Below are 72,089 nucleotides of genomic sequence, written 5' to 3' on the forward strand. Positions count from 1 at the left end.
TTATGCATGCGGTAGCAGTGAGATAGCAACGAAAACTGAAACAGAGTTAGGGCAACCTAGTATACATGTAAACGACAACGAGTGTTCAAAGAAATCAAGCAAACAACACTCACACAAGCGAATACACAAAAAGCGATAGAAATGCTGAAAAAGACAAGTTGAAGTCACTTACCTGTGAATAGCTGAGCCGAATGTGTCGAAGAGCCCTGGATGTGTTGTGGGATGTTAGAGCTTCAAAATCGATGTGAAAGAATGAGATCTGATGCATCAAATAAATAAGTTTGGGCTCATGACGTGCATGCCACAAATCTAGGAAAAAACAACACTTGGAGGGAAACTTCTAAAACAACTTTGCATGTAACCCCCGGCTGCTAAAAATAGCTCTCTGAATCATGGGATGCCTTTTTCATGTTGCCCTTTGTTATTCCAAGAAGAACCAGTCGTGCATGCATGCAAGTCAAGTTTCCTTGGTCCCAGGTGGAACAGGTCAACCAAACTGCCCATGCGTGGTAGCTGCTCACTGCTTGAGAAAAATGCGCATTTTTGGGTGGGAGCTGGGTTGAATGCCCAGAAGGTTTGCACAATTTCTGGGCTGAGTAGCTAACTGCTGCCCAGATTTGCACAAATTCTAGTCTGAGCAGCGGGCTGGGGAAATTTGTGGAAATCCTATTGGGAGTGTTCACTGGCAAGATTGCACAATCTTGGAGCCCAACAAGCTGCCAGAGAGGATTGCGCAATTTCTGGAGGGAAGGTTGGTTGCCCTCCAGAAATGTGCAATTTTCTAGGGGAAGCTTCTCAGCTTGCAGCTGGACCAAGTCCAGGTGAATAGCATGTGAGGGGAATGGATCAAACTGTGCTCAACACGCTGCGTTTGTACATGAAAAACACTGAAGCTTGTGTACTTGACGAAGCAAGACAAAGTGTTGCATAAGGTTGGTAGGGAGGCTCCAAAACGGGCTAAGGAAAAATTTTGGAGGGTGGTTGTAGCCTCTACAATAGGACAATGCATACTATTGTGTTGTGGAAATTGTTAGCTAACAATCTTATGTTTATGTTGATGGTTTGTTAATCTTATGTGAAGATGTCATTTTCATTGTATGAACCCCTGATTTCTATTGCTATTTGTTGATTCCCTAAGTAGAATTGAAACCCTAGGACACAAGATTGAAAAATTGCCCTAGTATGGTATTTGATTTCTAATAACAAAGAAGGAGAACAAAGTCTGCGACAACAAAACTTGTCATTGCTTGAGAACAAGCAATGTCATGAAAGGGGGAATGTAATGTCCCTAAGAGATTAATTTTCCGAGAGACAAAGTAGCTTATTGATCCTCATATGGTATAGTACTTTATAAAGGGGAAAACCCCAAAATACCCAATGTTTGGGCAGTAGAGGGCAAATCTTGAGGCAACTATGGAAAAAAGGCCCAACATTGGGGTTTGGTGTGAACCTCACTCAATTAATTAAAGAGAAAAATCCTCTAAAAGAAATCTATAAATAAAAGAGGGTTAGATTCATTTGGGACATCATTGGATTGGATCATTTATCTTTGTTTTTCTTTGATCCTGAGGCTCTAAGTGTTTTAAGACTCATTTTTCCTTACTAATTTCGGTGTTGAAAGATTCTACTCTAATTAGTAAATTTATCTATGTTTATTTTCTATTTGTTCTAGCAAGCAGGAATTGTCTATTTGAAGAATAGTGGAGTTATTGTAAAAATATGAGGTAAATACGTTGCAAATTTGCCAAACAGATCAAGACAAGTCTAGAGTGAGAACAACAAGATTGTTTTGGATTGTGCATACTTGTCCGACAGTAGTGGATCTCATCCAACAAGGTCGAGACTCTTCGAAAAAAGATAGTTGAATCTTATTCTGAGGTGACACAAGCTTGTTTGAGGCATAAAGTAACCATTTGTTGAAGCATATCGTAACCTCTGAGGTAGCCATTGGGTGTTTCCTGGACAATATCTCTAAAATTGCTTGACTATTCTCTGTAGAAGCATTGAACAATCCCTTGAAGTAGTTCGAAGTAATTCTAGGCTTGCATCGAGTGATATCTAAAATTGTCTGTCCCTCCCTTGAAACATTTATGAAGTAGATTTAATCATGTATTGAATTTGATGAGGGGTATTATCTAATTGAAGGAATGAATTCTATGGAGGGAAAAATCTAAGAAAAAGGCATGGTTGAAGTTGTTTGAGCTAGCAAGTCGGAGTCTACAGCATCAAAATTCAGCTAACATAGATAACCCGAGCTCTTTGTGGCAGATTAACAAGTTTTTGAGATAGTCTGGGTCTCCTGTAGTTAGTGGAACGAAGTTTAAGGCACCAAAGTTTACCTAAGGCAAGTAATCTGAATCTTTTGAGCAAGGTGAGATCCCTTGTGACATTCTAAGCAGATCAAAGCATCTTTTGGGGATAAACGACTCCCTTTGATACCCATGTGGTAAATACGAAGTGTTTCTGATGCTATTTCTATAAATTTGAAGTTTTGAAGGGAAATTTGACTCCTGTAATAGAGCATAGAAGCTGCCTGAGGGAATGTGAAGTTTGAAGATTGCACTGGTTCTGAAATTTGTTGAGAAGGTCTAGGTACACTGAAGCTGGCAGTTGGGAAATTTCTAAAGATAATATGGAGAAAGAAAATGAGTGCGGACCTAAGGCAATTTAGGAATTTGTCCATATAGAACTCACATAGGGTGCCCCCAAGAGTGCCCCCAAGAAACCCTAGGGTTTTCCATATAGAACTCACATAGGGTGCAAAACCCTAGAACATTACATATATATTGTCTCAAAGTTTTCTTGTTAGCATTTTTTTAGGGTGAATTGTATTACCTTTGGAAATTGAAATTTACATGGTGAGATGTAGACATTTAGGCCAGTCTCTCACTAGGGAGACTTGACCATATCCAAAAATACACTCCCCTTGAAGAGGAGAGGGATAATTCAGTTCTGACATAACCAAAATTAAACTAACACTGATCAAATGGCCTAAGTGGCCTTGTACATACTCATATATAAACAAAAACAAAAAGTGCATAACTAATCAGATATCACATCTAAGTCGAAGGATCTGAATCTAATAATGCAACTTGGATGGGCGCTTTTGGGTCCTCTGAAGTACCTCCCACTGCTCGAGGAATGTTGAGGTGTTGTTCAATAATCCTCTCCATTGTCTAATCTAGATCCCTCAAGTGCCTATGTAGGTGTTTAAGAGAGTGCAAGATGTTGAGAAATCGAGGGTAGAGAGTTAGAGTATTTATTAACTTGATTTATCTTTAATCCTTGACATTTTCTTGTGATTTATATTAGGACATTTTCATCATTTTTTAGTTTTGTTCATCATCAAGACAAATGCCAATAGGAAGATCACAATGCAAACACAAGAACGCTAGATGTAGGCTACTAGCCAGGGACAAAACCTCTCCTAAAAAGGAAAACCCACAAAAATATCTTCTTAAAGAAATCAATTCAATGAAGACTTCCAAGACCTTGACCCAAGACCAAACCTTCCAAGAGACGAGCTAGCCAAACCCCAAACAATATCTTTGTAAAATTTGGACCGAGGAAACCCTAGGTTCTCTAGCAAACTTGCACATGTGGGTAGGTAGAGACAGAAATTCACTTCCTTTGCTTCCTTGTTGGCTTCCTCAAAATTTCACTCTAATTCGTTGAATCAGATTCACTTCTTCGCTAGGGTCAAAAGTAATTTATTGGATGTGCGTGTCTTCAAATGACATCGAGCTTTTCTTTTATATGCATCATGTGGGGAAAATTAGGCCTCTCTAGGCCAACTTGAGAAAGGTTGGATGACTCATCTCTTGGAGGCTTCTAGACTTGACATAATATAATAATAATTTTTCTTTCTTAATACATGAACCCTCCAAGGGCTAGTACATCATGTTCGACCTTTCACCAAGACCCTTAAAGCACTCAATGGGTGCTTTGACCTAGGACAAAATAACTATGGGCAAGAAACCCATTTCACAATAAATAATCTTCTTTTACAAATATGTTTTTTTTTCTTTTTCTTTTTGACAAATACATCAATTACATCAAGTCATGAAATGTACAATTATGAAGACCGACACTAGTTACATTTCACACTCCCTCTTAACAATGGGAGGTATTCATAATTGACCATAGGTACAAGGACACTACTTTCATCGAATTATTCTCATAAGAAGAGTCAAATTGGTAAGCCATGTTAAGCATTAACATTATGATCAATATACAACCAACATTGTCAACATAGCATGACATTGACTAAAAAGCTCTATCTCTCAATAGATCAGAGCACAATGTTGGGATGCTTTACATGGGACACCACACTACCTCTCAAGGCACATACCCCATCCAAATGTTCACAAGGTATGTCCTTCTAGGACTATTCTTATCTTGGATTTCCAATCCTCAAAGAATATCGGTCCTCTTCGACCACTCTTGTCCTGGATACCCTATCAAATCTTCAAAGAGTGTTGGTCACCAGACTACTTCCTATCTTGGATTCCAAATCCTCAAGGAGTATTTGTCTCAAATGCTTACCCAATCTTTTGGAAGCCATTCTCTCCTCAAGGCCTTCACTAAGATTTATTGTTGTTAGTCCTAGTCTAGTCCATGGCACATGAAGCAGAGAACCATATTTGTCACTCTCTCTCAACTAGGGAGAAGTGTCCATCATCAACTACTATGATAGTAGCTCTCAGGGCTCTATTGTCATCATCACACATGCGAGCTTACTTTGAACATCTCAAAGCCCTCTATATATATCATCATCATCAAGATAGGGTCCACCATCACTTTACACATCATTAGTTGCATCTGTTGCATCTTCACGCACCAATTATCATAGAGCTCAAACATGGCTCCCTTTGAATATCAAGAAAGTGATCTATTAGAACATGATCATCGAGCCATCTGCAACTTGCTATCACATAGGTTGTTGCAATGTACATAAGCTCCTTTGGTCAAGTGCCAAGGCAACAACCCAATGGAAGTACATCATGACTACCACACATTCTTCATATAGCAGGATCGTACATAGCCTATCAAAGTATCATGTCATCATCAATATTCTTCATATAGCAGGAGTGTACATAGCCTATCAAAGTATCGTGTCATCATCAATATCATGGTATTCTTTCAATCTTCAACAGAGTCTTCAACGAAACATCAACATATCTAAGCCAGTCATCTAGCCTTCCTCATTTCCAGGATGAGGTCCATCATGATGCCATTGGACCAACAAGCTTTTAAGAAGCCTGCTCCAAAAACATAGAGTAGACAATAACATTGATACCATCATGGTCATTCTTCCCAAGATGAAGAAATCACTCCATGACATCACAAAGGAGGATTCATAAATGATCCTTATTATTGGCTTACAACAAGATCTGTTCTCTCAACTAGCTAACTGCTATATCAGGTTCATGAATCTTTCTGTATGCTGCTACTAAATCTTATCTTCCAGGGATCCACAGTCCCATAATTATACCATGAATCTATCTTTATACATCAGAGTGTCCAAGGTTCCAAGGGTCCTTACAGTTCATGCCTTCCATCATGCTTGCCAAAATAGAGGATCTGTTCATCCTTTCCTTTACTACATGTACTTGCAATATTCATTGACAAGTACACCCAAGCAAAGTATACGATAAAAGCATGATTAAAAGCGTGATGTCAATATGTCAATGTAGGGTTACCATGAGACTTAGACGATGTATTCCTAGGGTTTTCAAGTGCCAACCCTAGACCATGGGACTCTTATACAATTTATCATCCTTATATATTCATATTAGTTATGGGCCCTAGATTTCTCACAAACCCTAAAGACCAAGGGTTAGGGTTTCTATGAGGGAACAAGGTTAGGGTTTCTATATGACTAGGGTTTTACCAATATCAACAAATTTATCCAAAAACCCTAGATCCATACACTCAACCTACAATATTTCATGTTGTATCCTTACTAAAATATGTCATGCATACCTTAATGTCACATACCTTTGTCGTAGTGACCTGTTATTCCAGATGCCATGGTTGCTTCATCGTTTTTCTTCAAGGTGTGCATCAACTCAATATATTATTCATTGTATCTATCTGCTTACCTATTTTTTCTTATTGTTCTCCTCCTTGCTCAATAGTGATGCACAAATCTAGGGAACTGCTTGCAACAATATTTCAAGAACTACTTGAAGTTTCCAAGATGTGGACATTGACTATTAACAAAACTTATCTTGTTGTCAGCTATTGATGTAATGATAACCCTTTGATATTTAAAGAAGCGCTGACAACAAACAAAACCTTCCTTGGGTTTCTATCTCTTCAAAATTAATAAACCTTTGCTTCTCTGCTTGCAACTTTGTTATGCACAGGTCCCACAAAGCTCACTGCTACGAGTGCAACAATAGTTCTTATACCTAAGAGTTTTCTTCAGAATGTTGACTTGTAATGACTGTCAACAATCCCAAAACTATTTTTGTATTGTTTCATCGTCACAATGATGTGACCTTACCACTACCTGTATCCTATCTTCTTCTCAATGTGATTACATACCTTAATGTTACATACCTTTGTCGTAGTGACCTGTTATTCTGAATGCCATGGTCGCTTCATCGTTTTTCTTCAAGGTGTGCATCAACTCAATATATTCTTCATTGTATTAATTTGCTTACCTCTTATTTCTTATTGTTCTCCTCCTTGCGCATTAGTGATGCACAGATCTAGGGAATTGTCTGCAACGATATTTCAAGAACTTCTTGAAGTTTCCAAGATGTGGACATTGACTATCAACAAAACTTATCTTGTTGTCAGCGACTGATATAATGATAACCCTTTGATATTTAGAGAATGTCTGACAACAAACAAAACCTTCCATGGATTTCTATCTCTTCAAAATTAATAAACCTTTACTTCTCTGCTTGCAACTTTGTTATGCACAGGTCCCACAAAGCTCACTGCTACGGGTGCAACAATAGTTCTTATACCTAAGAGTTTTCTTCAGAATGTTGACTTATAATGACTGTCAACAATCCCAAAACTATTTTTGTATTGATTCATTGTCACAATGATGTGACCTTACCACTGCCTGTATCATGCCTTCTTCTCAATGTGATTAATTCAAAATGTAGCTTCCTTACTGACGTCTATACCCTAGGATTTTTCAATGTTTCCGTAGGTTGACTCACTGAATGTAGATTAGGCTCATATTGTATATATATATAGCTATGCTTACTATGTTTATTCATGCACATGTTCTCTACACATTTGTGGATCTCATATCACAGGGTCTTGTCCATTATGCTTCTTCACAAGTTAGTGACATTGCACAAGGGATTGTAGCTTAGTAATAGGCCTAATGTGCCTTAAATTGCTTCAATTGGGATGCATAAAGTTAAAATGCAAGTATTGGCCCCTCTTTCTTGGTGACCGAGGCTCAAATTGTGTCCTTTTGGAGTGTGTCTATGCCCAGAACAAGAGGAGATGTAGGCTCCTTTCCACGACTGAAATTACCTTTTCTAGTCCACACTTGCTCAGAATTTCGATGAAGAGTAGCTCAGACTTCATGCACAGGTATAGAGAGGATTTCAGTGCTCAGAATGTAGCTTGCATTTTGCACAAATATGGATCTCGTTTCTCAATGAGACTCAGAACTTCGGCACCTATATGATTTCAGATCTCCTAGGACTGACCTTGAAACACGAAATTGACTATCCACAAGTATGCTCAGAATCTTGATAGCTTGATCTTTACATATGTTTGAACCACAACAATTATGCTCAGATTGACCCTTCAACAGAGCCAACAATACTCTCATTTGTGTTTGGACTTGGATCTCTTTATGCACAGGTGTAGACTTAGAATTTCAATTCTTTTGGAGACTGACCTTCACAGGCTACCAATGTGACACTTATGTATAAAACAATGCCATAGAATTTTGGACCATATACAGAAGATTCGTCTCCTTTCTAGGGTTATTGTGGATGACAATAGATGGGCCTTTGATGCCTTGAAAACTTAGAACAATTCTTCAATGAAACTTCTAAATAAATTGTTGATCTATATACATACCTGGTATAGGAGTTGCTCAAAAAAATTCAGTTTAGTAAACCTTGAGAGACCTCTTTTGACCTTCGCTCCTCCATCAAAATATGTGGCCTTCCTTGGGCTACTAGACTAGCTTCTCGGTCCCTCCAAATGCAAGATGTTGTACCCTTGCTCTGCTAAAGTAGGTATGCAACCTAGTTACAAAAATTAGGGCTAGTGATGGTGCCAAAATCTTCGATCTTCTTGTCAATGGATGCGGCTTAGAGAAGGCTATTGTATTAGCCTTTAGGTCTCCTTGAATAGGGTTGAAATGTCCTCAAAGTACTCTCGCTAGCCTTATAATGCCTGCGACCTTACCTCTGCAAATAGGGCTAGTAATTATGCCCAAAACTTTGATCTATTTACCTCCACAAATTTGGTCTAGGACATTCACTCTCCTTGAGGTGAAATGATGCCAAAACGATCTTCTTCCCTGCCCTTTATTCAAAGCCCTAGGTATGATACCATGTTGAGAAATCTAGGGTAAAGAGTTGAGTATTTATTAACTTGATTTCTATTTAATCCTTCACATTTTCTTGTGATTTATATTAGGACATTTTCATCATATTTTATGTTCATCATCAAGACAAATGCCAATAAGAATATCACAATGCAAACACAAGAACACCAGATGTACGCTGCTAGAAAGGGCCAAAACCTCTCGTAGAGAGGAAAACCCACAAAAATATCTTCTTATAGAATCAATTCAATGAAGACTTCCAAGACCTTGACCCAAGACCAAACCTTCCAAGAGATGAGTCAACCAAACCCTAAACAATATCTCTGCAAATTGTGGACCGTGGAAACCCTAAGTTCTCCAACAAACTTTCATGTGTGGGTAGACAAAGACAAAAGTTTGCTTGCTTTACTTCCTCATTGGCTTCCTCAAAATTTCGCTCCTCTAATTCGTTGAATCAGACCTTCACTCCTTCCCTAGGATCAAAAGTAACTCATTGGATGTATGTGTCTTCAAATAAGAGCGAGCTTTTCTTTTATAGGCATCATGTGGGGTGAATCAGGCTTCTATAGGCCGACTTGGGAAAGGTTGGCCAACTCATCTCTTGGAGGCTTCTAGACTTGACATAATACAATAATAATTTTAGTACATCATGCCTTTGACTCTTTGACCTTTTACCAAAACCCCTAGAGCACTAAATGGGTGTTTTGACCTAGGACAAAATAACTATGGGCAAGAAACCCATTTCACAATAAATAATCTTCTTTTACAAATAATTTTCTTTTCTTTATTTTTGACAAATACATCAATGAAATCAAGCCGTGACATGTACAATTATGAACACTAACATTAGTTACATTTCAACACAGGATATCCACGTGGTTCTCATGCTGGTCCAAGATAGTCCATCCCAGTAAAAACTTCATCTGCCAATAAGGATCCACAATATGCATATATTGGTTTAAACATCAACTTGTGTGCCTTGTATTCGAGATCCAACCTTCGTGTCCAAAAGAGTAATCCCATGAGAGGATGTTCCCCCCTCAGATTAGGTGACCTCCTCCTTAACATTGCCTAGTGTAAGCTCTCGGTATTGTGAGGCAAATTCTTCTAGCCTATGGTACATGCTAGTGTAACCTATATGGACTCACTCTTGGTAGTAAGAAGCCCCTCATTTAACGCGAGCCCATATGCACAACATGGAGAATAGACCCACTTGAAGAAAGAATTTAAAAGGTGACCAAGCCAGACCTGGGTTACTAGAGGAGCAAGGGTGGTACCTTGAGAAACCACTGCTTAGAAGAGACCCTAAAGAACCTTGGGATAACCAAAAACGACTTTGGGGTTACAAGAAATCCAAGAGATGGAAAAGAAACGAAAGAAACCTTTGACCACAAATTCCCCACCTAGCACAAGCCAACAACTTTGCCAATAAACCACCAAGATAACAATCGTCTCAAAAATGGAGGGTCAACATATATGAAAGGAAACAATACCACATGAAGGGGGACTAAGGCAGGTGCGCACAGCTTGGAGATAAATGAAGGCAAAGGACTGAAGTCACTAGAAGAGTGAAAAGGAAAGTCACACCAAGAATAACATGGAGAAGAGCACATAAAAGGAAAAAGAAGTGACTGCCAACTTTTCACAGACACCACATTGTTCACCCTAGAGAGATTCCAAAATGATTGTGTTGTCACTATGACGACCACCCTCCAAATTTTTAGCCTAAGTCAATTTTGGCGCCTACATGAACCGTCGTTTCAAACCCCCTAGCGTCGTCGTGTTGTTGGATTTGTTATTTGTGTATTTTCCCCTAGTGTCGCATCCTCTTAAGTCAATGTTTCCTATGTGTCATCAACTAACACTTAGAGGTGCTTAGGTTATTTAGTCTATGGTTAGGTGAGCTCATGACTTGTTTTGACTTAGAAACTAGCCTTTACGCCATGCACACACACTCAAAAATCACACAAAATCATAACAAACAAACAAAAGAAAGAAAAACACTTTTTAAGGCAAAAACACACTTCAAGTTGGTGAAGACATGCACTTGAGTTGAGCGCACTCCTTTAGGCTGAAGGAGTGCGCCCTCTTTGAGTGCACTACTTCATGTTGAGCAAGTGCACCCTACTTGAGCTCACTCCTTCAAGCTGAAGACATGCGCCCTTTGTGGTTGCATGCATGTGCCTTTTGTTGCATGTGGGCACACTCCTAGAAAATAGGAGCCCACTTAACTTCCCTTAACTAATCCTTTCACTTGTCGATAAGTGGCGATCATGCATGAAACAATTTTTCATGTAAACTCTTTTAAATTAACCTATTTAATCATTCATTTGCATAATCATTCTCATCTAGGTTGGGCGCACAACTATGGATCAAGAAACTCTTCATCAACCTGCATTACAAGTAAGTTTTGCATGTTGAGCCTATTCATTGCTTTTTATGATCTCATTGTCGATCTTACTTTTATTGTTGGCGGATTTTTTTTCTTTGTTATAAGTTGTCTAATTTATTTATTGGCATTTTTGTTCAATCTTGATTATGTGTGTTAACTTGTTGTCGCATGCAAAGACTCTGCACATTCCTCAACCTTTCATGTTCTACCATGATTGCAACTGGGTCCATATAAGCTTGTAGATCCTTCTTTTCATTTCTACCATGAAATATTGTTGTTAGACTTTTTATTGAGACATACTCAGGCATAGCATACTTCTGAAACCTCATGCCTGGTTAGCCTTGAAAATTTCGCCCAGAATGACCAAGTTTCTCTCTTGAGCGCACTCCTTTATCACAAATAATTTTGCCCTCCCTTGAGTGCATGAGCGCACCATGAAGACTCAAATGATTTTCCTTCGTCCCTTTGGCATGCGCTAGTGCGCCCTCTTTCCTTTTAAGCGCATGAGCGCACCCTGAAGCACTGAAGGATTGAAGACATGTTCCTTCATCCCTTCAAAGTTTGCCAATGCACCCTCTCTGTCTCCTTGAGCGCATTGTGAAGGCCTGAAGGCCCGAAAACTCACCCGTTCGATCCTTCAGAGTGCGTCAGTGCGCCCTTAATGGTTTTCTTCACTTGCTTGAACACACTGTAAAGCCTAAGTAAGCCTTGACCTTCCTTCGTGCTTTGAAAGTGCGGCCTCATAGTTTGCATGCCTATTTTCTTATCCATGCAAGTGATTTTGTGTTGTCGTTGATAGATTTTCATGATCAGTTACATCTAATGACTCTGTGTACATTATTTATGAGGTATTGCTGCATAGTTAGGTTGCATTAAGCTAGTCTTGTCATTATGAGTGCGCTTCCACAAACAGGGGTTTGAGCTACAAGTATTGTCTCCCTTTCATCATCTATTAGAGCCATTCCTCCCCATAAAGTGGCCTCCAAAGAAGTCTTAGAAGCAATCATTCAGGACCTTGTTGATGTTACCAAGCCAACCATTCCCATTTATGCAGACACACAATGTTTCATTGATAAGTCTACTAAGGACATAGGGAGCGGTATATACAACACATTCATGCAGAAAAGTTTTGTTGAGAACTTGGAAGACTTTGAAGCATACATCAACATTAAGAAGTCCAGGATGCACAGGATCACATGCAGATTCTCGGTCATCTCCCGAACAAAAGTAATTGAGTGGATCATTACACATATGGATGACTCTCATCTTGTGCTTCACAATGAGAGTGGCGATTAGCTCTCCATTTTATCATCGATAAGACATGCAAACATGCTAGAATATGCTTAGGTCCATGGAATATGAAAATGATGACTTTTACATTATATGGGCCAACCTCGACATGAGTGAAATTATCAAATCATGGTGTCGAGAGCCTGCTAAGTTTCGCCATCGCCCATCCACAGTCTATCTGACTAAGATCCTCAGAGATGTATATCAATATCTGATATCCATGTGTTGTCGGTTGCATGGGCGCAAGAACACTGAGGTGTTTGAGGAAAACTAGATATATATGCTCAATATGGTGGTAACCCGTGGAAGAGTCTTCAATTGGGAAAATATATTGTCATTTGAGTTGCAGTGTCATGTGGGCAGGAAAAAGCATCTTTAAGGGCAAACCAAGACCCAAAATTCTATATGTCTACATTTCCTTTAGATGGAATTTGTGCACAGTGTGTGTTCCCAGGAATGTACTGGAATATGACCCTTGAGAACAGTTTCCCAGTTTACTTTCATTGCATATTATTATCAGAATCAAGCTTCAGAGGTGCATATTACAGATTGTCCAATCACTTATTTGCAGTTATCTTTCATATGATATTTGAGATCGATCCTCCTTGCATGATTGATCACGTGAAGGAGTCTCTATGGGATATTGAGGATTGGTTTGCAGCGCTTGAGGGAACATACATCAAATCTTTTTGTTTTCATATATCCCCTCATCTCATGTCGGGATATGTGACCACTAAGGTGGTCATGCTGGAAGCAACATATCAGTTGTTTAAGGGATTGTCAAGAGTTCTTCAGAGGAGGAAGAAAGCCCTTTGGCCCACCTTCCCATTAAGGATCAAATTATATGAGTCGAAGAGCCACAAGGCGACCGTAGCAGAAATACAAGAGTTGGATCGCTTGCACTTTACCACTAAAGACTTTCATGGATATGATCCTAGGAGAGTGTGCAGGCAGCCTTATGAAAGGATCCGTTACAGTATGAGGTGTTCATCGATGTCCAAAATAGAAGATGAACAAGTGAAGAACTGATATAATGTAGTTTGAAAGACACATGGAACAGTGGAGTCCAGTTCACCATAAGTTCCACCAGCTCAAGTTATGTAGGTCCAAGAGGAAGAACATAAAACCCCTCAAGCAAGGAAAGTAGCTCCTAAGAAGAGGATCAAATATGATTCGACAAGTGAGAGCAATAGGAAGTGGAAAGTTGATCCTCTGAACATAGGAGTTATTCAAGCATAATAGGAGATGAGAGAAGCAGAAGAAGAAGAGGAGAAGAGGTAGTAGGATGAGTTTCTTGAAAAGAAACAAGAAGAAGAAGAGGAGAGGAGAAGGATACTAGAAGAACAACAAATGTACTCCCAGGAGGAAGAAGCAACACAAAGATTGGAAGAAGAACAATTTACTCAAGAGATAGAAGAGGAAGAGTGGTAGAAAGAAGATACCATTTAACCCATGGATAATCGGCCAGGTTTTCCAGAGGAACCTCCTCTCAGAGGTGGTCATTTTCCATTCGGAGAGATGGGGATCACACCTCCACCAGCAAACAAAGTCATGGATGTATGGAGTGTCACATTTGATCAGCTTAAGAAGAATATCGTGTAGCAGAGGCATAGATATTATTCAAAGTATCCTCAGAATTTAATCTCATTTTCTTCTCAAAATCTAGTCTCAATTGCTACAGAGAAGGTGATGACTACCAACACCAGAAGAAATCCTAGGGTAGTCATAGCAAAAAATGTTGCTTTTTCCACAACAACACGGGACAACTCCGAATATCTACTGAGTGAGAATGCTAGATTGAGGAAATAACTTATTGCAGTGAAGAAACATGCAAAACATCTTGCGACAAAGAATCAACGGTTATCATCACAAACTTTCAACACTACAGAATAGTAGTCAGCCATGCAGGAAGAACTAGGGCCAATGGAGGACACCATGGCACACTATATGATGATATGATACTTATACAACAGGTGGTGGCTACTCTTGTTGCCATTCGGAAGAAAGCACATGAAATGGTAAAACTTTTGAAATTAGCAATAAAGTGGTTGACCATCTTGAAGAGTGGGTTTCCAAGTATATAGATGCTTTGCAACATTTGGAAAAGAAAGACATGGTTGTTGTAGAGATAGACAAAATTCAATTGAGACTCCATCAGAACTACATGCGTCTTGGAGAAAAGTCGATTATTACTATTGTTGCCTATAATCGACTACATAATGGTTTCACGTCTGTAACACAAATACATGGGATGCCCGCAATAGGAACACTTGAAGCAATCAAAGGCAGAGAGATCATCTTCCAGGATATCAAGAAATACATTGAGTAGATTGAGCAAGGAAGGCTTGGAGGTCACCAAGGACATTATTCTATAGTATGTCATCACACCAATCAAAGCCCATATGAAACTTTCATGGCTATGGAATAATGTATAGTAAAGCTCCAAGACCATATTGATGGAGGCACTAGAGGTGAAGATGCGGTATGTAGGGGACTTGCCAACGCGGGTCAAATCTATCTCAACGGAGTTCAGAGCATGGCACACATACATTACAAATGAGCTCCATGAGGAAACAAACGATTTATCAATTTGATGAGCATGTGTCCCATTATCAGTTTTGTTTTATATAGCCACCATCTCATATGTAATTTTTCTTATGTAATAAGGTGTTATGTAATGAAGTCCAAGGGACACATGTGGAATGTGAATAGTCACATATGGAATTTAATAAGCCATGAATAGAATATGAATAGTCATAGGAGTTGAGAAGTCATGAGGAAGATGAAAGTTCATTGTTATTTGTTATAAATAGCTCTTGATAACTCGAGGTAAGGGCTTGGATTCTAGGGAACCTTGCTTGGCTTCTTCTGTAGTGCATAGGAGATAGATAATTATTTGGAGAAGCAAGTAGTGGCTTCATGTTCCACTGCTGGATATAGTGTTTCATTTAGGTAACAATGTACTTGGGATCTTTCACTCATAATCAGAAGCTCTATGAGGCGACATTTATTCATACATGTATCATAGATATGGTAGGACTATTCGTGTTATGTTTATGATATATGTTGTTTTAGTTACATACTAAGTTAATGAAATACTTTGTTTCTTAACTATGGTGTCGTTATGCTATCGTGATTGTCGTTTATTATGGGGAATAATATGCAGGTATTCAACAAGTATTTCTCTTCCTTCTCGAGTCCCCCTTTAGGATAATACTACTTCTTTTCTAATGGAAGGCTCGTTTTCCTTTTTACCAGCCATGGCTGTTCCCTTGTGCACCTTACATCGGGTGTCTCACAAAGCCTACATACTTGCTGCCCAAAGAGGTGTTGTGATCTCTTGTGTGTGTGTGTGTAACCATGGCATACCTTTGAAACCTTTCCAACGGTGGTCATATTGTATGCCCGGATGGGACTCCTACACCAAACGATGTGAGGTCTAATTAGGAATTCACATTGGGGAGATTCTTTTACAATGTTGGCGACATCCAACATCGTCAACATTTTTTGCGCTGGAAGGAGGGCTAGATGACAAGTTGGGCCTGTGAAGTCTATTTGAGCCTCTAACCTTTAATGACTTCATCCCAAATCAAATTCCCAAGTGTTTTTTCGAAGCTTTGATCTTTCAATCCCCGTGGACTTTTTACATAAATTGTCACATTTTAAATTCGATGGCAAGGGTACAACAATTGTCCTTGATTACGTAATTGAGTTTGTTCAATTTTTTTTTTCAAGTGTTGTTTATTCTGAGGAAATCCTTGCATAATTGTTTACCCTTACATTGGATGGTTGTGTGAAGCAATGGTGCTATTTTCTACCCATTGCTTCTATTTTATATTTTAACCCGTTGGTTAACGAGATTTGCCGCGTTTTTGACAAATATGAGTATCAATATGTTATTGATGATATTGATCAACTTAGAATGAAATCAAATGAATCTCTTGAACATTTTTCTGATTGTTTCCTTCATCTTTGTTATGAATTTTCCAATGAGGATGTGGACTAGTAGTTCTTGGATGAGAAGTTTCGTTTCTTAGTATGGATGTTAATAAAATATTTTCAATCTGATTCATTATGTCCTCCCTATCAAGAAGAATTTCAACATCTTGAGGAAAGACCGAATATGCCTTTTGTCCCATGTCCCCCTTCTTTTGATGTTTCGTGTTTTCAACTTGAATTGATCACTAAACCAGAATATCAATGTGATGATGAAGAGTTGATTGTTCTTTCACATCTATCCCCTAATGGTGAGTTGTCTGATCTGATCAATCCACCATTTTCGAGTCTTGATATCTCACTAGCCAATCTTTTACCCGTTAATCAAATTGAACCCTTGGACAACCATGACCTTGTTGATTTCCTTTTCTTTGAATTATAATGATTCTTTTGCACAATTTCATCACTGATGTCATCACGTGGGATGCCAACTCTCTCCTGAGGGATGCTCATTTTCTTCATGTAAAATTTTTCAACCCTCAGGGAAGAAAGTTTAATTTGACTATTGAACTTCCACCGCTACATCCCACCTCAATCAAATCTTTAATCTGTATTGCGGAAATATCGAAGGGTCTTAATGAATCTTTCACATCATCCACCAAAGAATCTTACTCGCATGATAGCATGGATTGTGGTCAGCCTGTTAATGTTGCTTATGATGTGGATTTTTACTTAATTGATTTTTCTTGTCAAGGTTTCCCTAAAGGTTGTTTGATGATTCTATTGTAGATTTCCTAGAAGAATCTTATCAATACAGACCTATGTCTTGTGCCCTGTACTTGCATGTGCTTCATCGAGTCTTGTATGGCCACAAGCTTGGTGATTATTGTTGTTGTGGAGTCTTTCATTTGATAGAACAGTTGAGTGTGATACACCGTTGTAACTGCACTTCTTGTTTCCTTGTGTTAGTGCATATGTTTGCATTGTTTATCCTTTTCAATACACTGCACTCTATCTTGGTTTCACACGAACACATCATTGCACCCAAAGGTCGGGAGTAGCTTCTATTGCTGCATTAGAAGTTCCATTTCACACGACCCGACCGTATACTGTTTAGTTTAGGGTAGGATATGTTGCACTTATTTAGATGCACTGCATTCTTATTTTGTGCTTTCAACTTCCCTTTGTTTTTCAGTGTTATTGGTTCTTGAATAAAGTTGGTTTAGAGTTTCAAGATGATGTGGATAAACTTTTGTGTAAGGAAAGTTGTGGTAACACGCAACCCTTGGGTTATATGTTACCTTCTTCTTTGTTCTGGTTTACATCTTTCAAGTCAATTATTTTCCGATTGAAAATAATATCCTTTAGATGGGAAGCTGTACGTGAACAATGATGTTCATATCTGTTTAGGATTCTCATTGATGCACTCGATCCTGTTATGAATAGTGTGTTCTTGCTTATTTATCTGAGTAGAGTAAGATAAGGGGAAAACTTTTAGTGATCAAAGCATCAGAGGTCTAAAACCTACCTTTGAAGGAGAAACCTCTTTTGCTCTCAATTAGTCGAGATCGATGTTGTGAACATCTTGATAACATTATGATTTTATCTCAAAATCATGATTTTTTGGCCTAGCTGATGTTTGCCAATGTTTACCGATATTTTGATGGTATCTTGATTTTTTCGATGTTTTCCAAAATTCCTAATTTTTACGATTTTTTGGTTTTTGGATCCTCGCTGATTTTATTCCGATATCGATGTTCACAACATTGGTCGAGATTCCTCTTCTACCCATTCAAAAATAATAAGTGCCTATGCAAAGTCCTATTGAAAAAGAAGAAAAACAAAGGGTGAAAGAAGAGAAACGTTGCTTGCGCAGAGAGGTAAAGCAAACGACTTCATCGGGGTACTATCTAGGCTTGTTGGCAACGAAGCAACGTTTGTGTTCCTGAAGCGACACGAGGGTATTGTCCAGACCTGGTGGTAGCGGAACAACACCAGAGATGTAAAACTCATACTCCAATTGTTTTAACTCGCCGTACTATATTACCCTTACATAATTATATGACTTGTTTTATGTTGTGTTATGTCAAGTAATAGAATTGCGAAAACTACATATTTAACCAGGTAAGAGTGCAGAGCTAAGGTAACTCACTGATTGAATCAATACTTCATGGATAAATGAGACATTGCACCTAAATGGAACCATTTCAGAGAATTTGGGGTTCTCTCAATACGTTGCCAAGTGTTGTCATTGCGACAATGACCCTCCAAAAAAATTTCCTTAGTCAATTTTGGAGCCTACATGAACCATTGTTTCAAGCCCCCTAGTGTCGTTGTGTTGTTTTATTTGTTATTTGTGTGTTTTATCCTAGTGCCGCATCCTCCTAAATCAATGTTTCCTAGGTGTTGTCACCTAACCCTTAGAAGCTCTTAGGTTATCTAGTCCATCGTTAGGTGATACCATGACCTTTTTTGACTTAAAAATAGCCTTTATGCCATGCACACACTCAAAAAGCACACAAAAGCTTAAAATACAAACAAAAGCAAGAAAAATGCTATTTAAGGCAAAAATGGACTTCAAGTTGGTGAAGACATTCACTTGGGTTTAGCGCACTCCTTCGGGCCGAAGAACTGTGCCCTCCTTGAGCGCACTCCATCATGTTGAGCAAGTGGTCCTACTTGAGTGCACTCCTTCGTGTTGAAGACATGTTCCATACCTGGTTGCATGCATGTGCCTTTTTTTGCATGTGGGCACACTCCTAGAAAATAGGAGCCCACTTAACTTCTCTTAACTGATCCTTTCAGTTGTCGAAAAGTGGCGATCATGCATGAAACAATTTTTCATGTAACCTCTTTTAAATTAACCTAGCTAATAATTTATTTGCATAGTCATTCTCATCTGGGTTGGGTGCACATCTATGGATCGAAAAACTCTTCATCAACTTGTATTACAAGTAAGTTTTGCATGTCGAATATATTCATTGCCTTTCATGATTTCACTATCGATATTGCTTTTCTTGCTGGCGTTTCTTCATTTTTCAGTTTATTTACTGGCGTTTTTGTTCAATCTTGTTTGTGTAAGTGTTAATTTGTTGTCGCATGCAAAGACTCTGCACTTTCCTCAACCTTTCACATTCTACCATGATTGCGACAGGGTCCATATAAGCTTGCAAATCCTTCTTCTTCTCATTTCTACTTTGAAATCTTGTTGTTAGACTTGTTCTTGGTTCATCCTCAGGCAGAGCGCACTTTTGAAACCCCAAACCCGATCATCCTTGAAAATTGTGCCAAGAATGACCAAGTTTCCCTCTTGAGTGCACTCCTTTGTCACGAAGAATTGTTCCCTCCCTTGAGCGCATGAGCGCACCTCGAAGACTCGAATGATTTTCCTTCATCCCTTTGGCATGCACTAGTGCACCCTCCTTTCCTTTGAGTGCATGAGTGCACCTTGAAGGAATGAAGGATTGAAGACATGTTCCTTCATCCCTTTGGAGTGCGCCAGTGCACCCTCTCTGTCTCCTTGAGCACATGAGTGCACTGTGAAGGCCTGAAGGCCCGAAAACTCACCCCTTTGACCCTTCGGAGTGCGCCAATGCATCATTGATGGTTTTTGTCTCTTAGAGCGCATGAGCGCACTGTAAATCCTTGAATAACCCTTGACCTTCCTTCGTGCTTTAAAAGTGCACCCTCCTAGTTTGCATGCCTATTTTCTTGTGCATGCAAGTGATTTTGTATTGTTGATAGATTTTCATGATCAATTACATTTGATGGCTCTTTGTACATGATTTACAAGATATTGCTGCATAGTTAGGTTGCATTAAGCTAATCTTGTCATTATGAGTGTGCTGCCACAAACAGGTGTTCGAGCTACAAGTATTGTCTCCCTTTCATCGTTTGTTGGAGCCATGCCTTCCTGTAAAGTGACCTCCAAAGAAGTCTCAAAAACAAGCATTGAGTAACTTGTTGAAGTTACCAAGCCAAACATTCCCATTTATGTAGACAAACGGTGCTTCATTGATAAGTCTATTGAGGTCACATGGAGCTGCAAATACAACACATTCAAGTAGAAAAGTTTTTTGAGAACTTGGAAGACTTGGAAGCATACATCAACATTAAGGCATCCTGGATGCATGGGATCACATGCAGATTCTTGGTAATCCCCTGTACATAAGTAATTGAGTGGATCAGTACACATATGGATGACTCTCATCTCGTTATTTGCAGTGGCAGTCATGTTGCCACTTATTATGGAGAATACATGCAAACATGCTACAAGATGCTTAGGCCCACGAAATATGCAAATGATGACTTCTACATTAGATGGGCCAACCTCGACACGAGTGACATTATCAAATCATGGTGTCGAGAGCCTGCTAAGTTTTTTCATCGCCCATCCACAATCTATCCAACTAAGATCCTCAGAGATGTATATCAATATCTAATAGCCATGTGTTGTCGGTTGCATGGGCGCAAGAATGTTGAGGTGTTTGAGGAAAACTGGATATATATGCTCAATATGGTGGTAACCCGTGGAAGAGTCTTCAATTGGGTAGATATATTGTCATTTGAGTTGCAGTGTCATGTGGGAAGGAAAATCATCTTTGAGGGCAAACCAGGCCCCAAAATTCTACATGTTTGCATTTCTTTTAGATGGAATTTGTGCAAAGTATGCGTTCCTAGGAATGTACTGGAATTGGACCCCTGAGAACAAGTTCCCAGTTTACTTTCACTGCAGATTGTTATCATAATCAAGCTTTATAGGCACATAGGACAAATTGATCGAGCACTTATTTGCAGTTACCTTTCATATGATATTCGAGATCGATCTTCCTTACATGACTGATCAGGTGAAGGAGTCTCTACAGGATATTGCGGATTGGTTTGCAACGCCTGAGGGAACATACATTAGATGTTTTGTTTGTCAAATATCTCCTCATCTCATGCCGTGATATGTGACCAATAAGGTGGTCATGCAGGAATTATAAAAACAGTTGGATAAGGGATTATCAGGGGTTCTTCACAGGAGGAAGAAAGCCCCTTGGCCCACCTTTCCATTGAGGATCAGATTATATGAGTTGAAAAGCCACAAAGTGACAAAAACATAAGTACAAGAGCTGGATCGCTTTCATTTCACCACTAAATACTTTCATGGATATGATCCCATGAGAGTGTGCAGGCAAAATTGTGAAGGGATTGGTTACAGTACGGGGCATTCATTAATGTCCATAGTAGAAGATGAAAAAGCGAAGAACTGGTGTAATGCAGTTAGAAAGACACATCCAGCAACAGAGACCAGTTCACTCCAAGATCCACTAGCTTAAGATATGTGAGTCGAAGAGGAATAATAGAGAACCCCTCAAGCAAGGAAAGTAGCTCCTAAGAAGAGGATAAAATATGATTCGACAAGCGAGAGCAGCAGAAAGTGGAAAGTTGATCCTCTGAACATAGGAGTTATTCAAGCATAACAAGGGAGGAGAGAAGTAGAAGAAGAAGAGGAGAAGAGGCAACAGGATGAATTTCTTCAAAATAAACGAGAAGAAGAATAGGAGAGGAGAAGGATAGAAGAATAACAACAAAGACGGTCCTAGGAGGAAGACGCAACAAAAAGATTGGAAGAACAATTGACTCAAGAGATAGAAGAGGAAGAAGCTACCATTCAACCCATGGATGATGAGTCAGGTTCTCCAGAGGAACCTCCTCTCATAGGTGGTCATCTTCCATTTGGAGAGATGGGGATCACACCTCCACCGATAGATAGAGTCATGGATGTATGCAGTGTCACATTTGATCAACTTAAGAAGATGACCGTGTTGCAGAGGCATAGATACTTTCCGAAGGATCCTCATAATCCAGTCTCAGTTTCTACAGAGAAGGTGATAATGTCCAACATCAAAAGGAATCCTAAGGAAGTCATGGCAGCGAATCTTGCTTTTGCCACAGCAACAAACTCTGAATATCTACTAAGTGAGAATGCTAGATCGAGGAAAGAACTTGTTGCAGTGAAGCAACAGAGAGAACACATTGCAGGGGAGAATCAATAGTTATCATCAAAGAGCTTCAACATTGCAGAATGATGGTCATCCATTAGGAAGAACTGGGGCCAATGGAGGACACCACGACACAACAATATGATGAGATGATACTTATACAACATGTGGTGGCTCCTCTTGTTGGCATTCAGAAGAAAGCACAGGAAGTGGTAAAACTCCTAAAACTAGTAAACAAAGTGATTGGCCCTTTTTAGGAGTCCAGATGCTCTGCAACATTTGGAAAATAAAGACAGGATTGTCACAAAGATAGACACAGTTTAGTTGAGACTCCACCTTCAAAACTACATGCGTCTTGGAGAATAATTGATTAGTACTATTGCTGCCTATAATCCACTGCATAATGGTTTCTAGTCTCTGACACAGAAACATGGGATGCCTGCAATAGGAACAGTGGAAGCAATCAGACGCAGAGAGATCATCTTCCAGGAGATTAGGCAATACATTGAATAGATCAAGCAAGCAACTGAACAAAAAGGCTTAGAGGTCACCAAGGAAATAATTCTACAATACGCCATCACACTAGTCAAAGCCCATATGAAAATTTCATGGCTATGGAATAATGTACAATCAAGCTCCAAGACCATATTGACGGAGGCACTGGAGGTGAAGATGCAATATGTAGGGGACTTGTCAGTTCAGGTCAAAGGCATCTTGTTAAAATTGGCAACCAGGTTAAAACTTCATGTGGGTCATCTTATTCATGGCTAATAATATTTTTATTAGATTCTTCTCGTCGAGAGGTGTAGGATTGATATAAAGATCATCCAATTCCGATAAGTATTCATGGAGATATGAATTTATTTTGATTATGGAATTATTATCAAGCCGACCTACAACTCATGTAGGCTCAGAAGCCCAACAGTCGCATCTATTCACCCACCAACGTTGTGTATAAATATAAGAGGACTTTTCCTCATTTGGACTCACTCATCTCATCACATCTCTCTCTCTCTACTGCGCAGATATGAGTCTCTTCTCTACTGCGCTGAAATGGGTCTCTCTCTCACACACATGTGAAGCTGAAAGCTGTTGAATTTGAAGCTGCAACTGCAGAAGTAAAGATTGACTTGCGTGGCCTAGAAGATCTCCTCTTTGGAACTGCGTTGTAGGTTCATCTGAACCTCCTTTGAAAGCCGCAACTTTTGGTGGTGGAATGAAGTCAATCCGACGAACGGTTTGCAAGATATCGATTGCCCTAGTTTGAAGTCGGAAACTGCTGAAACTGAAGCTGCAACTGCAGAAGTAAAGATTGAATTGCGTGGCCTAGAAGATCTCCTCTTTGGAACTGCGTTGTAGGTTCATCTGAACCTCCTTTGAAACCCGCAACTTTTGGTGGTGGAATGAAGTCAATCCGATGAACGGTTTGCAAGATATCGACTGCCCTAGTTTGAAGCCGGAAACTGCTGAAACTGAAGCTCCAACTGCAGAAGTAAAGATTGACTTGCGTGGCCTAGAATATCTCCTCATCTGAACTGCGCTGTAGGTTCATCTGAACCTCCTCTGGAAGCTGAAACGTTTGGCGGTGGAATGAAGTCAATCCGACTGTCGGTTTGTGAGATATGGTCTGCCCTAGTTTGATAATGAAGCCGCTAATGCTGATGCTACTGATCTAGGGTTTGCTACTGCTGATACGAATCAGATTTATTGTACTATTTCTCTCTGCTGAATTATTGAAGATAAAATAAGATTTGATCAAAGGGTTTCCTCACACATTGTGGGGTTTGTCCCTGGCTAGCCGCCACATCTTGTGTCTCTTGTCTTGGCTTGTTTTCTGTCGATCGTTTAATGTTCTATCTGCACTTTACTTTATGTACATGTGATTGCTAATCGGTGGAATATAATAAGAAAAAGAAGCAAATTGTTATAAGCATAGAACATACCATAACTTAACATGGTATCAGAGCTGAGGTGAAGACAAAGCCCGAGCAAGAGCAAGATCAATCATTGAAGAGAAGATTGGAAAGGCTATCCTAAAAGAACTATGGGGTCCTCAACACTCTTTCCTGCTGAAGACAAGCTCAGTGAGAAAGCTTACTATCACGGATGGAAGATGTCTATCGATCTAACCCTTGAGAATCAAGGAGTGTTGGATCATGTGAGAGGCAATATTGTTGAGCCTCCATCAAATGCATCCGTTGCTGACTGGAACAAATGAAAAAATGGAGAAGTCAAAACAATAGAAGATCATACGGGACTCTATCGACAAGCACTTGGTGGCCTACATCTCTGAGCTGGACACCTCCAAGGAAATCTACGATAGACTGGTGAGTTTAATTAAAGTTAATGATGCAAATCAAGTTTTGTTTGAATCACCGAGATCAAGAACGATCTCCTATCTATTGGGGAAACTATTACTGACAGAGAAATGGCACTCACAACTCTTGGAGGATTGCCATTTGAATGGTATGTGTTCAGGACTACTCTTTTGAACTATAATGTAATTCCTGGTTTCGAGGAATTAATGGCTAGATGCATTCAAGAAGAAACAAGGGAAGAAGTGCAAGAAATGCCCATGCCTAAAGGTCCTCTTGCTGCCTTTTCTTCTCATGCAAAGAAAAGAAATAATTCCGGGACTAAATCAAAAGGAAAGGCTGGACCTAAGGCTAGAAGAAAATGACGATGTTACATTTGCAATAAAGCAAGTCACTATGTATGAGATCATGAGCATCATGATGAATGAGATCATGGACATAAAGGGCAACATGAGATCATGGACATGGGCAGCATGATGATAATCATGATTAGAGAAGCATGGTACAATATGCAGTGGTGCAACTCGAAATCCCTCTGATGGCAATCAAATGAATGACAAATTCAACAGCAAAGGTAAGAGGAGAGTTGGGAATCAAGGAAGAGGACAAGCATTCAAGAAGGCTAGAAATTCCAAGATGTATTAAATGCACCTGACCTCAAAAAGAACCTAGTGTCCATCTCGGCAATGGAAGACAAAGGCTACAAGGTAACCTTCAGCAATGGCAAGGTATGTATATGGAAAAATAATGTTAAAGATGCCTTTACTCTTGGGTTTAGTGTTGATTCATTATATCAGGTCGATGGAAGTCCGCTAGGTGTCATGTCTTGTGACATAACTATTTAGTTCGAACTTTGGCATCGGAGGTTTGCCCACCTTCATTACAAAGCTCTACCTGATGTAAGATAGATGGTGACAAGGATGCCCGAATTCTGAGTAGAGAAAGAAGGTGTATGTCCAAGATGTGCCGAAGGAAAGCTCAAAAGGGGACCATTCCCCTCAAGCCAAAGTAAGACCTCCGATATATTACAATTGGTTCACTCAGGCATACCTGAGGTTGGCATTAAGAGGGAGACTACTACACCACATACTCCTGAGCAGAATGGTGTGGTGAGAAGGAAGAACCGCACGATGATGGAAGCTGTCCGGGCCATGCTACATGATCAAAGACTTCCGAAGTTTCTATGGGCTGAAACTACAATCATCGTTGTATATGTACAAAATCGATGCCCTCATCAAGCATTGGGTTCCTAAACTCCTGAAGAAATGTTCACCATCGGTCAAAGGGAAGTCGTGATTAGTCATGATGTCACCTTTGACAAAGATATGGCCCTCAGCAAGGTGGAAAATCTGCTGACTTTGAGTAGCTCTCAAGAAGCCGACACCAAGGAACCAAAAGAAAAGGATGATGAATCAATGCCTGATGTAGAAGAACCCATGGATCCGATTGATCCTCATCCACATGAGCCTTCCTCTTCTAGGAAGAGGCCTTCATGGCTTAGGGGGATACTTGATGATGCTAAAGGACATGCTGCACCTTGAGGAACCTTCCATCAAAGTAAGAAACTTAACAGGTATCAGGGATACCTGACCATCATGAGCACGATCATACCAAATGAACCTTCATCATTCTCAGATGTCATCAAGCATTAACTATGGAAGGATGCTATGACCATAGAATATGGGTCTATTATGGAGAATGATGTTTGGGAAGTAGTTCCCAGACCCTGGACAAGACAATTGTTACTTCAAAATGGATTTACAAGATAAAGCATGCAGCAAATGGAAGTATGGAAAAGTATAAGGTTCATTTTGTTGCTTGTGGTTTATCCCAGAAGGGAGGTATAGACTATGATATTTGCACCTGTTGCCAGATATACGACCATCCGCTTGATCATAGCCCTTGTGGCTTCACAAGGATGGAACCTACATCAGATGGATGTCAAGATCACATTCTTACATGGTTCTATCAAAGAAGAGGTCTATGTGGAGCAACCTGAAGGATTTGAGATTTATGATTGAAAAACTCATGTATGCAGGTTGAAGAAGGCTCTCTATGGACTGAAGCAAGCACCCCGAGCATGGTATGAGAGGATCGATAGCTACTTGATGAAGCTGGGATTCACTAGGAGTGAAGTTGATCCTAACCTTTGCTTTAAGGTTGAAGATGACAAGCCTCTCATATCAGTGTTGTACGTGGATGACCTCTTTCTAACAGGTGCAAACCCTCTCATTCACAAATGTAAGAGGGAGATGGCTTTTGAATCTGAAATGAAGGACCAAGGACTTTAAGTATGGCAGAAGCCAAGGGAAATTTTCCTATCTCAAGGAAAATATGTGGTAAAGATATTGGAAAGATTTGGTATGATGGACTGCGAGCCTGTGACTACCTCGAGGATCTTAACTTTTAGAAGTTATATGGTAGCGATGCCGGATCAGACTTGGGAAATGCCTCTGAGTTTCAAAAACTCATTCGCATTGATGTTCTTGGTGAACCTTCGTCCGAACATATGTTTTGCAGTTAGCATTGTGATTTGGTTGAGCCTCACTAGATTGATGCCAAGAATCTTCTGAGATGTCTTCAGGACACAATCTCTCATGGATTAAGATACACTGTCGGAGATGTGAGACTACTTGGATATACTGATGTTGATTGGGCAGGAAGTGTGGTGGACCGTAAGAGTACTTCAGGGTACTGTTTCACCTTGGGATCTGCTTCGATATCCTGGATGAGCAGGAAGCAGAAGTCGGTGGCTTTGAGCACCGCCGAAGCAGGATATATTGTTGCTAGCATAACCTCATGTGAGGCAGTCTGGTTGTGAAAGCTCTTCAGTGAGCTGTTTGGATTTACATTGGATACCACTGTGATTCTCTGTAACAACCAGAGGTGGGATTCGATTATTGAGGAATCCCGTATTCGTCAATTGCTCGAGCAGATAGACATCATCTGGGATATGGTAAGTCGATGAGCAAGGAAGCTCCATCACATTAAGATGATGTACAGGTATATACACCTTGTCAAAGCCCCGAGGAAAGATCTAATCTGTGATTTTCCCAAACGACTTGGAGTCGGCAAGAAACCCTTGTACAAGGGTCCTACATGTTGCATACATTGAGCTCTAGGAGCTCTGAGGGCTTGCGGTTCCTACTGGAGCAACATATGACCACAGGGTGACTCACCCTCCCCTAGTGGTGCACACTGGAACAAGATGATTCGCTCTCTTGTGGGACAAGATGATTCGCTCTCTTGTGGAACAGGATGATTCGCTCTCCTGTGTAGCAGGATGATTAGTTCTCCTATGAGGCCTGGATTGATGTGTTCTCCATGGCAGCCTGGATTGATGTGTTCTCCATGGCAATTGTAACAGGATTGATGTGTTCTCCTGTGAGGCCTGGATTGATGTGTTCTCCATGGAAATTGTAGCAGGATTGATGTGTTCTCCTGTGAGGACAGGATTGATTAGTTCTCCTATCGAGGCATCCTACCCATGCAGTTTGGGACTCATGGGAAGTACCTCTCATCTGATCAATGAGCAGGGAAATGAAGTTAGGGACCATAGTAGTACTGATGGACGCATCGTTGTAACTACCGTACTCCCTACACTAGGATGACCTCCATTGATCTGGGATCAATGATACTAGTCTGGGACTAGTGGTAGGAGTTGTACCATACTATGACGCTGACTTCGGGTCGGTTGAGACTGGTCTGGGACCAGTGGTAGGAGTTGTACCATACTATGACGCTGACTTCGGGTCGGTTGAGACTGGTCTGGGATCAGTGGTACATACTCTGAGACTGACTTTGAGTTAGTGGAGGATGATATTGGTCTGGGACCATTGGAGTTGTACTCACTATGACGCTGACTTTGGGTTGGTTGAGACTGGTCTGGGACCAGTGGTACATACTTTGAGACTGACTTTGAGTCAATATGATACATCCTCGATCATTTCTTCTTCTTCATAATTCGGACAAAAGCAGAGTAGAACAGAACAATGCAAGAGCAGAGCAGTACAGATCAGTGCAGGGCAGAACAAGACAAAGAAGAACAGGAAAAATAGAGCAGAGCAGGGCAAGGGTCAGGTTGTACAAGGCAGTGCATTTGATGGATGAATAGTAACGACCGATAGACACATTGCAGATGAAGTTCTCCATGGTTGAGAGGGAGTGTTAAAATTGGCAACCAGGGCAAAACTTCATGTGGGTCATCTTATTCATGGCTAATAATATTTTTATTGGATTCCTCTCGTCGAGAGGTGTAGGATTGATATAAAGATCATCCAATTCCGATAAGTATTCATGGAGATATGAATTTATTTTGATTATGGAATTATTATCAAGCCGACCTACAACTCATGTAGGCTCAGAAGCCCAACAGTCGCATCTATTCACCCACCAACGTTGTGTATAAATATAAGAGGACTTTTCCTCATTTGGACTCACTCATCTCATCACATCTCTCTCTCTCTACTGCACAGATATGAGTCTCTTCTCTACTGCGCTGAAATGGGTCTCTCTCTCTCACACATGTGAAGTCGGAAGCTGTTGAATTTGAAGCTGCAACTGCAGAAGTAAAGATTGACTTGCGTGGCCTAGAATATCTCCTCTTTGGAACTGTGTTGTAGGTTCATCTGAACCTCCTTTGAAAGCCGCAACTTTTGGTGGTGGAATGAAGTCAATCCGACGAACGGTTTGCAAGATATCGACTGCCCTAGTTTGACGCCAGAAACTGCTGAAACTGAAGCTGCAACTGCAGAAGTAAACATTGACTTGCGTGGCCTAGAATATCTCCTCTTTGGAACTGCGCTGTAGGTTCATTTGAACCTCCTTTGAAAGCCGCAACTTTTGGTGGTGGAATGAAGTCAATCCGACGAACGGTTTGCAAGATATCGACTGCCCTAGTTTGAAGCCGGAAACTGCTGAAACTGAAGCTGCAACTGCAGAAGTAAAGATTGACTTGCGTGGCCTAGAATATCTCCTCATTTGAACTGCGCTGTAGGTTCATCTGAACCTCCTCTGGAAGCCGAAACTTTTGGTGGTGGAATGAAGTCAATCCGACTGTCGGTTTGTGAGATATGGTCTGCCCTAGTTTGATAATGAAGCCGCTAATGTTGATGCTACTGATCTAGGGTTTGCTACTGCTGATATGAATCAAATTTATTGTACTATTTCCCTCTGCTGAATTATTGAAGATAAAAGAAGATTTGATCAAAGGTTTTCCCCACACATTGTGGGGTTTGTCTCTGGCTAGCCGCCACATCTTGTGTCTCTTGTCTTGGCTTGTTTTCTGTCGATCGTTTAATGTTCTATCTGCACTTTACTTTATGTACATGTGATTGCTAATCGGTGGAATATAATAAGAAAAAGAAGTAAACTGTTATAAGCATATAACATACCATAACTTAACACATCTCAACGAAGTTTAGAGCATGTCACACATACATTACAAATGAGCTCCATGAGGAAGCAAATGATTTATCAATTTGATGAGCATTTGTCCCATTATCAGTTTTGTCTTATATAGACACCGTCTCATATGTAATTTGTCTTATGTAATGAAATTCAAGGGACACGTGGAATGTGAATAGTCACATATGGAATGTAATAAGTCATGAATATAATATGAATAGTCATAGGAGTTGAAGAGTCATGAGGAAGCTCAAAGGTCATTGTTATTTGTTATAAATAGCTCCTCATAACTCAAGCTAAGGGCTTGGATTCTTGGAGTCTTGCCTTGGCTTCTCTTGTAGTGCATAGGAGATAGATCATTCTTTGGAGAAGCAAGTTGTGGCTTCATGTTCCACTACTAGATATAGTGTTTCATTCATGTAACAGTGTACTTGGGATCTTTCACTCTTAATCAGAAGCTTTATGAGTTGACACTTCTTCATACATGTATTGTAGATATAGTAGGACTATTCTTGTTATGTTTATGATATATGTTGCTTTAGTTACATACTAAGTTAATGAACTACTTCATTGCTTAACGACGTTTATTATTGGATAAGTGTCATCCTGCTATCATCATTTTTTTTTTATTATGTGGACTAATCTACAGGTTTCAACAAGTCTTTCTCTTCCTTCCCAAGCCCCCTTTTAGGATAGTACTACTACTTTTCTAATTGGAGGCTCGTTTTCCTTTTTACCAGCCTTGGATGTTCCCACGTGCACCTTACATCGGGTGTTTCACAAAGCCTACATACTTGCTTCCCAAAGAGGTGTTGTGATCTCTTGTGTGTGTGTAACCAAGACATACCATTAAAACCTTTCTAACGATGGTCAGACCGTATGCCTAGATGGAACTCCTACACCATCTGGTGTGAGGTCTAATTCGGACTTCACATCATGGAGATCCCCTTACAATGTCGGTGGCATAGAACATCGTCAACAAACTAATACAATATAATTCAAGGAAAAAACACATTAATACCATATTGCAGTCGAAGCCTTAGAGCCTGGAGGAGTACACCATTCACTTCCTGATGGAATTCCATTTGGGGAATTAATAGATCTGCACTGAAAGACCCTTCATGAATGCTACATGCACCTAGCCCACTCACCCTTGTCACCAGTGAGATTGGCTTTTCCTCTACCACCTACTTCTCTCTGCATGCAGACAAGTAGCCTGCACTTCATAACTACAAGTTCAACAACCTGGGTGGTGTAATAACCACCTTTGCCACCACATAGATGAACCGCTCAATCTCTTCACCCACTGTCTGTCGTTGTCTCCTAACCATCATAGTTAATTACTAGTAAAAACTCATTTGATGTTGCATTTAACATCATCGAGTGCGGGTTTCCGCGTACCCTGACTCATTTTCCAGTTGGGTAGTGGAATCCCTCCCTCGCCTTGATAGTCACCCCATCTAGGGATAAAAAATCCTTCTAGGTTAACTTCCAACAAGCAACCTTCAAAGACGAATCTAATAGGAGGTTCCAAGTTGGTGCCAATTACAAAGAGGATTCTAAACAATTGTAGTTTGCTAGAAAGTCTGTAATTTTGTTCCTAGGTCTCCAAACGTGCACAGGAATTAGAGCAAGAATACAAGAGATAAGGGAGGAAACCAATTCCAGTAGAGATTCCAATTTCAAGCTTGAAGAAAATCGTGAATGTGGGTACCATTATGGAGCTTCTAGAGCATATTTATAATAAATTGTGAGTCACCTTCCACTAGGAGCTTAGTGAAGCCTTGCACATGAGCATATTCCAGACCCATATGAAGGCCCATTAGTTTTGCAATGGTGTTACTACTAATGTGAATCGTTCCCGAGTAGATGAAGGGCAAACCAATATGGTCATGAATTACTCCCCCGTATCTTGGAGGCCCTGGATTACCCTTGGATGCACCATCAAAGTTAAACTTTAAAAAAGACATAGGGTGGAAGGAGAGGGGGTTTCAACTCCATAGGAGGGGAGGGAAACCAACCATGAAATATCCTCACTTCATTGTTTGTAGCATGCTAGTCCCGAGAAGACCAAGATAGGGCTAGGATCGATTCCTTGATTTGTAGACTATAGAATTCCATGTGGAATCCAAAGGGATAGACTGCCCTTTGAAAATTCTTCAATTGTGTTCTTCCATATTCTTCAAAGTATGAAACCAGGTGAGAGGATCCAAATGTGATTAATAACCGGATTGGAGAATGCTTGAGATTGCCACTTGACTATAGTGATATTCAAGTGATATGTTCATTCTCATAAAAAAATGGGATAATTTATTTTATAGTCTCACAAAGAAGATGCATTTGTTGAATATATGGTCCAGATTTTCTGAGTGTAATAGAAATAGGTGACATTGAAAGGGGCCCTAGTATTTTTTTTTTTTTGGATATTCTCCCACGTTAGAGGCTTATTCTATAACAAAGGCAAAATCAAAATTGATGTTTTTGGCCACACTTTTTGTTTTCAAATTTTAGCCCATACCTCTTCTTGTCGCATGTCTTAAGAGCTTGCTTCTAGTTATTACACCGCACTAACTCAGAAAATACCTTTGGATTTATGCCCCCATTGTAATTTATCCTCTTGATAGAAATAGGGATTCATAACTTTGCAAATTGCTCCATAATTGCTGCCAGACTGCCCTATCTAGTTTAGGAAGCCAATTTTCAGATTGCTCCAGAATTGCTGCCAGACTTCCCTGTCTAGTTTAGGAAGCCAATTTTCAGGCGGGATCCATTGATGCCAACTCAGATTTGGTGCCTCCTCTATCCAGTATTTTGTTGTTATCATTATCAAAAAATGAAAATGAAATTTTTGATGTTTTAGACCGACCTTACTAGCATTATCATGTGCTATACATCCAATAAGTAATTAAACTTATACAACTATACAACCTACATGTTACTAATAAATAATCAAACTAAAAATCTAATGTTATTTGTTTGGGATTCGACATGTGAGGGCTAGCTGGCACATGATTTGTTTCAGTGTCATGGGATCTATTTTTGGGTCTGGAGGATCCGTTTACGTGGTAGATTCTATGTCGATTTGGGTGGATCCTTATTTTAAACATAGATTCGTGTATCCAACATCAAGACCTCTCAATCAAAGATCATGGTCTTTAATGGACTATTTTATAGCAGAATCAGTTGGTTTGGATCAGTTGGTAACTAACTGGTACCAACCAGTCCTCAAACTAGGTTTATTCGCTGAGTTGATGCCCTCAAGTTGCTTACCAGTTGGTTCGACCAATCACCAATTACTAGTTTAGATCAGTTGAGTTTTAAAACTATGTTCCACCTAATTAGAAATTGAACATGTACGTTAATGTTTACTAGTCATTTTGTATGAATCACAATCAAATTAATATTCATATATAGTAAATTAGTTTGTCGTCAATTGGGTTCATTTTGGGTGATGGTGAGCATTTATTGTTATTTTCCTTGCCTAGGTTCAATTCCCACACACACGACATGATGAGTTCGTAATGAGTATGATTGTCCTTGTTCCTTGAAGAAGTACTTAGGGGTTTTCCCTAGTCATTGTAACCTAAAAGGAAAAAGTAATTTGATGTTTAGCCAAATTGTTTTCTTAGCTACATATTGATGTACTTCTCTAAAAATGAAGTACATGTCTCATAATGCAAAATGCACCACACTCCTATGCTCCATTGTGCTACTTTGATGAATTTGTCCAACAAACAAACTTTGGTTGCAACAAGAAAATGTTCCAACGCAAACACACTTTATTTGAGATTGTGTTATTGTGAAATATGGATGACAATGATGCATTAATTCTTCACTTTAATAATAGAGATCATCACATAAACCTTTGAACAAGTATTTACACAATCTTGCTTGACACATTTGAAAAAAGTAAACATGTTGATTAGTTGCAAAACTACAAACACAATACATATGACACAAAAGTTTAACCATATGGACACATTAATGGCTATATTATAGTTAAATCTCCTAATGTAATTTGATGAAGACAATGTTGCTCAATGTATAAAAATTCAAAATTGTCACACTCAAACTTAGCAAAGACTTAGATGGCCTAGGACTCAGCAAGACTTAAATGTCTTGGGAAAAGGGGGACAAATATGAAAATAATTCAAAACATAGTTCAGGTGAGTCTAAGCCAACTTTGGTAAGGTCTTATTGAGTGTCAAGTTTAGGGTCGAGTATGAGGCCCAACTAAGACTAGGTGGGACTCATGGGTCTTGTTCTAGTCAAACTATCCATTAAAAGTTATTTGAAACCCACAAGTTTTTGATGATGTGTTGTAGTTGAAGTCGTGGTTCTCCTTCAGGTTCCACTTTGAATCATGGTTTTTCTCATGGTTTGAGGGAGTTTTGGCCTTTTCTAATCTACCAAGAATCTTAGAAATCCCTGAAATACATTAAATTAATTGAAACCATGGTATTTTTTAATTTAATCTCAGTGATGGCGATTGGAAAAAGTGTGCCTCTTCTTATGGTTTGAATGGATCCTGGAAGATAATGATGTATCTTTACATCTACCTAGCGACATCTTCTACCATTGTAAAGTCATGGTTAGAAAGCTCTAAAACACATTAAATTGATTGAAACCATGAATTTTTTATATTGAAATTTCAGTGATGGTGATTGGAAAAAGTGTGTGCCTCTTCCTATGATTTGAATGAATCCAGGAAAATAATGAAGGATATTTGCATAAGAATCTTTACATCTATCTTATGGTGTTTTCTACCATTGTAAAATCCGATTTCACCTAATTTCTAAGGTTCCCATTATAAAATCTTGGATCGAAAAGTTTGTGGAGTATCTTAAATGAAAATATAGTTAATCGAAAAGTAGACAAATTCAACTATTTTTTATCAAAATTTATTCCCCAACCCAAATTTCTTAGAAATTTCGCTGGAATAGTTTTCCTTAATTAATGGAAACAATGTTCATAAAATTTTAACTCACTTTGATAATACAATGATTATCAGAATTTCAAAATAATAAATCAATTAGGAATAAACTTTACCTTGTTGAATAAAAATACTCATCCAGGAATGTTAAATTCATTTGATAAACTTTACACGGTTAAGGAAAAAAACTCATGCGGAAATGTCAAATTCATTCCTTCATACAAGTTATATTGTTATAAAAGTTGTTATTTAATCTTTTGAACCTTTAAAAGTTTTAAATATGAAGGAAGTAAGAATGCGGTGGGAGCACATCAAAGCACATCGTCCCACACTTTGTATTATTTTGGAAGTGGAGGAAGCAAAAATTTAGAGGGAGCAAATCTTACGAAGGAGCACAAAGCCTCACTTTCGTATTAGTTTGGAATGCAGACAAAGGCAGAGTGTAGGGCACCCACCTAACATTCCTCTCACTTCACATTTTTGAGTGGATTCAAACTTTGGATGCCCTCATGGTGCCATGTCATCTCTCTTGATAGCATGATTCACCTTCATAAGTGAAATTGCAAGCAAGTTGAATTGTTCAACACATGGGAATGGATAGTTGCATGAATGTTGGAAGAATTCTTGGTCTTTCTTATTCAAGAAAAAGAGGAAATAAGAGTGATTAGAATTTTGATCAACACTAAATAGAGGAAGACACATTAGTCTTCGAAAGGGGTTTTCACTTGCTCCAAGAGAAAGCACCAAAAAGAATTTGGCCTAGCCATCCATAAGAAGTTGACTAGAGAATTTCAATGGTAAAGAGTAAATGGATACTGGATTGAACCAATGGACTTGACATTGATATCAATTTTTCATTTCCTTTATATCACTTTTGGGGCAAGCTTTAAATAGAAATGGAATTTCATTGAAGAAATCTTTCTTGACAGCTGACATAAATCAATTTGGGATGGGGAATGTTTTGGACATTGAACCTAATTTGGCAATTCTCAAATCGATTTGGTTGTCATCAACATAAATTTATTTACTACTCAAGAAATGATTTGTAATGATTTACTAAACATTGTGATGTCCATATCCATAGGACAAAGCATTTTGTAGAGGTGGAGATCTACACAAAGTGAACGCTCATCATCTTTATAATTAGAGAGTCAAAGTCGAACTATTGCAGAGTTTGCTAGCTAGAATCTTGGATTATAGTTCAGAGAGTAGGTTTCTAAGTTGGAAGTTGTTTATTGTTGCATTTGGGAGATAATATGACAACCTTCTTGGAGAGAAGAAGATCCAACACTAGGTACAGAGTGAGAAGAAGCTTTACCATATCTGTTGCCCAAATTCCAGAGAAAAAGAGAAGACATGCTGCTACAACGTGCAATCATCTGAATCAATCACTAGAATCCAAATTCTAGAGAAATGTAGAATACATAGTTGTTATGACAACACAATCATCGGTGCATTAAACGGTGAGTCTTCTCCAAGAGGAGGGATCTTGTTGAATGTTTTGTTCTAATTCCATAGGTAATAAACTCGAGATGAATGCCATATTTTCCCTAGCTGTGTCAAGAGAATATTGAAGGTAGTTTACATTTCATGCAGCCTTGAGTCATTAGCATAAGATCAACTAGTTGAGCTTAAATTGAAATCTACATCTTTATGATATTTCTTGGAGTCTAACAAGCCTCCTCTTTGATGTGGGTTTTCTTGTGTGGGTTTCTAGGGTAAGTCATTGCATTCCTACATGCAACTGTGTGGGTTTATAGGGTTTTTATTGCTCCTACATGCAAATTTTTGTGTGAGCCTATGGGTTTGAATTCCTTAATGAATACTCAGTAACAAGTAAAAAAGAAGAAAGGGTAATATAAAATAAGTGAATACATTCCACATTTCAAATTTAGTAGTGTCCATATTGGTAAATAGTGACTGAAATTTGGTTGAGTGATTACATATCATATTGGTATCAAAGTGGCGAATCGTTGATCTGTAAGGCAGCGATGGAGCGTTGAATCCTTGATTTGTAAGGCAGCGATGGGCAAAACTCGAAGGAGATAAATTCTTGAGCAATTGCATGCCATTAAGGAACAAATTCAGAATGAGAATTGTGAGTTAAGGAAGTTGTGGTGGCAGGATTATTGAAGAGAATGAAGAGGTGTAGCTCAAGTTACAGACAACATAAGGCTTTTATTTATGTAACGAAGAAACTTTCTGTATTGCAAGGACACGTCACACAAATAACTAGTGATGCCATTGAGAAAATGGCATAAGTAGAAGTGTTTCACAAGCACATTGCGCTAAAGTTGCAAGAAAAGTTAACAACCAAGTAGTTAATGCATCACATCATCTCCAAGAATAAGTTGAGGAGATTTGAAAAATCGAGCTCAAACCAATTATGTTGCGTAGAGCGCAGCACAAGCACATTGTGGTGAAGTTGCAAGAAGAGTGAGCACACAAGGAGTTAATGTATCGTCTCCAAGAAGATGTTGAAGAGGTTAAGAAGGTAGAGCTCTCCATTGTAAAGAAACCAACTTTAGATGAGCAACCCAAGATAGCGATGAACAATGTACCACACCCTTGCTTTGAACATGAATAAACAAAAGGATTCATTGAGAGCTTTTGAGAAACATATCGAAGGAATTCATTTGATTCTCTACACCAAGACAAGTTATGTAAGGCAAGGACTCGAAAGAATGGCCAGGAGATTGTAGTGCCCCGCTCTAGTCGACTAACAGTGATATGACATTAACATTTGTTTAGCCCTAAGGCCCACACTTTATTCTTTGAGGACCTCAAGTTGAGGATCCGGACACATGACTCTATTTTTAGTGGTTGTGATGTTTATGTATGTTCTGCATTGATATTATGATGAAGATAGCACTAATGGTTATGTATGATTGGTATTATGATGATTGTAGCATTAATGATTATGCATGTTCTCTATTGGTATTATGATGATTGTAGCATTAATGGTTATGCATTTTCTCTATTGGTATTATGATGATTGTAGCATTAATGGTTATGCATGTTCTCTATTGATACTATGATGATTGTGGCATAAATGGTTATGTTTGGTCTCTATTCAATTTATGATGATGATAGCCATAAAGGATACGTATGCTCTCTATTGATATCATGATGATGATAGCTTTGATGGATAGGTATGTTTTCTATTAATGTTACGATGTTGATAGCTTTGATGGATAGCCATGATGGATGTGTCCCCTTTGTTACCTACTTGCATTAGTTCTAGTTCACAATGAATAATGATGTGAATGACTGGGTGATGGTAATAATGCTATTATGACAATAAATAACACTGAGAAACCTGGTTACTGATTATTATTGAGTATGGCAGGAAATCACTAGAGGCACTCACACATGACGAGTTGACGACACCTAGTTTGATGAAAATTTATATTATTTTATCTTTGAAATTCTAAGTCGATTTTGAAACCTGCTATATATGTTCATCTATATTATGATGAGATGTTAGTGGTTGCAGGTACAATTTAGTTGCTTGGACGAATGACTCACATATGGGTGATGGGGTTGTACAAGTGGATGGAACTACATGGGAGGCGTGGGACAGTGTCCCTGATCTCACCCACTAGCACTCCCGCTGTGACTTGGGCTGGAAAGGTTGAAACACCTTCACCTTGAAGATCACGATGTCATGAGGGCAAGTCCCAAAGTTGGGTCGCTCATGAGGACTTCACCGAGAGGCACACATCAAGGCGGATTCCTTGATCCCCGACACCACTAGTCTCACTATAGCAGGAAACATAAGAGTTGATAGTGGTCTATGACGTTGCACCTATACTTTCCCCTCGTAGTCACTGAATGCTTGAAGGGAAAGTGGTGTGGCACCCTTGGAACTTCAAGGGAATTTCTTGAAGGGCACGACCAACTTGGCACCCTTGGCATCACAAATAAACTATTATGCGTGGCACCCTTGGAACTTCAAGGGAAGTTCTTGAAGGGCACGACCAAACTTGGCACCCTTGGAATCATTAAAAATAAATTAATTAATAAATATAATCAAGAAATGAAAACTAGGTAAATTTACATCAAGGGTAAATGATGTTAGAAACCGAGGTAATTAAATCAAAAATAAAACTTGGGTTAAGAGGATCATGGGAAGAAATAAAATATTTTATCTTAAAAACTCTACCCTCCCATGTTGGAAAATATTAGGTAGATTACGTAGTTTAATTAGGTAAAAAGGGGAAAGGAGGGACATAAATGTACGGATAAAGATTAATCCTAAACTAGTTAAACCTAATTAAGAGAAGAGGAAGGTGAATTAAAATAAGATTAATAAATTAAAATTTAGATAAATGTAGAGAACCCCCATGTGGCAACAACCAACATAAGAATATACATCTAAGAGATAACTTGAGTTAAATTAGGGAGTAGATAGGGGATCAAATCTTGACTCATTAATTGACTTTAGTAATCAACACAAATTAAGGAATAAAAAGGGGGATCAAGAGGCAACTAGGAGAAGAAATACGAATCTTGTTGAGGTGAGGAAAATATTAGTTTTAAATTAAAATTTAAGTAAATAATTTGGAGACCCTTGATGAGAGAGTGGCACATAGGTGGGTGAATAATCAAACTATTGAATTATAAAAAAATAATTATTTATTCATGACATGCCAAGTGTCACCTATGAGGACTCCTATAAAAGAAGGGGCAAGCCATGGGAGAAGGCACTTTTGGGAGCCCTATTGTTGGATGGATGAGACTATGTTAGAGCAGTGATTACGAAACTATAGTGAGTTTGGTGAGGTAGAGAATTTTAGAGAGGGGACTCTTGAGCCAAGGAGTGCTCTCCTCTACGAGCTATTGCATTCCTCCATTGTACAACCCCATTGCAGCTCGAGGGTCCGCGGGGAATAAGAGTACCCAAGGAGTACGTTGGGAGGTTAATCAGTGGTTCATCGCATTCAGATCAAGTACGTCGTCATTCACTCTCAGAGGTGACCGACAACAAGGGAAGACAAGTAACAGCAAATCAAGTGGAGTCCCGTCTTCTAGTGAACGGTACATATGAGTTGCAATATTATTTTGTATGATTTATTTATGGCCTTAGTTAAATATATGTAAATTTTATGATATGTTCAGTGAAATGAATTTTAGGAAGGTGTTAGACAGTGCTGAATAAATTTTAATTGCCAACGTTTTTCTCTTCTAGTTGTATTTTATTGTGATTTATTTAAAATATATATATATATATATAGTATAGAACTGGTCCTTACAGAGATAAATGGTTGAATGTTGGTGTTAAGTTATGGTATGTTCTAGGCTTAGAGCAATTTACTTATCTTTCTTATTATTATCCTAATATCCACAGATTAGCAATCACATGTACATTAAGTAAAGTGCAGATAGAACATTTAAACGATCAATAGAAAACAAGCCAAGACAAGAGACACAAGATGTGGCGGTTAGTCAGGGACAAACCCAACATGGGGAAACCCTTTGATCAAATCTTCTTTTATATTCAATAATTCAGCAGAGAGAAATAGTACAAAGATCTTATTTATATCAGCAACAGCAAACCTAGATCAAACTCGTCAAGTTTCCACCAGTGAGTCGTTCACCGTGCACCAATCCAAGACTTCGTCATGCACCAGTCCAAGACTTCGTTGTGCACCAGTCCAAGACTTCGTTGTGCACCAGTCCAAGACTTTTTCGTGCACCAGTTCAAGACTTCGAACGACCTGTTTCGGCTCGGGGGTGAGAGAGAGCCTTTCTCCACATGAGAGAGAAGAGACTCTTTTTCTGCGCAGGAGAGAGAGAGAGATATGATGAGAAGTGAGTGACCAAATGAGGAGGAGTCATCCTGTATTTATATCCAAACATTGAAGGTGAATAGATGTGTCTGTTGGGTGTCTAAGCCTACATAAGTTGTTGGCCGACTTTGATAATTTGTCAATAATCAAAATAAATTCATATCTCCATAAATACTTATCAGAATCGGATGATCTTTAGATCAATCCTACACCTCTTGATGAGAGGAATCTAGGAAAAATATTATCAGCCATGAATAAGGTGACCCACATGGAGTTTGGCCCTAGTTTCCAATTTTAACACTCCCTCTCAACTAGGGAGAACTCCATCTGCAATTCGTCTGACCGTCGCTACTATTCATCCATCAAATGCACTGCCTTGTACAACTTGACCCCTGCTCTGCTCTGCTTTGTTCTGTTCTACTTTGCTCGAACTATGAAGAAGAATAAGTGATCGAGGATGTCTCATACCATCCTCCACTGACCCGAAGTCAGTCTGGAGTGTGTACTACTTTCACTGGTCCTAGACCAGTCTTCTACTGACCCAAAGTCAGTTTCAGAGGGTGTACCACTCTCACTGGTCCCAGACCTGTATCATTGGTCCTAGATCAATGGAGGTCATCCTAGCATAGGGAGTACGGTAGATACAACGATGTGTCCATCAATAGAACTACTATGGTCCCTATCCTCATTTCCCTGCTCATTGATGAGATGAGAGGTACTTCCCATGAGTCCCAGACTGCATGGGTAGGATGCCTCGACAGGAGAACTCATCATCGTGTCCACAGGAGAACGAATCATCTTATCCAGTGGATGCCACGAAGAAGTAATCATCCTGTCCTACAGGAGAATGAATCATCCTGTTCCATAATTACCATGGAGAACGAATCATCTTGGCCCACGGGAGAACTAATCATCCTGTTCCACAGTTGCCACGGGGTGTCAGGGGAAGGTTGAACCTTTTACTCTGTACAAAGTGCACCAACAAGGGATGGTGAGTTACCCTGTGGTCATATGTTGCTCCAAGAAGTACCCCACTCCCCCCTGGAACTCCCGAGCTCAGTACATCATACTTGACCCTCAAAACAGGATCTCTGAACGACTCCAAGTCGTTCTTGGAAAGTCAGAAATTTGACCTTTCCTGGGGGCTTTGTCAAAATGTCGGTGACCTGTTCATCTTTATCGATATGTTGGAGCCTTATAGCTCCCTGTTGCACCATGTCACGAATATAGTGGTACCTGATATCGATATGCTTGGAGCGATCATGGAATACGGGATTCTATAATAAACGAATCCCACTCTGGTTGTCACATAGGATCACGGTGGTATCCAATGTAAATCCAAACGCTCACTGAAGAGATTTCGTAACCAGACTGCCTCACAGGAGACCATGCTAGCAACAATGTACTCTGCCTCGACGGTGCTCAAAGCCACAGACTTCTACTTCCTGCTCATCCAAGATATCGAAGTAGATCCCAAGGAGAAACAGCACCCGGAAGTGCTCTTACAGTCCACCACATTGGCTACCCAATCAACATCAGTATATCCAAGCAGTCTCACATTACCGATAGTGTATCTTAACCCATAAGTAATTGTGCCACGAAGATATCGAAGCAGATTCTTGGCACCAATCCAATGTATGTGGTGAGGTTCAACCATGTGTTGACTGCAAAGCATATATCTGGACGGGAGTTCACTAGGAACATCAATGGTCCGACGAGTTGACGATACTTGGTGGTATTTCGTAAAACAGGTCCAGCAACACTATTGCTTAACTTCTTGAAGTCAAGCTCCATATGGGTGGTTACGAGCTTACACTCCACCATGTCGAATCTCTCCAATATCTTCACCACATATTTTCGTTGAGATAGGAAAATCTCCCCTGGTTTCTACCAGACTTCCAGTCCTATGAGATAGTGCATAAGTCCTAGGTCTTTCATCTTGAACTCAGAAGCCAGCTCCCTCTTACATTCGTGAATGAGAGGGTCTGCACCTGTTAGAAAGAGGTTGTCAACATATAGCACCAGTATGAGAGGCTTGTCATCTATAACCTTAAAGTAAAGGTTGGGGTCGGCTTCACTCCTACTGAATCCCAACTTCATCAAGTAGCTATCGATCCTCTCATACCATGCTCGGGGTGCTTGCTTTAGCCCATAGAGGGCCTTCTTCAACCTGCACACATGAGATTCTAAATCATGAATCTCAAATCCTTCGGGTTGCTCCAAATTGACCTGTTCTTTGATCGAACCATGTAAGAACTCTGTCTTGACATCCATCTGATGTAGGTTCCATCCTTGCGAAGCAGCAAGGTCTATGATCAAGCGAATGGTGGTATATCAGGCAACAGGTGCAAATATCTCATCATAGTCTATACCTTCCTTCTGGGAGAAGCCATGAGCGACAAAACGAGCCTTATACTTTTTCACACTTCCATCAACTACATGCTTTATCTTGTAAAGCCATTTTGAAGTGACAACTGCCTTGACCTGGGGTCTGGGGACTACATCCCAAACATCGTTCTTCATAATAGACTCATATTCTTCAGTCATAGAATCCTTCCATACTTTATGCTTGACGGCATCTGTGAATGATGAATGCTCATTTTGGATGATCATGCTCATGATGGTCAGGTATCCCTAATACCTGTTCGGTTTCTTACTTTCACGGAAGGTTCCTCGGGGTGCTATGTGTCCTTCAGCATCATCAAGTATCCCCCTAATCCATGAAGGCCTCTTCCTTGAAGAGGAAGGCTCAGGCAGAGGAGGATCAATAGGATCTAGGGGTTCTTCCACATCGCGCATTGTCTCCTCTTCTTTTTCTTTCGATTCCCTAGTGTCAGCTTCTTGAGTGCTCCTCAAAGTAGGAAGATTGTCCACCTTGCTAAGGGCCATATCTTCGTCAAAGGTGAGATCATGACTAATCTCGACTTCCCTTTGACTAGCTACATAGATTCAATAGCCCTTAGTATTTTCACTATAACCCACAAAGATTCCTTTCTTTCCAGATGCACCTAATTTATTCCTTTCTCTTTCAGCACATGAAAATATACCGGGCTTCCAAAAATTCTAGAACGAGATACGTCAGGACTCTTACCGGTGAACATTTCTTCAGGAGTTTGGAACCCAATGCTTGATGAGGGCATTGGTTTTGTACATATACAGTGGTGTTAGCAGCTTCGGCCCATAGAAACTTCGGAAGTCTTTGATCATGGAGCATAGCACGGACAGCTTCCACAATCGCACGGTTCTTATTTTCCGCCACACCATTCTGCTCAGGAGTATAGGGTGTAGTGGTCTCCCTCTTAATTCTAGCCTCTTTGCAAAAGTCATGAAACTCCTTGGATTCATATTTAGCCCCATTATCAGTCCTTAGGATCTTGATCTTCTTTTCGGTTTGATTCTCGACCAAGGCTTTGAAGTGTCGAAACCAGGAGAACACTTCATTCTTCTTTTTCAAGAAATATATCCAAGTCTTGCGAGAATAATCATCTGTAAAAGTGAGGTAATATAAATATCCTCCCAAAGAGTCCATAGGCATCATACCGGATATGTTTGAGTGAATTAACTGCAATATATTGGAGGTCTTGCTTTGGCTTGAGGGGAATGGTCCCCTTTTGAGCTTCCCTTCGGCACATCCTAGACATACACTTTCTTGCTCTAATCTGAACTCGGGCATCCCAGTTACCATTTTTCTTACATCAGGTAGAGCTTTATAATGAAGGTGAGTAAACCTCTGATGCCATAATTCGGACTGAAGAGATGTGTCACAAGTCATGACACCCAACGGACTTCCTCTGACCTGATATAATGAATCAACTCGAAACCCAAGAGTAAAAGCATCTTTAAAGTTCTTTTTCCATACACGTACCTTGCCATCGCTGAAATCCACCTTGTAGCCTTTGTCTTCCATTGCTGAAATGGACACCAGGTTTCTTTTTAGATCAGATACGTATAATACATCTTGTAGGTGGATGGTATTACCCTAATTTAGTTAAAGAGTGACATTTCCTACGCCTTTCACGGGATATTTTGAATTGTCTCCAAGTACAATTTCCAAGTTGTTTTCTTTCTCTACCAGATTATAGAGAGATTCTTTGTAACCAGTGAAGTGCCTTGAGGCACCACTATCAATAAGCCAATTTCCCAGCAAATCTGGGGAGTAGCATTAGATAGAGAAGCTGGTAGATAATATTCATCTTGTTTATTGTCAACAATGTTAGATTCATACCTAAAATTTCTTGCCTTCTTGAATGGTTGTCCTCTTCCTTGATTTCCGACACTTTTTTTACCTCTGCCATTTGACTTGCCATTCCTTTGATTACTTTGAGAGTGATTTTGATCATCATCTTGGTGTGAGTCCCTTTTATCAAGGCACTCCCTTGCATAGTGACCCGTTTTATTGCAATTGTAACATCGTCTTTTTCTTCCACCCTTTGGTCCAGCCTTTCCTTTGAATTTAGCCCCGGCATTGTTTCTTATTTTAGTATGAGAAGAAAAAGCAGAGGGATGACCTTTAAGTATGGGTATTTCTTGTTCTTCCATCCTTGTTTCTTCTTGAATGCATCTGGCCATTAATTCCTCAAATCCAGGAATTACGTTATTGTTGAGAAGAGTAGTCCTGAATATATACCATTTAAATGGTAGTTCTCCAAGAGTGGTGAGTGTCATTTCCCTGTCAGGAATTACTTCCCCAATAGATAGGAGATCATTCTTGATCTCGGTGATTCTTAATAAGTATACTTGCATACTCTCATCTTTGCCCTTCTTAATTTCCTTCAGCTTATTTCTAAGAAACAAGACTTGATTTGCATAATTAACTTTAAATAAACTCACCAGTTTATCGTATATTTCCTTGGAGGTGTTCAGCTCAAAAACATAGGCCACCAAGCATTTGTCGATAGAGTCCCGGATGACCTTCTTTGCTTTGACTTCTCCCTTGGTCCATTTGTTCCTAGCAACAACGGATGCATTTGATGGAGGCTTAACAATTCCGCCTTTCACATGGTCCAACACTTCTTGTTCTTCTAATGTTAGATCTAGAGACGTCTTCCATCCGTGATAGTCAGACTTCTCATGGAGTTTGTCTTCAGCATGCAAGTGTCTTGAGGACCCCATGATTTCTTTCAGATAGCCTTGCCAACCTTCTCTTCAGTGATTGCTCTTGCTCTTTCTTGGGCTTTATCTTCACCTCAGCTCTGATACCATGTTGAGTTATGGTATGTTCTAGGCTTAGAGCAGTTTACTTATCTTTCTTATTATTATCCACAGATTAGCAATCAAATGTACATTAAGTAAAGTGTGGATAGAACATTTAAACGATCAACAAAAAACAAGCCAAGACAAGAGACACAAGATGTGGTGGCTACCCAAGTACAAACCCCAATATGGGGAAACCCTTTGATCAAATCTTCTTTTATCTTCAATAATTTAGCAGAGAGAAATAGTACAAAGATCCGATTTATATCAAAAGAAGCAAACCCTAGATCAAACTTGTCAAGTTTCCACCGGTGAGTCGTTCACCGTGCACCAGTCCAAGACTTCGTCGTGTACCAGTCCAAGACTTTGTCGCGCATCAGTCCAAGACTTCGTCATGCACCAGTCCAAGAGTTCGCCGCGCATCAGTCCAAGACTTCGTTGTGCACCAGTTCAAGACTTCGTCGTGCACTAGTTCAAGACTTTGAATGACATGTTTCGGCTTGGGTGAGAGAGAGAGCCTTTCTGCACAGGAGAGAGAAGAGACTCTTTTTCTGCGCAGGAGAGAGAGAGATGTGATGAGAAGTTAGTGACCAAATGAAGAGGAGTCATCCTGTATTTATATCCAAACATTTAAGGTGAATATATGTGTCTGTTGGGTGTCTGAGCCTACATAAGTTGCTGGCCGACTTTGATAATTTGTCAATAATCAAAATAAATTCATATCTCCGTAAATACTTATCGGAATCATATGATATTTAAATCAATCCTACACCTCTCGACGAGAGGAATCTAGGAAAAATATTATCAGCCACGAATAAGGTGACCCACATGTAGTTTGGCCCTAGTTTCCAATTTTAACAGTTGGCCATAACATCAAGGACTTGGTTATTTTCAAAGGATAGTATTGCACGGTGCATGTTCAAAAGCTTCCCAATGTAGAGCACCTTTAGGTGCAACTAAAGGAGGAATAATTCTAGCCAAGTAGATTGCTTGCATGAAGGCCACTACAACAATTTCAAACACGCACCGAGAAGGACAAAGAAAAGAACGTTTAAGGATTTCAAAAGTTCAAAGACTTGAAGAGCCAAGTGAATATGGTAATGAGCTCAAGGGTAGCCCATATAAATATGGTAAATCAAATTCCAATACTTGCTTTGTTGCAATAAGGTGCATAACGCAAAACAATGTAAAGAATAAAAGGATTTTTCATTTTGTGGAAAAACTAATCACGTTCTTGCTACATGTCGATAGAAGCAAGCATTTGAGAGGGGTTCATGTGCTTTGGGAAGAAGAGAGGCTCACATTACCCCTATACAAACTAGCATGTAGAGAAAAAGAAGAAGGTTGTCAAAAGAAAGGAGAGTAGCCACAAAGAATGTTGTAGTCAATCCTAGAGGAAAGGACATTTGGTGGAAACATGACGGAAACTCCATCCTCAGCTCAATCCCTTGAAGGGAAAGATTATGCAGAGATGAATGTCGAAGATCTGGCATAAGAAGACTTCGAAGATCCCATCCTGTGAAAAGGCAAAAAAAAAAGGAAGAAGCCAAGCTTTTATCAAGTAGGGGGAACTAAGCCACTGTCTTCTAAGCTCAACAACACTTCTAGTTCAAGTAGATAATGATAATAGATTTTCTCCATAATCCTAGATTGAGTTTTTGTAAGGCTGCCAAGAATAGGCTATGAGATGGACAATGATATGCTTGGCATCTGCAAGCTTCATGCCACCATGATACAAAAGATAATATGTGAACAATGAACATAACAAAAGCCACATTAAACAACTTGTGAAAATTGGAATGATGGAAAATAGAAAGTTGGAGTTGACACATAAGGGAAGAAATCGATCTAAAGGAAGGATTGAGTTTTCTATAGCTCAAGAAGCAACTAGTCATCACATGACACTCATAGACAAAGGAAGACAACCAAGGGAGATTTGAATACTAGAATCCAATTCACATCCCACTTAAGAGGAAGAATTGATAATTTGGAAGCTACCACTAAATTGCACTCATCATGAGAGATGACATTGTTGTGCCCTCCGCCAACCAGAGTATGCTAGGAGGATAGACAATGCAGTAGTTCCAAGGTTGTGAACCACAGTAAAGCAAGTTGAAAGAAACCATTGTTATTGAGGCCTCTTGAGATTGGAGAAGTGATGCAAATGGTTGTGAGGGTGCAAAATTTATTTAAGGAATGCATGTCTCTTCTCTGTGAATAATTAAGGCATGACATATGAAGTAAATTCATTGTATCCAACAATCGAGAGAGTAGCAAAGTCTTCTTCAAAAGAGGACATTGGGACCAAAATCTTCAGAATGGGGAGGTTTGATTTGAATGGTTTTGGGGAGATAGTAAAGAATCCTTATGTGTGTTTTGTGTTACCTTGGAATTGCTTATAATATTATACAATCTTCTCGCTCCTCATTCATAACGTTCCCCTATGTCCACGATCAAGTTTGTGTTTAATTTTGTAAATAGGTTTGTGAAGCGTTTTTCAAAATCTCAGAGTGAAAATCTTGTCTAGCAAATTGGATAAAAATACCTCCACAAAGTGATCAAGTTTGTGTTTAAATCTGAAGATAGGTTTTTGAAGTCATTCGCTAATTCCCGGACTGAAAATCTTGTCGATTATGTCGGATAAAAATACCTCTGTAAATTCTTCAAACTAGGCTTGAAATCCTTTGAAAAATACCTTGGAAAAGTCTATACAATTCCTCGTTTAATTTTTGGATGAGTCTCAAGCAAGTTTAGATTGCGTAGGGGAAAAGGTGCAGATGGAACGAGTAATGCAGTGGAAGCGCATGGCCTTGCAATCTCCATCATTTGCGGAGGAAGCACATATTGTCAAACTCTGCATTAGTTTGGAATGTAAAGGAAGATGGAGTGTGAAGCTCCCACCTCACGCTTCCCTCACCTTGCATCTCTACATGGACTCGCATTCCCCATCCTTGCACGACACATCACCAATCTCTTTCAAGAACCATGGATAACCTGCACAAGTGAAACTGCCAACCAATCAAATCATCATGTGGCAACGGATGGTAGCATGAAAGATGGAAGGAAAACTTTTCTTGGGCAAAGAGAAATTGTTAAGTTCTTGGTCTTGTGTTCCAAGGCAGAAGAGGAGATAGAGCGATTGGGATTCCAATTAGCGCTAAGTAAAGGAAGACAAGTTGGTCTTCGAAAAGGGTTGGCCCTTCCTCCAAGAGAGTAGTGGAGAATTTGTCACAACCACCAATGGTAAGTCCACTTTGTAATTTTACTGGTGCAAATCAAATGGAATTGGGATTGAGCTAATGGACTTGCCATTGGAATCGTTATGGTTTTTTCTTTAATTTGTTGGAGAGTAAATCGATTTAGGGAAGCCATTAAATATAAACGGAATGATGCTACATAAATTGGTCTTAACATTGAATTGTTTTGGCATGTAGAACATTCTAGACATAGCATCAAATTTACAGATGAATTGATTTGGTTGTCATGAACATAAATCAATTTGTCATTCAAGAAATTATTTTGCTTTATTTGTTAAAAATGATTAGGTCTTTAAACAAAATACAACTTTCTATAATGGTATAGTTCTACATAGAGTGAGAATGACCCTTTTGCTCAGAAATAGATAGCCAAAAGAGTACGATCAATGGGAGTCTTTGATTTTTCATTTTTGCATTTGGGCACTAACAAGGCAGCCTTCTTGGAGAAGAGGAGATCCAACCCTGGGCACCAATCGAAAATCAGCTTTACCATATTCCAAAGCACAGATTCCATAGCAGAGGAGAATACAAACTATCTAATACGACATGCAACATCAGTAGCAAACTAAAGGGCGAGTCTTCTCCAAGAGGACGACATTTGTTGAATGCTTGGTTCCAATTCCAAAAACAAGAATCTCAAGATGAGCAACAGACTATGCCATGATGTGTGCCAAATGTAGATTGAAGGTTCTTTATCTTTCCTGTAGCCTTGACTCATTGGCATAGGACCAATAGAGCTCTAATCAAGCACGAAATGTAATCTACATCTTTGTCAGATTTCTCGGAAACAAGCAAGCCTCCTATTTGATGTTGGTTTTCCCATGTGGGTTTCCTAGGTATATTACCATGTGAATCCTTTGATGAATGAAAACTAGCCTAAAAAAATGAAATTCAGGGATAGTACACAGTTGTACAATCAATATAACAAATACTTTGCGCATTTAAAGTTTAATGTTATATGTATTGGTAAATTGTGATTGACCATAGGTTGAGACTGAGCGATCACGGATCAGACCATGTGGGTATTTTCTCTAGCAGATATCCCAAATCAAAATGGTGTCTACATGAACTAGCATAGATCCATATCATCTTAGTTTCGACTCATTACTCAGAACCTAGAGATATCAAAATAATTTAAAGTGAAAACCTTAATCTTTGTGTTTTCCTTTACACTATTTGTACTTCATCTTATTTGATCTTCTTTGTTTGATCCTTCTCACACTTGATCCAAAGCTAACATGGATAGAGGTAAGGCTAACATGGAGTTATTTTGACCTGCTAATTGTATGCATTTCTTTTTTATCATGCTTATGCTTAATAGATTCATAGTTAACATTGTTAGATTCAATGATAAGATGGAGATATGCTAATTTATTAAACCCTGGATCTATGCTAAACAAGTTGTCTTTTACATGTATTAATTAAAAGGAAAAACAACACACATGAGGATCTTCTCCATCCCAAGGTGTAGAACACCTTTGCTTTATGCAAAAGGCTTGTATAGTGTTTTGATTAAGGATCAATATCCATGAATAGATTCTACAACAAGTCTAGAAAAATGGTTAAACAATCACCATCAGGTATCAATGTTGATCCAACTGGTTTGGATGAAAATCAAGAATATTTTAATGAAAAAACAATATTATTTCTGCCACAACACAGAAGGGAGACAAAGGTTGTGGGTGTTGTGTATTTTGGTGATGGGAAGACAAACCCAACAAAAGTATTTTTCCATTGTAAGAGATGAGATTATGGTAAGTCTACTTTTTGTTTGGCCTAATGTAAAATTTCCTTCTGGAAAATCTTCAAAAGTTTAATAGATTTATGAGTTTGTACTAGATTTTTCAGTGGTGTCTTTTGTCGAACAGTTTGGTTACACGTTATTGTAGATGCAATTTTCACAAACTTTTGTTCAAATAACATACACAGTGACCTTTGTGAAACGTGGAAATTCTTATTAACATCCAAATATGATCTATATTAAACTCATAAAATTCATACAAGTTGATACAAGTATGAGGAGTGAGGATAATAAGCATGAACAACAAGAATATTCATCCAATACCACAGAGAAATAAATTTTGGAAATTAGACAGTCCTTGCGTTTAATTTACAGCTGAGTTTTCAAGAGGAATTGGGCAATAGACCCTGGTTATAACACTATGAAATGCCTCTAAAATGATGTCCAACCTTCATACAACGCAACAAGGAATAACCACAAGGAATATTAAATAATATCATTGCTATCCATTGTCCATTTCATTCTCATGAAGTCACAACTAGTGTTGTAGGAAACGTCCCCCCCCCTCCTGAATCAAAATCTCGAAATGCGATCCATACAAATCTGTGGGCGATCCGCCCTCCGAAACGCGTTTCGGAAAAAACGAAACGCAGATTGCATTGAAAAATACGATTCCTGCCATTTCGGAACCATACGGCCCTATCCGCGTTTCAGTTTTTTGGAAACATGTTTCATACGACGGATTGGTCGTATGATCCGCGACATTTCCGGGTCGGATCTGTATGGATTGTGACCGCTTCACTGGGCAAGTCGTCGTTTCTTCTACACAGGCCACAAAGTGGCACATTTTTTTCCCATTTTTTTTGTTTTTCTTTGTTGGGGGTGGGTCCACCTTGGATTAGGGTGAGGAGTGAATGGATTAAAGACCCTTTCATCTCTCATTTGCTCACTTTTAATTTATGAGAGCTTGGAGAAGAGAGAAAAAGAGAAGAGAGGAGAAAGAGAGGAGAGCTTGGAGGAGTGAAGGAGGAGGAGCTTGAAGGACTTCCATCTATAAGAGCTAAAGAGGTAAGTGAAAACCCCAAACTCCCTCATTTTTTTGACATTGTTTTTTGTATTTTTCTCCTCCCTCTCCTACTCTTTCCCATTCTTTCTACTTGCTCATTTAATTGCAGGTTTTCCACCACCTATATCCATATTCCAAGATGGTGTTCTTTTGGCTTCTATGTATCATTCCACTTTTGGTTTTAATGATGGCAAGGGGGAGTAGGAATAGAAGGGAAGAATAACAAGAGGATAGTGGTCCCCATATTAGTGACCCAGTGTATGATGAGGAGGAAGGGGATGAACCTGAAGGGAACACTGAAACACTAGAGGGGAAAGTTGTATTAACACCCTTGTGGAATTGTGTGACCAAACTTGAAGGGGGAAAGGGTGGTGGAAGCTACAAATTTTTGTGCCCTCATGGTTGTCATGGAGGAAAACCATTTAGTGGTTCATATACCTGTGTGAGGAGGCATCTTTGTGGGGTGATGGACAATGATGATAAAAGGGGTGTTGTGGGGATACAAATGTGCCCAAAAATTTTAGCTGAACAAAGAAGAAAATACATCCAAATAGAGGAGGTTGCACAACAAAAAAGAAAGAAACAAAAAACTCATTTTGAATCAAGTGCAATAGTTATCACCCCAAGAAACTCTCCTAGGTTGTAGCTCGGAGATGCTCGGGACATCACAAACTCAACTTAATGTTGGAAATGGATGAATGGAAGGAATGATGCATGTTCAAGCCAGATAACCACTCTTACTTTGCTTGACTCTAGACATGCGTGAACACCCCCAGACTACAAGGCTTTAGACCACCAATTACTCACAATTTTTACGATTGGGTGAATATGGAGAATACTGACCACACCAGCAAATGCACAGGACTCTGTGATGGCCGACTACAACCAATAAAGAGGTCTGCAAATCTAATTCCCTAGTGCATAGATAGGATGACAGCTCTCTGTCACTAAGTGAAAAGAAACCTAATTAACAGATTCACTGATACATGCAAGATTATAACACAGAGGTGGGATGATAGCCCCTCTAATGCTAAACATCAAGAGTTCAGGAAGAATGCATATCAAGCATAGCCTAGAACAGAAAAGAGGTGGAAAGTGAGCAATTAACAGCAAAAGAAGCTTGTATTAGCTGAAAATGCCGACGAGACGCTGCAAGTATCAAAGCAGTTACAGTCTCCAGAAGTTGAACCTTACATCAAAACAACAACCATCAACCCTGATTACATCTATTTTTTGGGTATATATAGAGTTTGATTACAAAAATGTTCTACTATTCTAGGCGTGGAGGGGTCATAATGGACCACCAACCGCTTTAACTGCTTGGCAGAACTTCTGAGTGCACTTGCTTGTTGTAGTGAACAAAATTGATCTTCTTGGATGCTCTGTTGTACTTCTCTAGCAGGTGAAGTGTCGTAGAGGATAGAATTCCATAACTGTTAAATGTGTTCACCTGCTCGGACTCTGTCCTTTTTCTCCTTGGCCATACTATTTCTTGAATGCAGTTGTCGAAGATGAAATGCGCCGGGTACTGGTAGATGATCGCCTTCATCCTCCGGGAGCACAGAACAATCAAAGGTGGTGTACTGCATGACAGATGCACAAGCAGGGCGGAGGAGGGACATCGGCCGTTGGATCAAATGGATGGACGACGGAGGTCGCTCGGCGGAAGGTATCGGGAGGAAGCGGGAGAAAGATGATCGTGAGCCATTGGATCTCGGGTTGGCAGATCCAACGGCTATCGGGCGGAGGAGACGCACGGGGGTTAATGAGCGGGAACGGTTGGATGGGCGGTAAGCGGTATTCCCTGCACCACCGTTGGGGGAAAGCAGTAAACGTACGAGGGCTCGCGATCACAATCATCACGCGACATGTGGTAGACGGGGTGGGATGAAACCGCTTTTGATCGCGCGTTATCACGCGGTCAGTTTGACGGTGCGGGAAAAGTGACTGCCGTTGGATCGCGTGGTAGGCGATCAGACGGCGGGGTTTAATGGCACATGTTTTTGTTTGATGTGACGGGGAAAGGGCTTGTGAAAGCATGTGGTCATGTGGTTACGGCCATGTGATGGTTTAAACTCAGCGCCTGGGGGCCTGAGGGAATATGGGTTTATACAGAGTTTTGGAGGAAAACAGAGATAGCGGGGGTTATGAGAGTATAAGCGGAGTGAAGGAGAATATAAAAGATGACTGATGCGAACCTTCTTTAAGCACAAACCGCACGGCCAGACCTGTATTTGACCCTCAAAGTGCCCAAATATGTAGCAGAGCTAACACTGGCTCCCTCTGCGGATGAGATCCTCCCTGTGAGGTCTCGAGAACTTGCAGACCACTGCCTTTCCGGTGAAAACAAAATAGCAAAATTTCCTAATGTTCCATTGGGCATGGAGTCTAACTAAAACTGATAAAACAACATATTTACAAATTTAAGGCCAAAAGACCTTAAATCACATAAATTTTCAGAAAACGCCCATTAACTGGGCCATAAAAAACCGCTTCTCCTCCCATACTTTTTAGCATGAAGGTATTGTTCCCTTGAATCTGAGAAATAATAAAAGGCCCTGTCTAGAAAGCATCAAACTTCCCATGGTTCCATTTCTTTTCTTTCAATGCATCCCACTTTAGAGCCAGATCTCCAACCTGAAATTTATCTAATTTTGTCTTTCTGTCAAAAGCTTCCTTGATCTTCTTTTGATGTGCTGTAGACTTTTCAACCAGTTGTTCCCTGATTTGGTGTACCTCTGCTAAATCAGCGATCCTCTTTGCCATGACTTATTCCTCATTCAGCTCTTCTTGTAGGAATTTTGCCACAGGGAGAGTTAACTGAATTGGGAATACAGCCTCAGTGCCATATAGCAACTTAAATGGAGAATTCCCTTTGGATTTCTTAATGGTCACTCTGTCAGCCCACAGTGCATATTTAAGCTTAAAATCCCAATTCTTTTTGTTGTCTTCCAGCAGCTTTTTAATTATCCTTATCAGGCTTTTGTTTGAAGATTCTGCTAGACCATTGCCCTGAGAGTAATATGAGGTGGAATGAACCAACTTAATGCCCATTGAGTCACACATGTCCACCAACTCTTTTGCTCTGAAGGCTACTGCATTATCTGTGATTATTTTATGTGGACAACCAAACCTGGTGAAGATATGTTCTGTTAAAAACTTCATGACCACATTATGATCAACCTTCCTTGTAGGGATTGCTTCAATCCACTTGGTGAAGTAATCAGTGGCAACTAATACCCATCTGTGCTAGCCATTGGAATGTGGATTGATCTCTCCAATGAAATCCAAGCGCCACTGCTAAAAAGGTCCATTTACATGTATTGGTTTCAAGGGCAGGGACTTCAATTGCTGCTTTCCTTCAAATCTTTGGCACCTGTCACAAGATTTAACAAATGAAAAGACATCAGAAAACAAGGTGGGCCAATAGTACCCAGCTCTGAGAATTTTGTGGGCTATAGTTTTCCAATAATGGTGCCCTCCACACACGTTGAAATGAAATTGTTGCATGAATTCATTGGATTGTTCTTTGTCCAGACATCTCAGGAGAATTCTAGAGGAGTCCCTCCAAAAGAGCAGATTTTCATGAATGCAATATCTTGTTGCCCTGAGCTTAACAGTTCTGGCTTGAATTTGAGTAAGGTCTAGAGGAATTTCTAGCTTCAGCAAGAATTTAGCTATTGTAGAGTATCAATCACAAGTAGCTAGATTTTCTGCTAATGACTGTTCTTTCCCTGGTTCAACTGCTTCCTCTTCTTTTGTTTGACCATTTTCTGCAATTGTGCCCACGAAATCTATTTGCAATGATCTGCAATTTTCTTCAGCCAATAGTCTGGCAAGGTCTTGACCTCTGACCATCTTGGTGGGCTTCAATTCTATATTGAACTCAATTAATTTTGCAATCCATTTAGCCCTTCTCCCATCAGCGTCAGGTTGTGTTAGGACATATTTTATTGAAGCAGAGGGCACATATGTAATTACTTTAGAATGCAGAATGTAAACTCTGAAAGCCTTCAAAGACTTGATAAGAGCATATGCTTGTTTCTCCATAATATCATACCTTAGCTCAGCATCCCTTAAGGTTTTGCTGAAAAAAGCCACTAGACGCTCTGAGCCTTCTTCATCTGCTTGCAATAAAATTGTTGCAAGGGTGTCTTTAGAGGCAAATGAAAATATATGGAACTCCTTGCTATAATCTGGACTTATTAAAGTAGGAGCTTCCATAATTGCTTTCTTAATGGACTCAAAAGATCTTCTTGCTATATCAATCCATTTGATCTCCGATGCCTTTCTCAACATGGACGTAATGTGTTTTACAATTTTCGCAAAATTCGGGATAAACCTCCTCACGAAATTTATTTTGCCCAGAAAGGACTGAATATCCTTCTTTGATCTCGGAACAGACAAAGTTTATATTTCTTTTACTCTTTCTGGGTCAATTCAGACACCTGCAGCTGAAACAACATGTCCTAACAGCTTGCCCTCCTCTAAAGCAAACTGTGACTTTTTAGGATTGACTGAAATTCCAAACCTTCTGCACTTCAAAAACACTTTCTTCAAATGTTGCAAATGATCATGATGGCTGCTGGAGTATAATTTTATATCATCAAGGTAAATAAGGACAAACTTGTCCTTCTCCCCCACAAATGCTATATCCATAGCTCTCTGAAAGGTGGCTCCAGCATTTATCAGCCCAAAAGGCATATTGGAATACATAAAAGTGCCCCAAGGAGTGGTGAATGCAATCTTCTCTTGGTCATCTGGATGTACAACAACCTGATTGTACCCTGAAAATCCATCCAGAAAAGACATCACTTTGGCCTCTGAGACCTTCTGCAGCAAATGCTCCATCTTTGGTAGAGGGTAATTGTCTTTCTTAGAGCATTTGTTCAAGTTTCTGAAATCAACACAGAGTCTAATTTCTCCACTTTTCTTCCTCACTACCACTAAGTTGGCTACCCAGAGGAGCTATGATTTTGGCAACCAGTAACTTCTTTATTTCTTTTTCAATCAAAGGAAGGAGAAAAGGATTTATTGGTCTCAGCCCATCTTGAAAGGGATGGTGTCTTTCTCTAAAGGAATTTTATGTTGTATAATCTTTTTGTCATATGTTTTCAGGTCACTATATTCCCAGGGAAAGACATCAGCAAATTGCTTCATTAAATTGCAGTATTCAGTACTTTGGGCAGCAGACAGGCGAGTAGATAGGTTTATGTATCTTGGCTGATCTGGACTCCCTATATTGTGCTTACTCACTGCAGATTGGTCTTCCTCTTAGGCAGCCTTATAAGGGACATCATTATGGTCAAACAGCTTTTCTAATGGAACCAGACCCTTAGGTATATGATTGTTGGGCAGTTGGACAATACTATCTTTACCAATTCTGTTTCTAAGCTGGGATTGGAGACTTTCTTGCAAGGCTTCATTCTCTTGGTCAATTTGTGTTTCACAAAATTCATCAATGACTTGCAGAAACCTATTTACTTCATCATCATCTTCAAAGACTTTCCAATGTTGGACGTTATCGGGCAAGGAGGGTCTATATTTCATCTGGACTTCATAAACTAGTCTGGGAGGCATGGCAGGAATCAACATGCTAGCGGACACAGCAAGGGAATTAGCAAGCTGATTTTTTGCTCTAGGGATATATGAGATACGAAAACTATCAAAGGAATCTCTGAGTCTCCATACCTCATCTCTATATGCCTTTAGCCTTGGGTGCTTTGTTTGGAATGTTTTATTTACTTGCTGAATGATAAGATCAACATCTCCAAACACCTTTATGTTTCTGATTCCTCTTTCTTTAGCTGCATTAAGGCCCAATAGCAGAGCCTCATACTCTGCTATATTGTTTGTGACTTGAAAATCCAGCTTAAAGGACAAATGTGTGCTTTCTTGTTTTGGAGATAACAGCACCACCCCTGCTCCTGCAGTCTTCCTAGAACATTCTTCATCAAAGAAAATCTCCCAAACCTGACTTCCTTGCTCTCCCTCGGCCTGATTGGCTAGTTTCTTGATTTGCATGGAGGCCTTCTAGGATTCCTCAATTTGGAGAATACAAGCTCCAAAGTCGGTGTCCACTGCATATATGGGATGATTAGAAGGATTCTTCTCATCACTAATGATGTAGGCTAGCTGTGCTTCTCTGTACAATCTCCTGCTTTCTCCTCCAAAGACTGGGACAGTGGCATAATATAAGTCAGTCTGTAATGTCCCGCCTAATCTCTTAATCCACCCTCTAGACAGCAGCATGCCAAACTTGGGAGGGACATCTGCTACCACAATATCCATCATCATACTCTTCATGGGCAGTTGAGTTAGGGTAATGGCCAAGTCTTTGATTAATCCTAGGCATTTTACCTTCCTTGAATCAAATGAGAATAAGTCATGATATGGTCTAGTGATATCAAGGCCTAACTCTTCCATGACAGCTTTAGGTATCAGATTGTGGCTGGCCCCTGTGTCTAGCAGGCAATTGTGGAGGATTTTGTCATCAATGGTCAAGGAGACATAAAAAGATGGAGAATTATTATCAGCAGGTTCGATCATAGGACTAAGCACAACTGTAGGCTTGTCATCTTGCAAATTAACATAGTCGGTGGGGGTTTGTGTGGCTTTCAGCTCAAGGGCCTCAAGGATAGGCTTTCTAAAAACTTCACTCTTTACCAGTTCTATCAGAGGCACAGCTATTTTTAGCTTCTGGACTTCTGACTCAAAACTGAAAGGGGAAGGGGGCTTATCAGAACCTCTTACCTCTTGAGCTGGTGCTTTGAGGATGACCGGGTCAGCTGCTGGTCTTTTCTGTCTGATATTCTGTTGCTCTGTTTGGACAGCACCTCTTTGGGCAGGACTCTCCTTGACATTGTTTGCTTTTGACCTCAGATTATATCTGTGTTGTTCACCAGTCTGTAGAACAGCCTCTCTGTCCCACTCTTGACTGTTTTGGTCCTGCAGTAATGATTCCTCATATGCAGTCAATGTAAAAAAGGCAGCATTGCCTTTATCTTCCATGCAATGAATTTCATCCTCCTATTCAAACTGCTCCTCCTCCATGACTACATTTTGGAAAGGGGCCTTAATCTTTTGTTCTTCACTTGCTTCTTTGCCCCTTTGAATGATTTGTAATTGTTCATTTATTCTTCTGAATGGATTCGGATTTTTTGGAGCAAATGTGTTTTGAATCCTTGCTTTCCCAGAATTCTGCTCAACTTTCAGCTTAGATATCTCAGCAGCCAATGACTCTATCATTTTAGTCATTTTATCTAATTTGGGTTCTGAAGATGAAGCAGAGGAAGAAGAAGCCTCACCTCTCTGCCTCCTTCTATCAGCATGTGTTTTAAGTTTCTCTACAGCCATGATATTTGATTCCACCTCCAGTGTTGCATCCTGCATATCAGCTAGAGTGGCACATCTTCTTTCTCTCAAAAGCAGGCAGAAATCAGAGTCAAAAGCATTGGCATAAGTGAGTTTGGCAGAGGTGGGGGTAGGCTTTACTTCAGCTGGTATCTTACTATACATATGGTTAAATCTTTTATTAAAATCAGGGAAAGATTCCCCATTCTCCCTCTTTAGGTTTCCAAACTCTGTATGGTAGTAGAGCAAGTCTTTTCTATCTCCCCATTGCTTCAAGAATGCATCATCTAGTGCCTCAATGTCTATTATGGACCTATGGGGAAATTCTCTGAACCACTTTCTAGCCTCTCCATCAAGGTTCTAAATAAACACTCTCATCCACACATCATCTTCACTGATATCTAAGTTATCAGCATAACTATAGAAAGATTCAAGGTGTTCTTCAGCTGTTACTCCCTTTGTACCAGTGAATTTGGGCATATATTTCTGATATTCTCCTGCAGGCATGGCATTCAAAGGAACAGGCAAGACCAGGGGTCCATACCTAGCAGCGATGATTCTTTCCATCTTCGTGGGAGCTTGCTGACCTGCCATGACTGGGAGCTTGCTGACCTGCCATCTAAAGGTATGTTTCCTTTATAAGTGGTTTTTAGAAGGGAAAAGCACGATATATGGTTTATGTGTTATATATATATATATATATATATATATATATATGATCCCATGTTATAAGGGAGAAAGATATATATATGCGTGGGTGAAGGATTATAAAGGCTCCAAAGGATTTAAGTTCCGATACGAAGAATATAAAGGAAGACTTTAATCAAAGCCTCATTGAAGGCTTGGGGATGATTTATGAGTCCTGAAAGGAGGTTTTATGCAGGGTGATTAAATTCCTATACTCAAGAATTGATGAATGGGCCTCTTGACCATTTATGGTCTATAGATTTAACTCCATTGCAGAGTTAAATATCCTGGGACAGTTGTGGATGCATTTTTAATATGCATACTGTGGGTATGTGTGGGTGTAGCCCTGCACCATTAGTGGTATCAGAGCAGAAGTTTGTATCAGAGCATAACGGAGGTCAAAGCAGAATTATTATCAAAGTAGATTTGTAATCTGTAAAAGGAGAACTTTTGAAGTTCTTGGAAGACTGTAGTAGTTCCAGCAGAGGTTTGGAATAGCAGGAACAAAATATTCCTTGAAGGAAGGAGAAAGCAAGATTGCTTAATGAAAGTTCTGAAGGAAAGAGGACTTGGAAACCAACCAGAGGACAATCCATTCAAAGTGCAGAAGAATGGGTGAAACAAGATCATGTTGAGATGTTGAAGATATGTTCTGTTTTAAATTAAGAATGTGTGTTTTTATACTAATGCACAGGTGACAACAAGAGAAATTGTGAGAGAAGAACCAGGTGTGTTCTTGAAGATAGAGTAAGGAGAATACTCTGACAGAAAAGTGGCAATGAACCTGAAGAATCCAATAAGAAATTGGACAGAGAGGATAGCTGAAGTATTCTCAAGAGAGTAAGAGATTGCAGAAGCCTAGAAGGAGAAAAGGTGTTGCTCAAGAAGGAGAGGTTCCAGACAGAGGACCCGTGCTTACCAAAAGACTGAGTGACGAGAGATTAGTGAGGTAAGGTTGCAGCCAGGAGGACTAGCTGTTGCAGAGGCTTGTTGCAAAGGAGCTCATGAAGATAGAAGAAAAGAAGATGACTACTGATAGTCATAGTAGAGGTTCAGAGAGAAGCCACAGTAGAGGATATAAGAAAGAGGATGCCAAAGCAAATGGCAAGAAGATGAGTCAAGAAGAAATTGACAAAGAGGTTGTTGAATTAAAAGAACAACTCAATGCATTAAGGAGAATGCTTGAGGAAAGCCAAAGACTAGGTTGGGTCTTGAGGAAGAAGCCAGTGGAATGGCATGAGATGCAGAGAAGGCTACAACAAAAGAAAGTAAAGTGGCTGAAGGGAAAACTCAAGGAAGTTGAGTTAGAAATGGAAGAATCCATTTGTAAACTAGAACAAGGGGAATTTCTGGGAGAAAGTGAAGACTTGAAGACTAAAACTTCAAGTGAGACCAAAAGGTCTGATGATTTTAAATTTGACAATTTGTGTATGTTTGCAGGTGAAGGATAATTTGTTGATATTGTCATGAAGAAGGAAGAAGACCAGCAGAATCTAAATTCTATTCTGGAAAAAGATGAGATAGATAGGTCTCATATACAACTGGAGAAAGATATCAAGCAACCAAGTGAAGGGCTTGAGGAGATTGAAGAAGAGACTATCAAAGAATTTCTGAATCATATGAATGATTTAGAACAACAAGGAGAAATGATGGCTAAACCATCAAGTGAGACCATAGGGTCTTATATTTTTAAAACTGATAGTTTGTGTATGATGGCAGATATTGCAGGAGAAGAAGATAAACAGCCAGGGATTGAAGGCAAACTTGAGGAAGAGACTATGTTAGCTGAAAACATAGTAAAGGATCATCAATTCACTATGATGATAGGCATAGTGGAGATAGCCATGGAAACTGTTGAGACAGATAGTAGGGAAGAAGAACATCTACTGAAAGATGTTAAGGAAGAGGAAGTCTATGGGAAAGACTTAGCAAAGAGAAAAGGAACACTAACAAAAGAGTGTTTTGAAGAGGATGGACAGTCTTTTGAAGATGTCGAAAGTCTGGAGGAGTACTCTAGAAGAATAGAGTATGATGGAGAAGACCTCTTGAAGGAGGGAAGTAGTGATTTGCTACAGCAGAAAGACCTTGAGATTACAAGGGTCAAAGGAAGACAATATTTTAATACTGTAACACAGCATGTGAAGGATGAAGCTAGAAGAAGAGAGCATTGTGATGAAGTGCTTGCTAAGTGTGAAGAGGAAATTAAACTACTGGAGAAACTGATGAGAGAACCTGATGGTAGAACAGAAGTTGCAATTATAGTTTTTGAAGAAGAAGATGTGTCTCAAATAGCCATGGAGATAGGAAGGTCTAATAATTTGTTTGCAAGTTCATTAAACTGCATGAATGAGTATGAGTATGTGATCAAAGAGATTAAGCAGAGGTTGTTTGAAGATGGTAAAGAGGCAGTAGGAAGCAAACAATTTCAAAGTGAAGATAATTAACAGCGGGTTAAGGGAGAAGAAGTTCACTACTGTGAACCCAAGCAGGAAGACATCATTAGAACAGATGATGTAGAAGAGAGATTAACTGACAGTCTCATGAATTCTGCTAAGAATTCGAATCAGCATACTAATGTGTTGACAGAGGAGAAGGAGAAAACATAGCAGCAAACTAAATTGTTGCCAAAGGAAGTTAAGGCACAACAGCCTTATGTTTTTAGTTTTAACAAGTGTTTTCTTGATCCAAGTGGATATTGGTGGCCACCCGCTAATTCCACTTGGATCCCCTCTAGTGCTTCTTACAATTTTTTTTAGTTTCCTTAATTATAGTACAGTTTACTATTTTTAGCAGTTTTTCGGGTCCTAAACTTCCGGAGCCGTTTTGAGGCCCTAAACGACGATTTCCCACGTTTTTTGGGAAATCTACCCCCAGCGATTTTTCTTTCTAAAAATCGTCTTTTCCGTCGTATTCCTCGGAGAGATCTTTCCAACGGGCTATCATGTACATCAAATGGAGATAGTACGACCAATTCGCGACCCCGGGAAGTTGATGTACCAACTTACCCAAAAACGGGGCCCACAATTTGGCGTTTCATCTTCTAGGGTTAGGTGTTGAATGTGAAGGGTTTTCCATTGTTTCTCAACAATAAATAGGCCTTCGAGCCTCATTGTAAGACAGTTCAGAGGCATGTAGCCACCACATCTCTTCTCAGAGATAAGCTACCATCGCCCTAGCTGGTTTATTTCCATTTCTGTTTGTATGCATATTTCAGTATTTTACAGTAATGAAATGAGGTATTATTTCCGCTACATATCTGTCTTTATGGTTATTTCTGTATTTTATTGCGTTCTTGTTTATCCAGATCAGTGGTATCAAAGCGGTCTGCTTTTCTTCTCTGTTTTTCTTTGCATGTCCCCAACGAGGTCGGGATATAAGGAGTTAGGGCTTGAACTGTTCGAACCTTTTCAAGACCAGGCTCGCAAATCCCGACGGCCTCCAATGGCGGATGAAAATAAAGACGAGGAGGCAGGAGATCCTATCAAAATCTTGCTCGAAGAAGACCGCGAGCGACAAAGGAACGCGATGATGGACAACTTTGCCCAAATCCTTCAGCGGCTACCCAGGGGTGACGCATCGGCTTCCAACAGCAACTCTGGAAACGCCACACCATTTAAGGTACAAGTTAATTTTGAATCCCCATATTCAAGGGTCAGATAGACGCAGATGTTGTCGATAAATGGTTAAATGTGCTAGAGGGTTATTTTTCTGTTCATGATTTTTCCAGTGGGGAAAAGATTATTTTCGTTCATCTCAAAGCAGCCCCCCACGTCAAAGATTGGTGGGAAACCTACTGCGAGCAGAAGGATGAAAGTACAGGCTCACTATTTTCAGTCGCACCAACTTGGGATTCATTCTTAGATGCCATCAAGGAGCAATACTACCCTATCAGAAGCTATGAGGATCAATACATAAAGTGGACCACGCTATGGCAGGGAAGGGACCAAGACGTACCAAAGTTTACCAATATTTTCCATACCCTTCGCAAAAACTTGGGTATCAAGGATACAGAGCAGCATTTGGTACTCAAATACCGTGGCTGCCTGCACAAGTACATCCAAGAAGAAATAGAATTCCTGAACATCTCCTCGCTTGGCACAGCATACCGATATGCCGTCAAGGTCGAGCAAAAGTTTAAACAGAAGAAGCGAGACTTTGGGTCTGCGAATCCAAAACAAGGGAAAGGTGCCCCCAAACCACAGAACAAAGGACGAAGCCAAGGCGGGGCGGCCCAAGACAACCCGCCAAAGCGGCAAGCAAAGAACAGCGTCGCGAAGCCGAAAAAGGACACCGGAAAGTGGTGTGAGTTCCATAAGAGCTCCACTCACAACACAAGTGAGTGTCGGGCCAAGCAGTCACTGGTGGCCGAGCTAAAGGTTTCAGAATTAGATGCATGTTCTGACTCTGAGTCAGAACCCGATAAGGGCAATGACAAAGGGAAGTAGATTATCGATGCGGAGCCCAACGCCACTGTTGCCACCACGGAGATCCAGAAGGAGGAACCTGAAGATCCAAAGGAGGAGGAGCGTCTCTTCCACTCCCAGATGTGGGTAAAGGGCTCCCCGCTACAGTTCATTGTCGACAGCGGGAGCCAAAAGAACCTCATTTCGGCAGAGGTCGTGAAACGGCTGGGCTTACCGACCATAGCACATCCACAACCATACACCATTCTATGGCTGCACCAAGGACGGGATCTTCGCGTGAGCCAACAGTGTCGCCTTCCATACAACATCAAGCCCTTCACGGATGAGGTATTGTGTGACATTGCTCCCCTTGAAGTTTGTGATATGTTATTAGGACAACCATACTTGTGGAAGCGACATGCTGTGTATGAGTCAAGGCCCCGTGCTGTTATTGTTACTTAGGGAAATAAGTTGTACAGGATACCAGAGGTAGCACCGCCTACCGCCATCTCTTTGGTTACTGCAAAACAATGCAGTAAGGTCATTTCCAAAACCGGGAAGTTTGTTTTCCTTATGATACGCCCTCAAGAAAAGAAGAATACGGTGGCCACAACCTCCAGACAGGGCCCCTCCGCATGACAACTACAGATGGACAAGGTCGTGGAGGAGTATGAGGACATCTTCACCTCCCCCGAAGGGGTTCCTCTACACTATCAGGTCAAGCACTCCATTGATCTGACCCCAGGTTCGCCGCTACCCAATGGACCAATCTATCGGCGCTCTGTTCTGGAGAACGATGAAATCAAGAGGTAGATTCAGGAGCTGCTGCAAAAAGGTCACATCCGTCCGAGTTCATCGCCCTGTGGGAGCCCGATCGTGCTGGTACAAAAGAAGGATGGGACTTGGAGACTCTGTATTGACTATCGGGCGCTGAACAAGATCACTATCCGTAATAGGTACCCAATCCCACAGATTGATGACCTCCTGTACCAACTAAAGGGGGCAAAATATTTCAGCAAGATCGATTTAAAGTCAGGATATCACCAGGTACCAATCGAACCCTCCGATGTGTGGAAGACTGCCTTCAAAGCCAAGGAGGGCCTTTTCGAATGGCTGGTTATGCCTTTCGGATTGATGAATGCTCCTGCAACCTTCATGAGGCTAATGGACGACATCTTGCGGCCATTCACCAACTCATTTGTAGTGGTATACTTGGATGACATCTTGATCTTTAGCAAGACTTGGGAAGAGCACCTCCACCACATCCGACAGGTTCTCCAAACCCTGCGACAACACAAGTTATGTGCCAATTTGGAGAAATGCACTTTTGGCATGACCCAGGTTCAGTATCTGGGATACATTATTGATGAACGGGGGGTGCATGTGGATCCAGCCAAGATCCAAGTCATTCGGGATTGGCCATCTCCAACCACTCTGACAGAGCTTCGCAGCTTTTTAGGCCTTGCCAACTTCTACCGCAGGTTCGTGTTGGGATTTTCTCATATCACTTGGCCCTTGAGTCAGGTCACCAAGGGAGAAGCGAAAGCAGAAAAATTTTGGTCTGAATCTCAACAGAAGGCATTCACAGAGTTGAAAGATCGACTCTGCACAGCACCAGTTCTTGCATTACCAGATTTGCAACAACCATTTGAGGTCGAAACAGATGCCTCTGACTATGCTATTGGGGCAGTCCTTACTCAACACGGGCATCCAGTGGCATATCACAGTGAGACACTTTCAGACACAGTCCGGAAGTATCCCACTTATGACAAAGAGATGTATTCCATTGTGCAAGCCTGCCGACAATGGAAGCATTACATTTTGGGGAAGGAAACGGTCATCCACACAGACCACCGACCCCTACAGTTCATACAGACCCAAGGGAAATTGCAGAATGATTGCCATCAGAAGTGGTCCACATACCTGCAACAGTTCCATTTGAATATCAAGTATAAGAAGGGCAGCACCAATAATGTTGCAGATTGCCTCAGTCGACCACCGATCATGGCGTTAACCACCGTGCTCAACTCTTGTGGGCACGAGACTTCTGATTGGCCACTGCTCTACAAAAGTGACCCGGAATTCAGCCACACATACCAGACACTCTTGGAGGGTCAACATGTTCCAAATTTTCACCTCCAGGATGACCTGTTATGCCACCTAGGTCACTTTTGTGTTCCTTCAAGCGAGCGTGCCAAGATGATCTGGGAAGAACACTACAGTCGGCCCATTGGGCATTTTGGGGTCGAAAAAACGGTGGCAGTACTGCAGAAATATTTCTATTGGCCGAATCTTCGACAGGATGTCGGGAAGTACATCAGATCATGCACTGCTTGCGCCATTGCCAAACCGACCATCAAGAAGCAAGGCCTCTATACCCCGCTGCCTACCCCTAGTCGACCTTGGGAATCCATCTCCATGGATTACATGTCAGGCCTCCCTTCCATTAGGCATGGAAATGACTTTGATTTTGTGGTCGTCGACAGGTTCTCGAAGATGGCCATTATGGCGGCCTGCAAGAAGAATATCACAGCAGAAGCCACTGCTAAACTCTTCTTTGAACGAGTATGGGTACACTTTGGGATCCCACAGTCTATCATTTCAGATCGGGATAGCAGGTTCCTCAGTACATTTTGGTCTAGCCTCTGGTCGATGTTGGACACCAAACTCACTAAGTCCACAGCCTTCCATCCTCAAACTGATGGCCAGACTGAGGTCGTCAACACGATGATCGTACACATTCTGCGCATGTACAACTCAAAGCATCCACGCACATGGGACAAGAGCCTCCCCTATGTTCAGCACAGCTACAACCGGGCTCTCCACAGCTCGACTGGCCACAGCCCTTTTCAGGTGGGATTGGGATTCCAGCCACTATGTCCCATCAATGTGGCCATGCCATTTGCAGCTACTCACGCAGATTCTTCTCATGTCCAGTCCGAAACAGATAAGGAAAACAGCTTCATTGAGCACATCCAACATATTCACCAGCAGGTCCATGACATTCTGGAGAAATCAAATGCCAAGTACAAGCAGCGACATGATCAACATCGGGTGCCACACAAGTTTCAAGTGGGCGACAAAGTCTGGTTGCATTTACAAAAGGAACGCCTTACCGGAGCCTATCGGAAACTCAGACCACTCCGATATGGCCCTTACACCATTACCAAGGCTGTGGGAGACAATGCATTTGAGCTCAGCATTCCCCCATTCCTTGGCCTGCACCCGGTGTTCAATGTCGACTGCCTTCGGCCATACTTTCCACCATTACTAGACACGTCCGACATTGCAAAACAACTCACACCCACAGAGTTAAATCCAGCTTGCATGGAACAAGCTGCAACTGATCGGATCGTGGACACACAGATCAAGCACACTCGCCAGCAGAATATCCAACTGTATCGAGTTGTCAAAGCAGGACAACTCCTTCACCAGGGCAAGTGGCTCACCAGGGACCAAGTGCAGCAGAAGTTCCCTCATCTCATGGAGGAACTCAATGCAATGGGGACCATTGCTTCCTAAGGGGGGAGGAATGATCCAAGTGGATATTGGTGGCCACCCACTAATTCCACTTGGATCCCCTCTAGTGCTTCTTACAGTTTTTTTCAGTTTCCTTAATTATAGCACAGTTTACTATTTTTAGCAGTTTTTCAGGTCCTAAACTTCCGGAGCCGTTTTGAGGCCCTAAACGACGTTTTTTGGGAAATCTACCACCAGCGATTTATCTATCTAAAAATCGTCTTTTTTGTCGTAGTCCTCGGAGAGATCTTTCCAACAGGCTATCATGCACATCAAACGGAGATAGTACGACCAATTCGCGACCCCGGGAAGTTGATGTACCAACATACCCAAAAACGGGGCCCACAATTTGGCGTTTCATCTTCTAGGGTTAGGTGTTGGAATGTGAAGGGTTTTCCATTATTTCTCAACAATAAATAGGCCTTTGAGCCTCATTGTAAGACAGTTCAGAGGCATGTAGCCACCACATCTCTTCTCAGAGATAAGATACCGTCGCCCTAGCTGGTTTATTTCCATTTCTGTTTGTATGCATATTTCAGTATTTTACAGTAATGAAATGAGGTATTATTTCCGCTGCATATTTGTCTTTATGGTTATCTCTGTATTTTATTGCGTTCCTGTTTAAATCCGGATCATTTGTGTGTGTAGGTTTTGTTGCAGATGCTGGAGGAGATTTGACACAAGTGAACAGTCAAATAAAAGTGAAAGAAGAGAATTCTATGGAAGAACTCAATCCATGGAATGGAGAAATTAAATTGTTGGAAAGAATGCTGAACAGTCATGATTCAGTTATGAGAGAGGGTAAGGATGATAGGGAGGCAGCAAGTAAAGAAAAAATGGCAGCAAGCAAACCAAAAGATGAAGCAAGTAAAAGAAAAGTCAGCATAGAAGACAGCAACAATAACCTGAAACAAAGAGAAGAAGGCAGAAGTAAGAAGCAGAATATGGACCAGCCCAAAGATATGCTGGACATAGAAATTGAAGAAATATGGCAACAGATGATGAATCAGTCCAAATGGAGGAAAATGGTAACAACAGCAAGAAAGATCAATCAGAACTTGAATCTAATTGACAGGAAAAAGAAAATGGAGCAAAAGACAGTAGAAGTGCAGCGACAGCAAAGGAATAAAGCATCTGGATAGCTACAGAACAAAGTGTGGGATCTAGGAAGACTAAGACTAGAAGATACATGATCAGGATATCATGAATATTTTCAGGAGCATTCAGCCCAAGGAAAATCATTGTAATTAGTAGACATAGGGGTCATGTGTTTTTGGGAAATTAGTTTCCTAATTTTCAAGTCAATTTAATATTGAGGCCTTAAGTGTGATTAAATTAGATGCTCTCAAAACAAATAAATGAGAACATGAGTAGCTCCATGATCCTAGGAGCAAGGGAGATATTTTAGGCATAAAATGGAGAATAGATGTGGACCATTAAGAGATAAGGAGGCTTTTCTGTTTTAAAACAGAGAAAAGATAGAATAAAGTCTCAAGGAGGGTTTTCTGCCATGTATGCATGCATGTAGAGCTTTAGGATTTTGTTAGAGGATTGATCGGACCTTCAACGATCCGATCCAATGTTTTCATATATATATATATATATATATGTGTGTGTGTGTGTGTGTGTGTGTGTGTGTGTGTGTGTGTGTGTGTATGTAAGCCTACGGGCAGAGAGAGAGGCCACAAGTGTTGAGAATCAGGCCTGTGAGAGAGACCGAGAGTCTCAATTGTAATCAATTACTTTTATGTTTTAATATAGAGTAGGAATTTGATTCTGAGTGTGCATATGCGTGAATTGAGTGTTTATGATTTGATTTCATGTGAATTATGAACTCGTAGGTTCTGTAACGAATTGCAGGCAGAGTTCTGTAGTATGCAAGGGCATAACATGCTCAGAGATGAATCACGAGGAATCATTGAATCCTAGTGAAAATTAGAGTTAGCTTTGGAGGGGAATTGGAGCATCAGAGTGGCGTAGTAGAAGCAGTGAAGGTTGGAACCTTTAAAGAAGCAAATCATCGAGAAATTGAAGAAACAGTGTAAAATTTCTAAGTAAAAGGAATTGTGGAGAAGTGCAAGTGATGCTCAGCAGCCGTTGGATCATTTAGATCAACAATTGAGATCAAATCGCAGCGGCGAAAGACCCTTTAAAGCTATCGGGATAAACCTTGGAAGTTTGCAAAGAGTGAGCGCGATTAATCGTGGACTGTTGGATCGTTGCCAGATCAACGGTCCCGATTAAATCGCATATCGGCGATCGGAGGCGCCAAGGGTCAGCAGTTTAGTGGAATTGCGATATCGCCGATAGTGATATCGGCGATCAGCGTTGGCAATATATCGGCGATCGGGCATCGGGGTCAATCGGCGTTCGGCGGAGGAACTTTACAGTGTCGGACCCGACGATACATAGATTCGGGTCTATACATTTTGAAATCCGGAAGGTATGAACGGAGGGAATTTCCTTTGTATTCCCAAATAGTTAATATTTCTGATAGTGCGGGCCTTTTCACATAAAGCATGTGTTTACGACTTCGATAGTCATATCAGAATCGGAGGAGGGGCGATAACCACATATATGATAAGTCCTGAATATAGCGATAGTTGATTGCAATGGAGGTTTAATCTCGGAAACTGTGCGAGTCTGTACGGGAAGGCGGAAAAGCTAAGGAAAGCAGAGTTTTCCTTTGTAAAGGTATGTTTCCTTTATAAGTGGTTTTTAGAAGGGAAAAGCACGATATATGGTTTATGTGTTATATATATATATGATCCCATGTTATAAGGGAGAAAGATATATATATGCGTGGGTGAAGGATTATAAAGGCTCCGAAGGATTTAAGTTCCGATACGAAGAATATAAAGGAAGACTTTAATCAAAGCCTCATTTAAGGCTTGGGGATGATTTATGAGTCCCGATAGGAGGTTTCAGGTGGGGCGATTAAATTCTTATACTCAGGAATTGATGAATGGGCCTCTTGACCATTTATGGTATGTAGATTTAAGTCCATTGCATAGTTAAATATCCTGGGACAGTTGTGGATGCATTTTTAATATGCATATTGTGGGTATGTGCAGGTGTATCCTTGCACCAAGAGGGAAGAAACTCATTAAATTCATCACAGGGCATACAAGGGTAAACTACTTCTATGGCACTTACTCCAAGTTACAGTTGCTTAAACTTGCAAAAATAAGATTTGTCAATTATTATCTCACCTTTAGGCGGCTAGTGAAGGTGGGACAAGCTTTAACTAATATGGTGTGCGCTGAATCATGGGAGGAAATCAACACTGATAGAGACAGTGCTAATGTAGCCAAGGACATTATTATTGACATGTACTTTAGGTCACAGGTTAAATATGTTTTGCAATTCACCAAACCAATTTATTACATGATCAAGTTTGGAGATTCAGATTGACCAATAATTGGGGAGGTGTATGAGCAAATGGATAGCATGTTGGGGAAGATTAAAGACATTGTTGAGCCTAGAGATATCACCTTGTACAATTATATTTGTGCAGAGGTGGAAAACTGATGGGAAATGCTAAATGTTCCATTGCATGCATTAGCATGTGTTTTGACACCTAAATACTATCATCCATCATGGCTTTCAACACCAGCACCTAGGGGGGAGTAGGAGAAAACCACACCAAGATCAAGAGGTTCACAAAAAATATATGATTACATTGAGTAAATTAGTCCCTGATGAGGAGGAGGTTGCTATGGTACGGAGACAGTTGAGCAACTATACGCTTAGCACTGGTCCATTTGGGAGCATTCATGCAATTAGATATCGAGAGAATTTTTCTTCTCTTGAGTGGTGGAACATGCATGGAGGTGCTGCTCCACTTCTACAGACTTTGGCATTGTCGGTGCTATCACAGATGTTAAAAGACTTCTTCTACAAATAGGTGTTGGAGCTCTTATTCTTTCATTCACAGTGTTAAAAGGAACATGTTGAGTTTAGATCGTGCAGAGAGCTTGGTTTATGTTCATTACAACTTGTGATTATTGTCCCATTACTATGATGATGCAAAGACTAATAAAGACCTTAAGGTTTCGGACAGGAATCTAGAGGAGTCCAATTTGGAGGATAGAGTGTTGTGATTAGAGCAATTAGAGGATTCCCTTATCCAGGTATGAATTTTGCCTATAAAGCATTTCTCTAATTCCTATTTTTAATTTTTTTTGTTAACTAGTGGTTTTTTTTTGTATGAATTTTTTGAGCGATTCCAGGATGATGATGATCAAGTTGAGATGCCGCCGCCATTTGGTCCCTTG

This window comes from Pinus tabuliformis, chromosome X, assembly GCF_031772625.1.
Source record: "Pinus tabuliformis cultivar Carrire ecotype Pingquan chromosome X, CPIR1, whole genome shotgun sequence".
NCBI lineage: Eukaryota > Viridiplantae > Streptophyta > Pinopsida > Pinales > Pinaceae > Pinus > Pinus tabuliformis.